Source organism: Lactuca saligna, chromosome 3, assembly GCF_052625555.1.
Source record: "Lactuca saligna cultivar CGN05327 chromosome 3, ASM5262555v1, whole genome shotgun sequence".
Lineage (NCBI taxonomy): Eukaryota > Viridiplantae > Streptophyta > Magnoliopsida > Asterales > Asteraceae > Lactuca > Lactuca saligna.
The window spans coordinates 215,828,899-215,900,987 of NC_136419.1; the positions used below are offsets into that span (position 1 = coordinate 215,828,899).

Below are 72,089 nucleotides of genomic sequence, written 5' to 3' on the forward strand. Positions count from 1 at the left end.
CCGTGTATGATAAGCCTCATCATCTTCACTATCCTTTTTCTCAGCCATCTTTCGTAACATGCAATCTTTGGAAAAGTGGTCCTTTCCGTGACAATAATTGCAATCGTATCCAGGATCTCCTACTAGCTTGCTTTCTTTCTTATCATCATCTTTCTGAGAGATTTTCTTCGATTCTTCTTTCACCTTCTCGGAGCTGTAACTCCTTTGCCAGTTTTGGCTCTTATTGGCAAGGAATTTCCTTCTTGCAAACTTCTTAGGGCTGGAGACCATTATCGCATATTATTCACCTGTAAGGTCACACTCAAACAAATATGAGTCATATTCTTCTTCCGTTACATTCTTCCATTTTGAGATAAGGGCTAAAGAGCCCATGCCAGACACAACCTTCGCTTCTTTTGTTACGCTTTCATGGGATTTTAAGATTCCCATTAGTTTTGCCAGCGAGTAAGATTTGAATTGTTCAAGAGCCTTTACAGTTGAGACCACTGCCATTCACTCAGGTCTCAGGCCATTCATAAATGTGACTTTCTGCTCAATCTCCTTTCTTTCAATACCGTGCTTCATCATCTTGCTAAGCAGATGATTGTAGCGATCAAACATCTGAAGAAGAGTCTCCTCAGGATTTTGAGCAAAATCACCGAACTGAGAGAGTAACAAGGTTTGTATTAAGTGCTCTAGATCTTCGTCGGTCAAATACAATTCATTCAGCCCGTCCCATATTTCTTTCGTAGTAGTGCATGAACTAACCAGACGGAAGGTATTGGCTTGTAGGGAAAATATGATCATCCTCAAGGCTTTGAGATTGCACAACTGCTTTTCTTTTTCATCTTGTGGAATCTTTTCTACGTCCACCAAAAGTTGATTGTACTCCTTTTGAGTCTTCAATGTCCTACTTGTTCCAGCATGAACGAACGGACCGATTGTGAATGTAACACCCAAGATTTTGAAAAGCCAAGAAAGTAAAGGAAACCCTAAATTTAGGAGGGACTCGGCGAGTCCAAGGAGGAACTCAACGAGTCCGAGCGGGATCCGAGTCAAGGAATAAGTGACTAACTCGGCGAGTCGGCCAAGGCGATTCGGCGAGTAGGGTCTGTGCGAGGAAAACCCTAAATCCGGGGCTTGGAGCCTATTTAATCACCTCATTCTTCTTCCTAGTGTTCCTTTACTGTCTCTCACACCCAGAACGCCGCACCCTAAGCCCCTATTGTGCTCATTCATGCTTTTGGTCATTTTTGAGTGATTTAAAGGAAGAAGAAGAAGTGGGAATCTTTGAAGCATCAAGGAGTGGCATTGGATCCGAAGTTTGGGGATCATTTCAGAGCATTTGAAGGTATTAAGTCGTTTCTCTCCTCCAGATTTTCCTTGGTTATGAGTTTTGGGGCTTTTAAGCCATGTTTGAGATCAATCTCGAGCTTGATGTCCAGATCTGAGGTTGCTATCTCAGATCCATGCTTGTTTTGGTCGAGAATTCCGTAAAGTATCAGCCCTTGAGTGGTTCATGGAGTCTTTTTGCCTTAAGCCCTAGTTTATAGCTTATTTTGCCTAGATCTCCTTCTCTACACGTAAAGTTTGCAACTTTACGTGGGGAAAAGGCTTCGGAAGGGTGGATCTACAGTTTGGAGTTCATGCATGACTCAAATATCCTCTGCATGAAAGGAGATCTGAAGGGACTCGGCGAGTCCTTTGAGTGGACTCGGCGAGTAGCATGAAGTTGTGGAGAAACTCGACGAGTAGGATGAACAACTCGTCGAGTCGTATGAAGATTGCCTTGTACTCGGCGAGTCTGTTCTTGGACTCGGTGAGTCAGGTCGCGAAACCCCAAACCCTTCGAGTTGAAACTCGAATCAGTGAGTCGGGTGAAGACTCAGTGAGTTGGACAGGTTTGGACTCAGAAATCGGTGGACTGACTCGGCGAGTCGAGTCGCGAACGGAAGGATCTGAACATTATGAGCTCGGCGAGTCAGTAGGGTGACTCGGCGAGTAGGGTTGACCTGGAAGGTTGACTTTGACCAGGACTTTAACCTTGGACCAGGGTGGACTTGGTTGTCTTTCGGGGGTCAGTTAGACTCAGTGTTGCTTTGATACTGGTAGTTCGGGGAGCAAGGGGAGCAGGAGTTCCGTGAGTTGTCGGGCAGCAACTAGTGAGACCATCAGCAAGTTCAGCCAGTGCAGGTGAGTTACCTTCCAGTGGCGGTGGGTCTAAGTCCACAATGCCAGCCCACCAGTAGGAGACGTATGATAGATTATTGTCTTTGTGATATCATCTAGGTTTTCTACTACCTGATATGTTATATGCTAGCATGATACGTTATATGTGATAGTAGTAGAGTTCGGTTGTTAGGACCGAAGGGTAGTCAGACACCCCAGAAATGTCTGACAGTATGTGATAATATGTTTGTATGCTGGCATGTTATGTTATGCGATAGAGGTAGTAGGAGGGGACCAGTCCCCGAGGATCGGTTGTTAGGACCGATGGGTAGTCAGCACCCCAGAATGGCCGTACCGGGTAGTTAGGCACCCCAGAATAGCCTGGCAGTATGTATATTATGTGTTTGTATGGTTTGTGGTACGATGGGGGAAATCACTAAGCTTCATGCTTACGGTTTTTAGTTTTGGTTTCAGGTACTTCCGGTAGCGGAGGGAAGAGCTCGGGGTGATCGCATGGCACACACACCATAGATTAGACAGCCTGGGAATGTTTACTCTGATAATGAACATGTGTTTTGAAAAATTCTACTCATATTATGTTATGGAAATGATGATTTTGCTTTGAGTAGTGAATTATTAACAGAAATTTTTGGTCTTAAATTTTGGGTCGTTACAAGTTGGTATCAGAGCCTTGGTTTGAGAGATTCGGGCATACTCTCGGGTATGCCTGAACTCAAACTGAGGGGTCGGATAAAAAGTTTTCAAAAGCGAAAAGACAGTTTCTAAAAAGAATTTTGAGAACGAAAAACGGTTTTAGAAAAGTAAAAAGAATTCAGAAAGAAAAGAACTTTGAAAAGAGAAAAGAGGTGTGGTGCATGCAATCAATCGAGCTCAAGTAAGTACCCCAAAATACTCATACAAGTTTATGGTTTGATTATCAGTTAATAGAACAACATGCTAGATTAGGACTAAGGATCTAGGGAGGATGCCTTATGTGCATGTTATATGTGCTTTTGATTTGCATGATAGTGCTAAATAGTCAGCAGTAGGATAGCCTGATTAGGTTATGCTTGAGTTTATGAGTTGTGTTGCATGCTAGTTAAGATTCGTGCTATGTGGATATGATTGCTTGAGTATGTTATGGTCAGGCTTTCCCTTGTCTGAATGCTGCTTGCTTTGTGCATTGTGGGATTGTAAGTGATGGGATTTAGCCATTAGGTAGATACTGTTGGATAAGCTGTCTAAGTCCATAACTTATTTGGTATATACTTGACCCGACCGGCATGGTCCATTTGGGTTGCATCTCATCCAAACTATTATGGATAATTTTATGAGAGTTATACACATATGTTTATTAAGATATTATGAGTTATAATATATTAATATGAAGTTACGTTATTTAATTAGTTTTAGTCTTAAATTAATTATGAATTAATTTAGAGATTAAAAAGAAGATTAATTAGATTATGGGCTATTTGTTTTATATATAGTGTGGGCTAATACTCATTTGTTAATGGGCTAGGCTTATGTGGAAGTCCATGGATGATCCATGGAGCTTTTAACCCATGGATCCTTGGAAAGGAAAAGACATGGGTTATTAGGGTTTCACCCTAACCATGCACACTATATAAGCATGCTTATGGAGCATGAAATGGACCCTAAGAGAAAACTAGTGAACTAGTGTGTGTGTGCATGTGTGTGGCCGATTTTATACAAGGTGTATACTCTCTCAAAGTTTTCCAAGAGTTTGTGGTGTTTGTGATTCCATTTGAGGCATTCACACTATTGGTGCTTGGCCCTCAAACTCCTTAGAACCAAACTCACCAAAAGGTATGTAATCTTTTCTAACTCTTTTATGTTGAAATGTTCCCCATGCCATGTTAGATAGGTTATAAACCTTGGAAAATTATTATTTTGCTTGTATTTAGACAAACATGGATCCAAGGTTTATTAGGGTTGCATGCACACTTAGGAAGTGCTAGATTGCTCAAAACCCAACAGTGGTATCAGAGCCTAGGCTTGCTTGTTTGATACTTGATGCAAAATAGTGAAAAAAAAGTCGAAATCGTTGCTGTCTGCATGGTGGACTCGCCGAGTCCATTGGGGGGACTCGACGAGTCCAAGGCAAACTTCAACCTACTCGACGAGTCAGTTCATGCACTCGACAAGTAGGATCGAAAGAGTGCAGTTTTTCGACTTTTGCTGCTGGAAATGGACTAGAAACATTACCCTAAACTGTTTTGGTGTTATAAAACTTATTTTAGTTGGTGTAATGGTTGTTCTAATCCATTTACAATAGCATATATCAAAATTCCATGATTTTATGTGTTCATATAATTCTTGAATTATTGATGATCATGTTCATGTTCTTATGAATTTAGAAAAATGATAGGAATTATTTGCTGAATTGTTTAGGATTAATTCTTTATCATTTATGTGTTTTAATGGAGTCCATAATTTGTCCTCAAGTTATGGATTACCAAAGGTCACTTTTATTTAACACACACTTAAAACACATAAGTTACATGAAAATGAAGAGTCGTCATTTTTATGAACCATTAATTCATAAGTTATGAAATGAAGAGTTTTGCAAAGTTACAAAACTTGCCCTCAAGTTTTGGAATTTGTAAAGTTTCACACACTTGAATAAACTTTAATTCCAACCCTTAGAGTTTTAATAGTTAAAATTCAACCTTTATACTATTTATAACATTAATGGTTAATTATTATATATATGTATAAGAATAAGTCGTTTTACCATTAGTAGGCCTCATTCATGAAGCCGGTCTATAAGGTGGGTATAAGGTTGTTGCCTATAAAATGGCGACTTAATGGGTGTATACTCTCACCCACCGCTTGCTTGATCGGTGGAGGGTCGTTAGCCGAACGGGAAGAACAATGACTTTAAATCCTCATTAAAAGTATAATGAATATTATAAAATAACTAAACTCTTTTAATTCCCAATCTTAGTTATTTTAGGAAAATGTGAACATGGTGCTAGTCCATGGAATTCACACTTTGTACCTTACCAAGTCGTTGGTGGAGCGTGTGTGGTTAACCGGCACACTAACTAGGACTAGTAAGGATCACGAAGGGTGACATAATGTTTGGCATAGATCAATGGAGCGTGTGTGGTTAACCGGCACATTGATTAGGTGATAATATTAAAAGTACCAAGTGAATTAGCATGGTTATTCACACCTTGTTTTGTGATCCTCGGCATCCCAGTCACAAAACTTAAAGGGCACAATCGAGATTGAAACATGCCATTGAAAAGTTCAATGAATCTCAAAAGAATCTAGGAATTTCAAATCCAATTAAACCTAATAAATCATTTCATTTTCATGGTGGAAATTGGTGAATCGTCATTCACCTACCTTTCAAATATATTATTACTTAGATTACGGCATCCCTCTTCTAAGTGTAATATATTGTGATTGGATCCTAGCCTTAATATTACATTTGGGTGTCTTATTAAGGATCATATATATCTAATCTAAACTTACTCTCTTTTCAGATGTCTTCCAACACTAATGCTTCGGGCTCTAACCCAACTGGTTCTTTCTCTCTCATGAATCTTTGTGGGAGGATCATCTTTGATGGTTCCAACTTCATGGATTGGATTAGGAACATCAGGATGGTTACTCGTTATGAGGACAAGGAATATGTCATCGATAAGGAGTTAAAAGAACTTGATGAGTCTACTGCTACTCCTAAGGAGATCGCTGAATTCAGGACTCATGAGAGAGATGCTACTAAGGTGGCATGTATCATGATGGCCACGATGACAGCTGAGCTCCAAAATTCGTATGAAGATTTCTACCCTTTTGAGATGCACCAAGACCTGATGGAAAGGTACCATCATAGTGCTCGTCAGGAGCGGTATGAAATAATCTCCTCCATAATAACTACCCGCATGAAGGACGGTGAATCCGTCACGGGCCACATGCAAAAGATGCAAAGGTATGTGGACCGTTTGCTGAAGCTGAATGTTAACATCCCTGAGGAGTTGGCAATTGACATCATTTTGCACTCCTTGCCTTCTTGTTATGATCATTTTCGAATGACATATCATATGAACAAGGAGGAAGTTACCCTCAGCAAGCTTCAAGGACTCTTGAAGACCGCGGAATCCGGTCTTAAGGGTAAGGCGGTTACTCCAACATCTACCCCTGTTTTAGCTATTGGGCAAGGCAAAGGGAAGAAGAGGAAGCACCCTTCGAAGGGTACCAAGGGAAAGTCTCTTAAAGGCTCCTCATCAAAGGCCAAGAACGGTTCTGCCACTTCTTCTGCCATTCCCAAGGATGCTGAATGCTTTTATTGCCATGAAAAGGCACACTGGAAGCGAAACTGCCCTAAGTACTTGCATGATCTAAAGGATGGGAAAGTGAAACCCACCCATGCAGGTATTTACACCATATTGTCTAATTACTCAACATATTCTAACTCTTGGGTGCTTGATACAGGATGTGGTATTCACATATGTTCTGATTTGCAGGGCCTAAGAAGAAGTGAGGATGTGGAGCACGGGAAGATAAACTTAATCATGGGGAATAGGAAGGCTTCACCTGTTTCCAAGATTGGAGTTTATACTTTATTGCTTAATAATGGGTTAAAATTAGATTTGAATAAATGTGTGTACTCGTCTGAAATGGCGAGGAATATTATTTCTTTTCATGCTTTGTACAAACAAGGTTTTACCTTTTCGTTTGATAATGAATGTAGTGGTATTAATGCTTTCTTTAAAAATGTGTTTTATTTTAAAGCGTTACCTTGTGATGGTGTGTATGAAACTATGTCGATTGTAGACAACTTAGGAAATAATGTGTTGTATATTGATTCTTCTACTAGCCTAGATAAAGCATCATTGTGGCATTGTCGTCTTGGACATGTAAACAAGAAACGCATAGGCCAACTCCAAAAGAGTGGAGTCTTGGAATCATTTGACCTTAAATCGGATGATAGTTGTGAATCTTGTCTACTTGGAAAGATGACAAAATCACCCTTCACTGGAACTTGTGAGAGGGGTGAAGGTTTGTTGGACCTAATACATACTGATGTATGTGGGCCATTCAAAACCGCCACAAGGGATGCTAATCGGTATTATGTGACTTTTATTGATGATTTTAGTAGATATGGGTATGTCTACTTAATCAAACATAAGTCAGAAACCTTTGAAAGGTTTAAGGAATTCAAACAGGAAGTAGAAAATCAATTGGGCAGGAACATTAAGATGCTTCGATCCGATCTAGGTGGTGAGTATCTTAGCACCGAGTTCCTTGACTATCTTAAGGAGTGTGGGATTGTCTCACAATTGACTCCTCCCAGGACACCACAGCTGAATGGTGTAGCTGAGAGGCATAATCGAACTTTGTTGGACATGGTTCACTCTATGATGAGTCGAGTTTCGTTACCAATCTCTTTTTGGGGGTATGCCTTAGAGACTGCCGCCCATATCCTTAATCTAGTCCCTACAAAGAAGGTTAACAAAACACCTCATGAGATGTGGACTGGGAAGGTTCCCAATTTGGACCACATCAAAATTTGGGGTTGCGAAGCTTTCGTGATGCGTGAAACTCATGATAAGCTTGAACCCCGAAGTTAAAGGTATATTTTCATCGGCTACCCACAGAAATCCTTTGGTTACCTCTTCTACAGACCCAGTGAGAATGTGGTCTTTGTAGCACAAAGAGGGATCTTTCGCGAGAAAGAATTTATAAGCCAAGGAGACAGTGGGAGGCAGATTGATCTTGAAGAAATTCAAGAATCAATTGGTGAAGGAACCTCAGACACTAGCAATCAACCTGAGGAGGAAACTCCTGTTGATCCAGCTGATGAGTCTGTACCTCCAAGGCGTTCCACACGGGTTAGGAACACACCTTCGTTTTATTATGGTTTTCATATTACTACGGAAGGTGATACGTTTATTAGTGATAGTACACTGGTAAATTTGGATGAACCCAGCAGTGTTACGGAAGCCATGGCAGGCCCGGAGTCTACTTAATGGAAGGAGGCTATGGACAACGAGATACAGTCCATGTATGACAATCAAGTTTGGAACTTGGTTGACCATGTACCAGGACGTAAAACAGTCGGGTGCAAATGGATCTTCAAGAAGAAGACAGACATGGAAGGAAAAGTGCATACTTATAAGGCTCGACTGGTTGCGAAGGGTTTTACTCAAACTCAAGGTATTGATTATGATGAAACCTTCTCGTCGGTAGCAAAGATTAAGTCTATTAGGATTATGTTAGCCATTGCAGCATTTCATGATTATGAAATATGGCAAATGGATGTCAAAACCGCTTTCCTTAATGGAAAGTTGGCTGAGGATGTGTACATGAATCAGCCAGAGGGTTTTGTCAGTGCAGAGTACCCTAATAGAGTATGCAAGCTTGAGAAATCCATTTATGGATTAAAACAAGCATCTCGTAGCTGGAATTTTTGTTTTGATGAGAAGGTAAAAGAGTTTGGCTTCTCGAGAAGCGAAGATGAGTCTTGCGTGTATGTCAGAGCTAGTGGGAGTATAGTTAGCTTCTTGGTACTGTATGTGGATGACATACTACTCATAGGAAATGACATCCCAACCTTGCAGGAGGTTAAGTCCTGGCTTGGGAAGTGCTTTGCTATGAAGGACCTAGGGGAGGCTACCTATATCCTAGGGATAAGGATATTAAGAGAAAGGAGTAGAAGACTAATTGGACTTAGTCAGAGTATCTACTTGGATAAGGTGTTGAAAAGGTTCAACATGGAGAATTCCAAGAAAGGAGATTTCAATACCAAACTGAGTAAGACTTAGAGTCCGAGTACAGAGGCAGAGATAGCTGAGATGAGCCAATTACCGTATGCTTCCGCAGTTGGCTCGATCATGTATGTTATGACTTGTACCCGTCCTGATGTGGCATTTTCTTTGAGAATGGTCAGCAGGTATCAGGGGAACCCTATCAAGGCTCATTGGACAGCGGTAAAGAACATTCTCAAGTACCTGCGGAGGACTAAGGATTGGGCCCTTATCCTTGGTGGCAGTGATGACTTGAAAGTATTAGGGTATAGTGATGTTGGTTTTCAGACTGATAGGGATAATTTCCGCTCTCAGTCGGGCTGGATCTTTACCTTAAATGGAGGGGCAATTTCTTGGAAGAGTTCCAAGCAGGAGACGGTGGCTGATTCGACTTGTGAATCAGAGTATATAGCAGCGAGTGAAGCAGCAAAGGAGGCGATATGGCTAAAGAACTTCATCGGAGACCTTGGAGTTGTACCAGCTATTAAGGAACCTATAGAGATTTTCTGTGACAACAATGGTGCGGTTATCTTAGCCAAGGAACCAAGAGATCATGGCAGATCCTGACACATTGACAGAAAATATCACTTCATAAGACACAAGATTGAAGAAGGACTCCTTGTGACAAGGAGGATATCATCGGATGAGAATCCTGCAGATCCCCTTACAAAGGGACTGACAAGGGTTAAGCATTTTCAGCATGCAAGACGCATCGGGCTGAGGGACGATATCAGTTTTACAGATTAGATAGTTTTCCTGAAACTTGTAAAATGTAATCGACGTTTGATGATGAATAAAATTTGTGATTTATTTATGATTAAAGTGTTACTATCATTGTCAATTATTTACTATTGTTTCAGTTTTGCATGTTTTGACTTCCAGAATAATTAATTTATTCAAACCTCCACAATCGATCATACGTCGGAAGTAGGTATGAATCAAGATTGTCATGAATTGGGTTTGTAGATGCCTTAAAGGTGTTTAGACATGGAAATGGTTGGTGCAACATTCATGAGTACTCATAAGTTATAAGTATTGGTATAAACCCACGCTCACTTGTATCACTTCATGGAATTTATCTCGAGTGATCGTGAGACGATAACATCATATAAATCTTTAAACCTAGAGATATGAGTTGTTACCTATGAGTTGGTTGTGCATTGATTGCACGTAAACACATCAGTAACTTGATGTTATAGAACGTGCCTTTGTGTACAATTCAATAAGTAGTAGAACAAGCATATCAATCGAAGTTTATCTGTTCCTTCTAGAAATAGAAGCGATATCTGGGCCCCTCGATGATTTTGTGTTGACCCATGTACCGGGCCTGGTCAGAGCTAAACCGATGTGTTTAGTGAAGTTCTTAGTCAAACAAATCGGAAAATCGAGAAACAACTGCTAGACAATAAGCAAGACACAGTTCCATGTGTTTGTCCGGCTGATATCATGAGAACAGAGGATTATGTGATCACTTATCTAAAATGGCGCTTCATAGTTCGATAGAGTCTTCATTGTTCGAGGGAGTTTTCGAGAGCTACGATTGTTGGTTGGTTCCTAAAGTTATAGGCAAATACATTTATTAGACTTATCCAAGTGGGAGTCTGTTGGATAAGGTGTCTAAGTCCATAACTTATTTGGTATATACTTGACCCGACCAGCATGGTCCATTTGGGTTGCATCTCATCCAAACTATTATGGATAATTTTATGAGAGTTATACACATATGTTTATTAATATATTATGAGTTATAATATATTAACATGAAGTTACGTTATTTAATTAGTTTTAGTCTTAAATTAATTTAGAGATTAAAAAGAAGACTAATTAGATTATGGGCTATTTGTTTTATATATAGTGTGGGCTAATACTCATTTGTTAATGGGCTAGGCTTATGTGGAAGTCCATGGATGATCCATGGAGCTTTTAACCCATGGATCCTTGGAAAGGAAAAGACATGGGTTATTAGGGTTTCACCCTAACCATGCACACTATATAAGCATGCTTATGGAGCATGAAATGGACCCTAAGAGAAAACTAGTGAACTAGTGTGTGTGTGTGTGTGTGCATGTGTGTGGCCGATTTTATACAAGGTGTATACTCTCTCAAAGTTTTCCAAGAGTTTGTGGTGTTTGTGATTCCATTTGAGGCATTCACACTATTGGTGCTTGGCCCTCAAACTCCTTAGAACCAAACTCACCAAAAGGTATGTAATCTCTTCTAACTTTTTTATGTTGAAATGTTCCCCATGCCATGTTAGATAGGTTATAAACCTTGGAAAATTATTATTTTGCATGTATTTAGACAAACATATATCCAAGGTTTATTAGGGTTGCATGCACACTTAGGAAGTGTTAGATTGCTCAAAACCCAACAGATACGTCACGTCGCATGTGATCAGGGTTGAATAATCTCAGAGTGTTGGATTTGGTCCTATTGCGCAGCTCTTGTTTAAGTCCAACCGTTGTAGGAACGAGTCTTTTACTTGAAGGATTATCTGAGCCTCATCACATGTGATGGTATCCAGGTGATGGCTAATTGGCATTGCGAGGAGGCCTTCAGCAGCTGAGGACTGGTTTGATTTGAGTCAAAGGTTTCCCTAGGGTAAGCCTAGGATGAGGTAGTGCTGGGAGCAGTAGTAGTAGAAAAAGGACCTGGTGGAGTCAAAGCAGTTCCTGAGGAAAGTACGGATAGATGTGGAAGGTAGTATGGGCCCGTACTACTGAAAGCAGAGGATCCGTACTCGATTCGGGAAAGGCCGAGACAAGACCGGGAACCTGGTAGTGGGTATGTTTGGTCTCGCAGCAGTGAGGAGTATTCTGATAATGGTTATGTTATATGATTCAGTATGGTGACATTGCAAGAGGGACCAGCAGGCGGATCAAGCGCCGGAGAGGGATTGAGCTCGGGTTTAGCGGCCGAGCAGCTCGAGGAGCGGATGAGAGAGTTGATATCAGCGGAGGTTACGCGCAGTATTCTAGCTCAGACTCCTGTGATCTTTGGCACGGTCAAGGAGGGTATATTGGAGATTTTGGATGAGAGACCGGGAGCCTTCCGTACTGAGATGATGGCTTTGTTGGGAGCGCGTACCTTGACATTTCGGGAGTTCAGGGCTTGCGGGGCACCAGATTATCATGGGGCTAGGGACCCCATCGCTAGCAGCAGATGGTTGGCTGATGTTGCCAACGCATCCCGTACGAGCCGGTGTCCTGAGGAGGACAAGGTCAGACTCGCTTCCTGTCTTCTGAAGGACAGAGCGAGGGACTGGTGGGAAGAGATTGGTCATGCTTTGGGTGATGACGCCGCGTTGGACGCGATGACTTGGAGTGATTTCTCAGCTAGGTTCAGAGCGGAGTTTTCGCCGATTATTGAGGTGCAGCAGTTGGCCCGGGAGTTTCGGGATTTGATGCAGACTACTGAGACTGTGGCGGAGATCACCGCCAAGTTCAGGGAGAGAGCCCTTCTTGTTCTGCAATATGTCGCGGATGAGGAGATGAAGAAGGCACGATATCACGAGATGCTGAGGGATGACATCAGGGAGTTCGTGAGCAGGTCCGGTTGTAAGACGCTGGAAGATATGATTTCTCGGGCCAGGGAGAGGGAAATTGATTTGGAGCAGATCCGGAAGAGGAAGCCGGATGAGGTTCAGGTAGCCGCAAGTTCGGGCAAAAGGCCTAAGGGATCGGAGTTGAGATCGAGGGATTATCAGGACCGCAGTCGATGCGGAAGGTGTGGCAGGACGCACGCGGGCGCGTGCAGGAGTGGTAGTGGTGGTGAGTCTGGCTGCTTCAGGTGCGGTCGGACTGGTCATTTTTAGCAGAGATTGTACTGTTACCACCACCCAGGGATCAGACTTGATATGTTTTCACTGCAATTAGCGGGGCTACAAGAAGGCCCAGTACCCCGGTTTGCTTTCAGCAGGATGGGTGATGGCACCTGCCCCTGCAACCTTGAGGATCACAGACGGCCGTCAGGGCCGTGTGGAGGCGCCTGCAGTTGGAGGCAGGGCTTTTCAGATGGCTACTTTGGAGACGCGAGCAGCGCTGGATGTTGCAGGTATGCGACTTCCGTTTTCAGTTCTTTTGTTTTGTGCATGATTATATTGTTATGGTTCTGCATCATTGTCTGTATGAGTATTTTATTTTTGAGCGGGTTAACTACGATTGAGTTATATGCCATCTGCATACCTTGGATATTGGTTAGTAATTAAGGGATGGATTGTATCGAAGAAGGTTACTTAGGGTGCAGTATCTGTAGCATGCCTTGGAGAGACTCGGTATGTCTCGCTATTTCGAAGCCGTATAAGTTTTAGAATGTTCAAGTTAGACCCTTAGCTATGGTAAGCTTGGGATTCCTCAGCGGATTGATTATGGTAGCAAGGATTGGGATTTCTCTTCATTGAGCATCGAGGTGTAAGCAGGATCAAAGTGGGGGAGAATCCGCCAAGTGTATAAGGGTAAGGGCATGCCAATCCAGATCGGGTATAGGATTTCTGAGAAGGAAGGGAGGTAGTTCAGCGTTTGATGGATTGAGTAGTTCAGGGTTGGGAGTTTGAGAACTTCTCATCAATTCATGCGTGTAAAGGGTAATGGTGAGTATGTGGTTCGGATTCAGGTTAAAGGGTCGCATGTAGGACTCGTGTGAGTCGGAATGGAGATCTTGAGGTCAAATAGCATGAGATATTTTCGTGTTAGCAGTCAGTGGTGGAAAGTGATGTAAGACTACGGGGCGGTTGTAGCATTCACTAGCAATCAGTGGTGGAAGTGTTGTCAGACTACGGGGCAGCCGTAGCATTCTGTAGTAGCTTCGTTGGCGGAGTCAGGGCGAGGCCCTTATCTCCTAGCATTCAGATAGAGATTGGGAATGGGGAATGGATGAGAATGGTATGGAGTTGCCTATATAGCCATTGAGAGATGAGACCTTGGAAGAGGCCGCTCTAGGATATAGTCGGGTGAGACCCGTGGGCAAGGCCCGTATGAGGATAGCAGTATAGGTGAGACCTGAGAGCAGTGTTGCTCAGTAGTATGGATGGGTGAGGCCCGTGGGCGAGGCCCGTGAGTTTTAGCAGCACAGGTGGGACCTGGTAAGGATCTTGGTGTCTAGATAAGGGGATCGGGGATCCCAAGAAATGGTATTGCCAGCATGGTAGAATAGATTGAGCAGTATAGGTGGCGGAAGTATCTTCGAATGCCGCTGGGAGTGACTAGTGGTTGTGCTGGGTCAGTAATCGGTGAGAGTCGGTAATCCAGATATTGATAGGTTGGTAGGGAGCAGGATGGTCTCAATTTATTCGGAAGCCAGATAAGGAATAGCAGGATTTCTAGTCAGTAGCAGTGCGGGGATGCAGAGTATGGTGGAATTCAGTTAGTTGATCATGGGGTGCTCGACACCGAATGATAGTAGAAAGAATGCCAAGTGGATACTGGCAATGATGACCCGTACAGAGTAGCGGGAGTAATAGATTAGGTAAAGACAGGGTCTTCGCAATGGCAGAGGAGGTAAATGGTTATGGAGCGTTGCCTCGGGAAGGCAAGGAAATCGCGCAAGGAAAGAAGGGGTGAACTCCTATGTTGCAGTACTCGTAGAATACCAGGAAGATTTTCGGTTGAGTAAGTTATGTTTCCAGGATGTTCAGGGATGGGTTGCACCCGAGATTGTTACCGGTAAGGATTGACGTTAGTCTGAATGACTGAGCAGAAGGCCAACAAAGTTAGGCAGCTGGTGTTAGAATGGATGGTGGGGCATTGGAGGCAGATCGCAAGCGGTGGGCCATGGTAAACTTCGAGGACGAAGTTTAGTTTAAGTGGGGGAGAGTTGTAACACCCAAGATTTTGGAAAGCCAAGAAAGTAAAGGAAACCCTAAATTTAGGAGGGACTCGGCGAGTCCAAGGAGGAACTCGACGAGTCCGAGCGGGATCCGAGTCGAGGAATAAGTGACCAACTCGGCGAGTTGGCCAAGGCGACTCGGCGAGTAGGGTCTGTGCGAGGAAAACCCTAAATCCGGGGCTTGGAGCCTATTTAATCGCCTCATTCTTCTTCCTAGTGCTCCTTTACTGTCTCTCACACCCAGAACGCCGCACCCTAAGCCCCCATTGTGCTCATTCATGCTTTTGGCCATTTTTGAGTGATTTAAAGGAATAAGAAGAAGTGGGAATCTTTGAAGCATCAAGGAGTGGCATTGGATCCGAAGTTTGGGGATCATTTCAGAGCATTTGAAGGTATTAAGTCGTTTCTCTCCTCCAGAGTTTCCTTGGTTATGAGTTTTGGGGCTTTTAAGCCATGTTTGAGATCAATCTCGAGCTTGAGGTCCAGATCTGAGGTTGCTATCACAGATCCATGCTTGTTTTGGTCGAGAATTCCGTAAAGTATCAGCCCTTGAGTGGTTCATGGAGTCTTTTTGCCTTAAGCCCTAGTTTATAGCTTATTTTGCCTAGATCTCCTTCTCTACACGTAAAGTTTGCAACTTTACGTGGGGAAAAGGCTTCGGAAGGGTGGATCTACAGTTTGGAGTTCATGCATGACTCAAATATCCTCTGCATGAAAGGAGATCTGAAGGGACTCGGCGAGTCCTTTGAGTGGACTCAGCGAGTAGCATGAAGTTGTGGAGAAACTCGACGAGTGGGATGAACAACTCGTCGAGTCGTATGAAGATTGCCTTGTACTCGGCGAGTCAGGTCGCGAAACCCCAAACCCTTCGAGTTGAAACTCGAATCAGTGAGTTGGACAGGTTTGGACTCAGAAATCGGTAGACTCGGCGAGTCATGGACTGACTCGGCGAGTCGAGTCGCGAATGGAAGGATCTGAACATTATGAACTCGGCGAGTCAGTAGGGTGACTCGGCGAGTAGGGTTGACCTGGAAGGTTGACTTTGACCAGGACTTTGACCTTGGACCAGGGTGGACTTGGTTGTCTTTCGGGGGTCAGTTAGACTCAGTGTTGCCTTGATATTGGTAGTTCGGGGAACAAGGGGAGCAGGAGTTCCGTGAGTTGTCGGGCAGCAACTAGTGAGACCATCAGCAAGTTCAGCCAGTGCAGGTGAGTTACCTTCCAGTGGCGGTGGGTCTAAGTCCACAATGCCAGCCCACCAGTAGGAGACGTATGATAGATTATTGTCTTTGTGATATCATCTAGGTTTGCTACTACCTGATATGTTATATGCTAGCATGATACGTTATATGTGATAGTAGTAGAGTTCGGTTGTTAGGACCGAAGGGTAGTCAGACACCCCAGAAATGTCTGACAGTATGTGATGATATGTTTGTATGTTGGCCTGTTATGTTATGCGATAGAGGTAGTAGGAGGGGACCAGTCCCCGAGGATCGGTTGTTAGGACCGATGGGTAGTCATCACCCCAGAATGGGTTGACATGGGTAGTCAGCACCCAGAATGGCTTGACACGGGTAGGTCGGCACCTCAGAATGGCCGTACCGGGTAGTCAGGCACCCCAGAATAGCTTGGCAGTATGTATATTATGTGTTTGTATGGTATGTGGCACGATGGGGGAACTCACTAAGCTTCGTGCTTACGGTTTTCAGTTTTGGTTTCAGGTACTTCCGGTAGCGGAGGAAAGAGCTCGGGGTGATCGCATGGCACACACACCATAGATTAGACAGCCTGGGAATGTTTACTCTGATAATGAACATGTGTTTTGAAAACTTCTACTCATATTATGTTTTGGAAATTATGATTTTACTTTGAGTAGTGAATTATTAAAAGAAATTTTTGGTCTTAAATTTTGGGTCGTTACAGTGAAAGCCTCCCAGATGAGATAACCATTATCTTTAGATCCAACCACGTAATCTTCAAAGTGATGCGCCCATACTTCATAGTCTTGAGTGTAAAGAATGGGAACTCTTGTGGATGATCCAATGTTATTCGAGATGTTGATGGGATTGCTTTGAGAGTCTTCGTGTGACATGATGAACTTGTGCTCTGGATCTGCTAGAATCAGACTTGTAAACTTGAGATGAGGGTTTTATCAAACACTAGAGTTACTGTCGACAGGTAGAAGACGGCCTTTATTTATTTGATAAAAGCGGAAACCCTAAAGAATTCTTCACACACAAGGAATGCGTATGAGTAACACAATCTCCTGCTCGGATACCAATTGTTGGAATATTAACTACTTAAAGTTCGTTAGATTCAAGCAAAAAAATAAAGACAAATAATTGATGAACACAAGAATGGTTTAACTGGTGTCAAATGATTAACTTGAACACCCTAGGAGAGCTCGATTAAGAACTTCGACTATAGAGATGTTTAGGGTTACAAAGCATCAAAGATAATAATTGATTATTGTATCTTCTAAGGCATACATGCATGCACTATATAATACGTAACCCTAATCTATAATCACGGTTGGACAGGCCCAAACCGAATATACAAAAGAATAGCCCATGATGCAACACATAATACCCAACAACTAAGGTTTTGAGAAATTTATGTCTATAAGGTGTACGACTGCAAAAATGAGTCTATATACACGTGTATAACACACATGGTTATCATTGAAGATGGGTGTGCTGCTGCAAGTTTGGTAAGTATGGGGGTCCAATGAGAGAAATATATACGGTTATACATAAGCTTGTGCTAGTCTATATATGACTCGCACACTTCTCTACAAACCTTATCCAACACATACCATAGTGACCTTTGGACTTTGGGTTAGACCTTTATTTGTAATTATAGATGATGAAAAGGTAATTCTGAGTGGTCAATAGAATCGATTTCGACACCATTTTTTGTTAGTTTAGCCAATTTATCATATCTCGTTTCTACTGTCATATACACAAATTTAACTACGATCCTAAAAGAAATTTGGCATCTATGAATCTGTAAGAGCATCTTCTAACCTGTACGAGTCTTCTACTATGATAATTTTGAAACGAGCTCTTTTAAAAATTATGTAGAGTCCTTTACTACCATCTTCACAACACTTGGGTGTTGCTAGTGTGGTAAGTAAATATGCAAGCTGACATTTAGAGTTTCGATCTGAGTATTTGTGTGCTTTGTGCCAAATTAGATAGCATGTTCTACTTAACCAACCATCATTTGAAGAAACCAAAAGGAAATCATCTAACAAATTAAGGACATAAAAACCAGATAGAGATGGAAATTAAGGACAACTAAGAGATAGACTTGTGATTAATGTTTAAAAAATTGGTTTTTTAGTTGAACGAGTATGGTGATCGTTCCCAATTCAACTGGTTCGAACGTCGGGTCAACCGGTTTTTATAATTTTCATTTTTTTTCCTGTTTTCGTACAATAAATACATATATAAATCATTAATTTGACATTTACAAGTTCAAACATTAAAAATACACATAAAAATAAGTTGTAGATGAATTAAATACATTAAAATAACACATAACCATAAGTTTTAGTATTTTACATCAATCAATATATGTCAAAAATATATATATATAACACCGAAACGAAATATAGTTTTAGATGAATATAAACATATCAAAAAGCTTTATAACATTTATCATATGTTTTTATTTAAAGAAAACTAAATAGATATAAAAAAATCATCAAAATTCATTATGCAAATGGTTCTTTTCTATGTGTTTTTATTCGGGTTAACCGATTCAACCGGTTTATTTTTACCAGTTCAATCGGATTTTTCGAAAAACCGGCCGATTCAATTGGGTTCAGAAATCGACGTAAAACCGATGATAGTTGAACTGTTCCCTCCCCTTGTTTCTGGTCCGACTGGTTCGACCGGCCGATTCAAACCGATTTTTAAAACATTACTTGTGATGGTACGTGATGAGTGTTAGCTTATATTTTCTTTTTGCACTTTCATAATGAAAGCCTAACGATTGAGGATTTTGTATAGGATGTTTAAAGTTCAAGTCATATGCATTCGAGATCAGATTCTATAATTTATCCTTATATGATATGACTTAAGACACCCATATATATATTAGGGTTGTGCAACGGTCGGGTTGGGTCGGTTTTGGATTCAAACCCAACCTAACTCATAAATGGTCGGTTTCTGGTTTTCAGAACCCAATAAGATCGGTTTCTGGTCGGTTTGGTTTCTCGAATTCTAAGATTGGTTTGATCGATTTTTCGGTTTCTTGGGTTCAACTCATACATTCACGCGTTCTGGGTTTAAACGCATGGGTTTGGGGTTTTAACTCATTTTCCATAAATAAAGCAACAAGTTAAATAGTTAAAAAAAAAAAAAAAAAAAAAAAAAACATCAAATTAAAGTTAAATACTTCAAAAAGCAGGAGTCAGTTTATCAGGTTGGATGTATTGGATTCTTAAAACGGTTTGTCGGGTATGGGTTGGTTTCTCGGTTTGGATGCGACGGTTTCTAGGTAAAAGCCAAAACCGAACTTGATTTTCGATTTTTAAAAAATTCAAACCCTAACCGTCAGTTTCAGTTTTTTCGGTTTCGGTTTCGGTTTCGACGGTTTTAATCGGCTTCTTCGTTTGGATTTGCTCACATCTATATGATATCACATGAGAGGTTTTGATATGGGCCATCTAAATCACTTGTGACTCTAGACATCTGAATGTACATACAAATATAAAGAAAAAAGAAAGTTTATTCGTTTGTAGCAATCACATATCTTACACGACATATATACTCGTAACTTTACACTGCGCACACTTCTTCAACAAGGGGGCCACGTGGCCTCCTGTTGGACCTTTTGACTTTCCTTTTCTTTTTTGACAGTTTCTTCTCCAAATCTTTCACTCTCCCTGAGAGCTCCTTTATCACACTCACTTGTTCGTTCCCCGCTTTCATCAGCTCCTCCACTAACACCCTCAGCCTCTCGTTCTCCTCCATTATCTTCGTGTCACCGCCACCACTCGAACCATGGCTTCCTGCGGCAGTCGATGGCGGAGCTCCTCCAACATCCTCCTTAGAGCCGCCATCAACATCATCCACCATTGGAGCTACTTCCAGGTCAACATCTTCTTTAACTAACTCCATCGTCTCCACCGTGCCTACATCCGTTTCCACCTCCACTGTAGCGGTGGTTAGGTCTTCCATATTATCCACGTTTTGTAAAATTAGGGCTTCTCTCTGATCGGACTTCTCTTCTTCCACCGGCGGCTCGATCTCCTCCACCATCTCAAGCTGTTCGCCGAAGAGCTCTATCATGCTCTGTTTCCCTTCCAGTTCCACCTGTGGCTCCAGATTGATATCACGAGCTTCTGTACTGCCGTCACACTCTATGGTTTCGATACTTGTACCAGATTCCGAATGTGCCTGATCCTGATCGGAGTTCTCTTGGATGACGTCATCTACAGGACGCTCGGCCGCCACCGCCTTCTGAACTTGGTCATTTTTAAGCTCGCCGGTGATCTGTTCAGCAAATTGCTCCGGCTTCATATCGTGTACTTCGACTTCATGATTGTCGCCGTCATGCTCACATAGATCGGACTCCATGGTTTCAACACTGATTCCAGATACCGATTGTGGCTGATCAGACTTTTCTTGGATGACATCATCATCTACAGGCCGCTCGGTCTTCACCGCCATCTGAATTTGGTCAACCAGTTGCTCCGGCGTCATATCGTGTACAGAATCTGTAACTTCGACTTCATGATTCTCAAGATCTAGCCTCATAGCTTCGTCGTTGCTACCAGAGTGAGCTTGAATGTAGTCATCGTTAAGCTCGCCGGAGATGTGTTCGACTAGATGCTCCAGCTTCATATCGTGTATAGGATCTGCAGCTTCGACTTCATGAGCTTGTTCCCGATCAATAGAATCATCTACAGGCTGCTCCGGCTCCACCAATGTCGTAATCTGATCGTTATTAAGCTCGCCGGTGTTTTCTGCATTATGCGATTCTACTTGTGGCTCAAGAGCACCATCATTTTCTTTTTTTTGAGATTCTGTAGCTTCACTTAGGGTTTCAGATTTTACAAATGTTAAGGAATCAAGCTTCTCTTGTAAACCGACAAGCTCTTTTGCCACCGATTTCCTAACATCTCTCACGATAGGATGCAGACCCTGATGAATCGCATATCAAAAAAAAAAAAAAAAAAAAAAAAAAAACGGGATTATGATTCCAGCAACAAAAAAATTACAATTGAGAGGATGAAGAAATGAAGGTGTACCTGAATGGTGTCTAGCTTCAGGAGAAGACTCATTATGGTCTCTCCGATGATCAATTTTTGCTTGTTATCCATGGATGACTCCAGATCCTGAATACGATTTCTCAGCTCAACCACCTGTTTTCCAACTTGAGCAATTTGCCTTAATTTCATCAACGGCTGCGATTTTCTCACTTCAAAACCACGATACACAGACTGTATCATCAACACTGCTTCATCTTCAGACAAAATTTTCCTTTTCCTTTTCTCCACTTTTGAAGCTTCAACTTCACTCGATCCATCTTGTTCCACTCCTTTTCCACTGCAAGAATCAACGACACTATCTTTTTCAACTTTCTTGCTATTGTTGTTCAAGTCTTCTGATGACTGTGTTTGTTGTTTAAAAGATTTTGAATCTTCCATTGTTGACACTTTTGATCTTTCTTTATCACCAGGAGGACTAGGTGATCGCGATGAACTCTTCTTCTTTCTTGGAAGTGGATCAATTCTTAAACAAACAGGAGGCAGTTTTGATGTCTTCTGTGATGCCTTCTCCTCTTTTGTCCCCAATTGTTTCACCGGAATCACCTTTTGAACACCATGTTTACTACTCTTTTCAGACTCAGCCTCATCGTTTTTCCTTGTCTTTTCATCAGCATTTTGATTGTCCTCCTTCATGTCCTTATTTCCCACTTCATTATTCTTAGGAGGCATCCATAATATAGGAAAAGGGAAAGATTCTTGGGGTATTTCACCATTTCCTCCTTGCTTTGATGCTTCAATAGGCTTTAAAACAGGATTATGGGAATGATTCTCTTTCTCATTTGCATTTTTTTTCCTTGTCTTTTCATCATGATTGTGATTGCCCTCCTTCATGTCCTTATTTCCCACTTCATTATTCCTAGAAGGCAACCAAAATATAGGAAAAGGGAAAGATTCTTGGGGTATTTCACCATTTCCTCCTTGTTTTGAAGGTTCAATAGTCTTTAAAACAGGCTCATGGGAATGATTCTCTTTCTCATTTGTATTTTTTGATTCGGTGGTTTTCATGTAGCTAGGAGGGACCCACATGATTGGATAAGGGGAGTCCTTCAAGAATGTTTTCTTTTCAACTTCTGCCTCCTCTTGTCCAATGTTTGACTTTTTCTCGCATCCAGAGCAATGATGAGTAGTAGTAGTAGTAGTAGTAGGGGTATTTTTGTCATAATCGTATCTTGGCTGCTCCATAGAATAATGTGGTGGTGGAACAGTGTAAGCAGGGTGTGCTCCGGGAAAAGGAGGGTAGAATCCATGGGTGTGAAATGGTGGTGAGTGGTGAGGGTAAGGGTAAGGGTAAGGGGAAGCGAAACTGTACGGACAACCGAAATAGCTATGGTTGCAACATGAGTGACAACCCTGTGGGATTGGATAAGAATGGTGGCTAGCATAAGGCCAGGGGTAATATGGTAAATTCATACCATGATCCATCTCTATGGGTCTTGGCTTAGTGTGATAGGGGTATGAATCTGTCCGTGGGTATGTAGGATACATTATCACGGGATTTGATGAAAAAGTATGACTCGCAGATTGAAGAAATTACAATAGGAAAAAACACCTGAAACCAACAACCAAAGAAAACCAAAGATCTAATTAAAACTCCGAAGAAAGCATTAAACTCCATACATGAAACTATATATATGTGATGATTGGTAAAAACATAACCAAAATCGACGAGTATTTAATCGAAAACTACAAGTTTATGTCACGATTTACAAAACCACTACATAACGAATTAACGATCACAATCGATGTCCATAACATATTAGCATTTAATGTGAGATTAGTGTAATAGAAAACAAACAGAACCATATAAAACGATCACGACCTCCAATTTCCAAAACAAAATCAGAAAATGAGGTTAAAAACAACAATATATCCCAGTATATCTGTTAAAATACAATTTTCGCAAAAAATATGCTCCATGAAATCAGAGTAATAGACTATAACAAACATTTCTACAGTAGTACGAAATTGGGAAAGGAGATTAAAAAAACAATTATACGGTAAAATAATGATCTGACAATTCGATTTGCAGCTACGAAAACCGCTACAGTGAAATTAAGAAGAAGAGGACAAGTAGACTTACAGTAACAGCAGATCCAAACAAAGCTCCACCAATCGATTCCACAAATCCTAATAACTCCGATATCAGTTCGATCTCGATCCACCAACCCAATGAAAGCTCTAGAATGTGCTTGTGCTTCTCGCTTGTAGTTTGCTCTGTTTCAATTCGTTTCTGTGAGATGTTAATATCCATCGGAGCAATATTTATATTGTCGTCTCTCGTTATCGTTGCCTACTGGTTTCCAGATTTTTCTCGCGCCTCTTTACCAACGGAATTCTCCAGACATTTCTCGAGTCGTTTCACGTGTATATCACTGAAGTCTACAGGATGCATAATTTTAGAAAAATTTATAAAAATCGTCTTTTACTCCAAAAAATTTTGAATTTAACGAAATAAGAATTTTATTAGGTTATCCTTCTTTTATATATATATATATATATATATATATATATATATATATATATATATATATATATATATATATATATATATATATATATATATATATATATATATATATATATATATATATCATTTTCATTACCTATATGAAAAAGTTGCAAGTTTGATTCCACGTCGACTAGCCACCCTCCTAATCCAATCCGATGTTGTTCCTTCTCATGCAAACTTATATCTGAGTCATTAGCTGGATACATGATACATGTATCATAGTTGGACACATGTTCCTTTTCTTGGACTATAATGGGTGAGTTACGAATTATAGCTACACCTCTCTTCTCATTTCACCGCCTTCTCCTTTTCTTATAAATACCATATCCGTCTTTCCCTTTGACTCCACTGGTTCACATAGTATTATTCTCTCTCTTTGTCTTGCTCCTACCCGACTTCTTCATAACTGAATCATGTTGTTGGTAGGTTTTTATTCTATTTTATAGTTCATGACAAACTTTGTGTGATCTTATTTTACTCAATCACGTGATGTTCAGTGAAATTACGATACATAATGCATCTATTTTAAATGGTGTACCGACATAAATCTGAGTACCATAATAAAGTCAGACTACACATATTTTATGGAATTTTGAAGATCTTCTTGCTGTTAGACGTTTTTTTTTTTTTTGTGCAAAGGTCAAATTGAGTACCTAAATGTATAATTACTTCATTAATACTTTAATCTACTTATAATTGATCTACTTTGTCTTCTGTCGGTGATCAGTTGGTCCAAATATGGTTTATGATTAACAAAAGAGATGGCAACTTCTCTCCTCCAACAGAAAGTCTGGTGAGAAGAGAGCTTTCTGCTTACTTCCGACTTTCGGTCATCCTAACCTCATGCTTAGCCTGAAGACTTCATAGTGGGTTTTTGTTAGAAGCACTAATGAAACGTGCCTTGCAACCTCTGTTCCCATTTGGCGATTCACCCTCTATCAAGAGCTCTAGTCGCCACCTCCTGCTATGGTTTTCAAGGTTTTCTTTTTATTTCGTCTTTGTTGGCACTACTCCCAATCTCACCGCTTGCAGCACTGCTTCCTTTTCTAAAAAAGCCCTAATTTGTGAAATCATAATTGTACGCTTTTGGAACACTTGCTTTTTTAATCATTTTGTTCCAAGGTATTCCTCTTTTTCGTTTAGGGTTATTGTTATTTTTAATTGCGATTTATGAAGGGCATGTTCCGATTTTATCATCAGTAAATGACTTTGAATGAACAACTAAAAACGATAGCATTATTTATTTATTTTTTTGGTCTTTTTAATAACATAGAAAAAATATAAAAGGTTATGTTGAAAATCAAAAATATAACATAGCAGATGTCGTTGATTTATTTGTAGAGTTTTCAAGAACACCATCTATAAGATATTAAATCATATTGGATATTTGCTTCGCTACTAGCCACTGGATGCTAATCTATATGTTGTTTATTTCTGCTATGCTGTTTGTAGTTTGCGCAGTGTTCTATCAAATTGATTAGTTTACACATTTAATTTAATGTTATGATATTGTTTTGAATAATACTATTTAATTGTATCGTTGTAGGTCGAGAAGATATATGTATAAGAGATTAAATCTTACACATGGAGGAGGTAAGAAAGTTTCTGAAAATTATCATCTGTAACATTGTGTGAGTTCTCCAATTGCGTTAAGCTCTTTTTTTCAAAGACGATTGATGTTCATTAGAACATTGATGGGATGGTTTCTAAGTTTGGTTTGCAACTACTATGGAACTATTGCTAAACAAATTAATATATATTCACATGTTTTGTAGCAAGATTGTTGTTTATCTTTCCATTTCGTTAACATAACCCATTTTTATTTATGCAACTTATCTTCAAACAAATATTATTTTAATTTGATGGTTATTGTAAACAGGGTGTAAGAGGAAGTGGAAAAGACATTGTAGGCATAGGTCCTTTAAAACACACACAACAAACTCACGTAATGTATGAAGACAGGAAGGAGAGGTTTTTTCTAATTAAATGTGCAACAATCAGAAGAGTAAAATACCAGAAAAACTCTATTTTATTCATAGCACTAAAGGCATTTTACATACCCACGTGACCCATGAAAGAAGTCATGTTATACTTCGGTCAAACTAGAAGCTAGATTATAAATAATAAACTACTAATTAAAACATAACATATAAATTCATAAAAAATTATTAAAACTAAAGTTCCGATCTTGCATATAAGGGGTGAACCATTCAAAAGTTCGTAATCGATCGAAGATGTGCTGATTGCAATTTCTGTGATTGTATTTGGGAATCTTAAGATTGGTGATGGCGCAAAGATAGCTTCAGGTTCCATTTTTTGTGCCTTTAAGGCAAAAAGACTCCCCAGATGATTTGATTGCTGCTAAACATTTACCTTCTGTCAACGTGCAGCAGGTGCAACAAACAATTTGAAGCATGATTGCTTCTGAAGGGATGAAGGGTTTGGTTGTGTATATAGAGGACATCTTCAAGGCAGTGGTCGGGTAACTTTTTTTTGTAGCTAATCTAGGACCGTCTTGTACATAACAAGATCTAAAGCAACTATCTTCAAGGTTGAGATTTTTTTAATTAAAGGTGAATTTTTACACGACTTCCAAATTTACTATTTTTCTCAATTTGCTGATGTCGGGGATTTATGAAATTAGATGCAAATGGCTTGAATAAAAGCGTTTCATCATAGCGAATCCAGATTTTTTTAAGGAAGAATACTTGGAGAAAAGTTGATGGCTCATCCCAAGGATAACTGATACTAACCCAGAATGTTTGGTAGTGTTTTCTGCTTCCTTTGATGGAGGTCAAAGGTTCTGTAATTTGAGCTGCTGCATGGAGAGATTTTGATTTCTATATCTAATCATGAAGTTCCCGCAAAAAAGGTAGATCGTTTTTATATATTTTTGTGAATTTGATATCAAAAGTTTAAAAGGGTTTTAACCAACCACATGACTAATGAGTATGGGTTTTTATAGCAGACTCATGAAAGTCCAAAAAGAAGGTAGAGAAATCTTCCTGTGTTGTAATGTCAGATTTGCATAATCTTGTTGTAGCTTGGTAGGAAGTGGGATTTTTACAATTTAAGTGTTGCTTTTAAGAATCAATGGGATGTTTTCCAACCATTTTAGTTAAAAAAAAAGTTGCAATATATATAAGACCTCACGAATTTCGCACAAAATAATATTTCCTAATAAAATTTGATGACAAAACTTGATTATAGAAAAAATTGGGGTTTTTTTAGAAATTGGGCAGAATGACTAATTCACAATGAAAAGTTCATTTTTCATTGTACATGTGACAATCAATTTTAAACAAGTTTACACAGAAAAGTAGCATGTGTGCACTCTAATTGTATGGGAAAAAAGTTACAGGGGGAGAAACTAGGCAAAAGTGAAAACTGAAATAGGAAAGCCTTTGGATCATTTATGTTTATCAAGTACAAGTGAAGACCATTCACCATTGTATTTTTTTTGTTTTCTTAAATCATTTATGGATTTGATGATGAGTATGGCGGAATTACTCTCAATCTAAGAGAAATTACTACTTTAGGTTCAATATTTCTATCTTTTGTTGCTCATTCTTACAAGATAATATCCGCTTAGTAAAGATATTTTCAAAATATAGAGAACATGAACCGGATCTTTGATAAGGGATGATGATTTAGATAGTAGGTGGTTTTCATGTTGGATAAGTAAAAAACTGACCATTAGATGTGTCAATTGAAGAAAATGATCAAAATAAGAAATTTGGTTGTGCTTATATGAACATTACCTTTAATGAAAGGTGGAGATGAAATATGAGAAGATTAAATATGAGGACTCTTTCATTTGCTCTAAAGTGAGACTTTAATGAGTACTGATTATGCTAGAAACATGTCTTTAATATGTTGGATAATCGAGCCAGATAGCTAATAACCATAAGACATTTTGATTTTGTATTGCATTAATGGTTGTCTATGTTCTTAATCTATGTGTTTGCTTATTAGGGCAATTTTACATCACTTTTAAATGGTTGCTTGACAATTTGGTTTCTATCTTTTCTAGGTTCGAAAAAAGCAAAGTGGGTGGTGGTGATTACAAAATCAATTTAATCTTGGTTTCTAACAAGTCAAACAACTCATAGTTAGCGAATCAGAAGTTGTCTTCATTTTTTTGTTATTAATTATGATTTATGTCATCATTTAGGCATGTAATCAAATAAGGTTATAATTGTCTAAATGCATATTTTCACCCACATTACAACAATTCTTCAAGGAAGAGCATGATTGGGGATAAAAAAAATTATGGAGTTATCAAAACTTTTAGATGGGCACCTCTCGAAGACAATTCAAGCGCCAACTCAACTTTTGTTCATGACATCCGCCAATCTTGATGAGTTCAGAAATAAAGTATGGTATGTTGATACCGGATGTTCACACCACATGACATGGAATCGACTAAAGTTCAAAGAGTTGGATAAATCAGTGAAATCACAAGTTGTAATAGCCGGATTTCCAGGTATCTTTTATGTTTATGATTTTGGTGTTCTGAGAGGGGACTCGGCGAGTTGGAGCTCAGACTCGCCGAGTAGGATCGCGGATCTGGTCGCGGGATCGCGCCTGGACTCGACGAGTCCGCGTTGTGTAATGAAACCCTAATTTCTCGGGTTTGGGACCTATTTAAAGGGCCTTATGGCCGTCATTTGTGCTCACCAGTCCCTTGAGTGAAACCCTAATCGAGTGTGAGCATTTGGAGCAAAGTAGGAGGCTATTATTGGTCTTGGAGGTGTCATTTTTGCAAGGAAAGGGAGAAACATCTAAGGGAAAGCAAGTGGAGCCATTTTCTGAGAGTTTGGAGTCCAGAGCATCACTATTGTGGTAATAATTTCGAGCTATCCTCTTCCATGTTGATGTTTATTTTGATTTAGGGTTTGTTAAACCCTCTTGTGGCTAGATCTAGTGCTCACTTGGTCCCTTAAGTGATTTAAACCATAGATTTGGACCCTTGGAGGTCCAGAGTGTCCCTTTGCCCAAGCTTTTTGGGAATCAATGGAGGTTTTGGATTGGAATCCTTATGCCTTAGGTTAAAATGCTATTTATGAGCCATGGGGTGTGTTATGGACACCAAGCTAGGGGCTTTACGTGATGAATCAGTCTAGGAAGGCCAGATCTATAAATTGTGGAAGCAGATCTGACCTTAGAAGCAAGTTGGAGTGGTTGCATGGCATGGACTCGCCGAATCCGATGAACAGACTCGGCGAGTAGTTTGAAGATTGCCTTGAGTTCGCTCAGTGAGTGGTCCAGTCGAGTCATAGGTTGACTGAGTGAGTCAGGGTGAGTTAGAGAGGGTCGACAGGTGAACTGAGTCGGACTGGGACTCGCCGAGTTTTTCTTGAGACTCGGCGAGTTGAGTCGGGGTGGCCCCGCGATTCTTCCAGGTAGAACTTGTTGAGTCAGGGGGAGTACTCGACGTGTAGGAAGGGAATCCTAGAGAGTTGGTGAAAACGTCTAGACTCGCCGAGTCGCCATAGCGCACTCGCCGAGTCCGGTCAAAGTTGACCATTGACCGTTGACCGTTGACCGGAGTTGACATGTGTTGACTTCTTAGGGATAGTCAACCTTAGGGATATAAAGTGTTAATCAGAGACATATGATGTTATAGGAGGATTAGAGCTCGGAGGATCGAGCACGAGGGATTACCAGGATTCGTGAGATACCGAGATACGCGAGGTGAGTCTTCTCACTATACTTAACCTTGAGTAGGTAACCAGAGTTATGTGATAGAGTATTTGTATGCTATGTATGTGATGTGTTGTACTGCAATATTTCTATGTGATTTATGTTGTGCATGTTTACAGAGTTAGAACCTGAGGGTTCACAGAGTTTGGGTGCACGGACCCACAGAGTTATAGCCTCGAGTGGCTAATATGTGTTATATGTGGTATTTTGGGGAACTCACTAAGCTTTGTGCTTACAGTGTTTGATGTTATTGTTTAAGGTAGTAGTGACGACCGCGGGAAGACGCCGGCTTGATCCGTACACACACACGGAGTTTATACATTTGTGATCTTGGGATTTTGTAGTGACTTGAGTTGGATAATTAATATGGTTGTTTTATGAATATTAATTGAATTATGTTTTACGAAAAATTTTCAAAAATTTGTTTTGAAATTTACGGTGTTACACAAGTCCACATTGGGGATGCCAAGCAACTTCAGATCGAGGGACAAGGAACATAAAGATACTACTAGGTAATCATAAAAACATGTTAAGGATATTCATTTTGCACCATCATTGCAGATATGTATGAATTTACAATTTTCATCCTCTTGAAGTTGATCATTTTGCTACAAAGTGTTGAGAGCTGCCATTTAGAAGTTTGCAACAGCTATCCAACATGTGAATGAGGTTCTTCTAATATTTTGGAGGCTGGTTTTAATTGCACATAGTTAATAATGTTAGTGTGTTTTCATGCAGTTATCTAAAATTCTTAAGTACTGTAATTCCAAATGTTTGGCAGTCGTTCCTCAAGGTGGAAATACATGTCTTGTTCAAAGAAGTGTTCCTATGTTTGATGTGTGTTTGATGAGGTTAACACTACTATCAATATCCCATTTTAGTATTTTTCTTAAAAAGAACATTCAAGTTAAACTTATACAGAGATTAAATATGCATATATACTATTTTTTTTTATTTTATACTATTCAACTCGCATTTTATTTTCATCTTCATCAAAATTTTATTAATTTAATATCATACTAAGTAAATTGCTAATCTATATAATTAATAGTTTATAAAAATAAACCTTTAGAATATCAGGTGTTGTGATTCAAAAGTCGATAAATAGGCCTTTGAGAAGGCCAAAATACTCAGGTGTCAACTTGTTCATTGTGATTTTAAACCAAGTTTGGTCACAAATTAAAACATTTTCAACGATGGTATGTAATTCAAGGATTCATATTGATTTAGGTTCTCGAAACCTAAAAATATTGAACAAAATCTATATAGAACCTTATAATAAGGACAATAATCACCGTAATCAGGAAGTCCATGTGATGAGACTTGATATTATAAGTACCAATGATGAAAAAGGTTTTATTTTTAGACTAAACAAGATGAAAAATATACAAACTACCTTAATCATGTCAAATCTTGTGTTTAACCGTTCTTTATTGCAAAAGTAAGATGCCAAATTATACAAACTAATGCTAATACAATGCTCTAACTCACCCTCTTGGTTGAGTTCTTTGAACCTGCAAAGCCAACACATTAAAGAAACATAGTAAAAACCTTTTTAGAAACAAACCTGATATAATAAAGCCTTCACCTAATATATTTATAAGATAAAAATACAAAAAGTTAAAAATGATGAAATCAATTACAAGTAAGGATTAAAATAAAAACCTGTTAAGAAAGAGCCATCTGCAGGAGGAATATTTGAATCAATATGTATTTTCTGATGGTTTCAAATTTTGAATTATCCGAAATTCAGGGAATGAGATAGAATTTGTTGAGAAATATAAGGATTCAAAACGTATGTTAAAATTTAATATTATTTTATTGATGATTACTTGTACTATTAGCTTAATGATTTTAACGTCTTAAAAAAAATAATATTATTATATTCAATCTATTTTTAGAAATAGTAGGATTTCTTTTATAATATAGTAAAGATATATATATATATATATATATATATATATATATATATATATATATATATATTAAATAGAGAATCATAATTATTGTTTTTCCAACCAATCAAGTGTTTTTTTCAAATTATAGAGCTTATTGTTTATCTAAAAAAAAAAAAAAAAAAAAAAAAAAACTTAAAAATATCTAAATTCATAACTTAACGTTGTAAATTTTAAATATATTTTTTGGATTCACCCTGTGAATTTAGATTTACATTGTGAATCTGACAAAAAAAAATTATCGAATTTGATATCATTGGAAAAATGATAAAAAAAATTATGAATTTCTGTATTTATATATATATATATATATATATATATATATATATATATATATATATATATATATATATATATATATATATATATATATATATATATATATATATGATAAAAAATAAACTCTAAAAGTTGAAAAAAAAAAGATTGGTTCCTTGATTTCTTGATTCATTATGGTTTCTATTGAACCTCATCTCATATATATATATATATATATATATATATATATATATATATATATATATATATATATATATAGAGAGAGAGAGAGAGAGAGAGAGTAAATTACACGAATGGTCCTTATGGTTTGGTGTAATTTGTGTGCTTGGTCCCAACTGTTTGTTTTTGTTATACGTTTGGTCTTTGTCTTACCTAAAAAGACTATTATATAAATAGAAAAAAAATGATAGGATAGGTAAGGTAAGCTGAGGGGGTGGTGTTGGACATCTGTTTATTTAAATAAATTAAAAAAATGACAAAATAATTTTTTTAGGTAAGATACGGACCACACATATAATAAAAACAAATAGTAGGGATCTTCCGAGTTAAAAAATTAAGTTATGGATCAAACATGCAAATTATCCTAAACCATAGGGACCATTCGTGTAGTTTACTCATATATATATATATATATATATATATATATATATATATATATATATATATATATATATATATATATATATATATATATATATAAAAGAAGCTTTAACCCCATCTTCTACTACCATACCTAGGGTTGTAAACGAACTGAACTCTCAGCAAACTGTTTGTGTTATCTTGCCTACCGGTTTCCATATTTTGGCTCAGAGTTGCATAAAGAATACTTTACGTATCTCCAATTGGCATCAAACGATAGAAAACAAAACGGTGTTAGCAAGTGACCCAGTGAATGTGACAGGCTGTCAGACCCTAAAGGAGATGAGTTCCAAGAGTTTGTAGATACAATATCGATTTGGATCACCCTGGAAGAGAGGGTCATGTTAGGTTCGTATGGTATAGGGACCCAGGAAGAGACCCATGACTTCTGATCATCGGATGAAACGCCAGCAGGGCCGGAGTCAGTGCAACACGTACGAGAAAGTGCACAAGGGAGTTTGTCACTCTAAGGGTTTAGGCTGCTATAGGTGTGGCATGGTTGATCATGCCAGCTGAAGGTGATCAATAGTCCTCCAGATGTTGCAGGTATGTCATCTTCTACTGCTTCTAGATGGATGTTGGGAATATGTATCGCTTTGGAATTGTGAGTGAGTTTGGATAAGTCAGATCTCGGGTTGGTTTTCTGCTAGTGGCTGGGTTATTAAGGATCATATCCTACATGCCGAAAAGTCCTTGATGAACCCACAGAGGGACTCATCTTGCGGAGTGGGTTCCGCGTGTACCGTTATCATTCTGGATCTTCGTCGGGATCTGTGCGGGGTATTATTTAGAGGATATTCGGTCAGGGTTAGAGCGATAGTTCTCTAGTGAATTCAGTGTTCAGTGGTTTTATCATGGTTCAGGTATGGTCGACAATTGTCTATGGATGAAATTTTTAGTTCAAGGCACTACTATTTCTAGGAAAGGACTGGTAGCATGAAGATAGTGGAGTCAATTGCGAGTGTTAGAAGCATGGGTATTCGGTCATTGGATGTTCAAGAGAATTGCATTTCTTGCATGGGCTATGTTCGGTTAGAGTTCAGTGGTGTTGCAAGATCGGAAGTGGGAATGAGGATTCGTCAGCTAGAGTGAATATTAAGGCCTTCAGTTGACAGCATGGGAGATGGATTGAGGTGTCATAATGGACCAGATTTCAAGAGTACTCTTCAAGATTCAGAGGATGGGCGATCTCAAGGTTTAACCGGTGATTAATCGCTAGTAAGCATAGGTTGTCATCAGTGGGATATTAGAAAGCGATAAGGATTGGGAATCCTTCAATTCTCACGTACCGTGAATACTTAGTCGAATCTAAGTGTGGGAGATACTTTTTTTAAAGTTCTCCAAATGCGAGTTCTGGTTGCACGAGGTGCAATCTCTTGGTCACCTTGTCAACCAGAAGGGTATTCTAATCGATCCAGCCAAGATAGAGGTCGTGATGCAGTGGGATATTCTGAGGTCTCCAACTGAGATTCGGAGTTTCCTGGGTCTAGCTGGTTATTACCGAAGATTTATATGGGACTTCTCCGAGATTGTGGTTTCTTTGACGTGACTGACCAAGAAGTCAATGGCCTTTCGTTGGGGGCCTGATCAGCAAGCAGCCTTCGAGACTCTCAGACAGCGGTTATGCGAGGCACCAATTCTCACCCTTCCAGAGGGTGTGGATGATTCTGTGGTTTACTGTGACGCTTCGATCCTGGGCATGGGTACTGTACTGATGCAACGGGGTCACGTGATAGCAGGTTTCGGGAACCAGGTTAACGCTCCAGTTAGGACTCAAGTTCAGTTGTGTGTTTGGTCGAGTGCGTGTTCGACCGGTATGGAAAGTGTTGTAAGACTGTGGGGGTAACCGTAGCATTCACTAGCGATCAGGTATTATGGAAAGTGTTGTAAGACTACGGGGGTAGCTATAGCATTCACTAGCGATCAGGTAGTATGGAAAGTGTTGTAAGCCTACGGGGGTAGCCGTAGCATTCACTAGCGATCAGGTAGTATGGAAAGTGTTGTAAGACTACGGGAGTAGCCGTAGCATTCACTAGCGATCAGGTGGTATGGAAAGTGTTGTAAGACTACGGGGGTAGCCATAGTATTCACTAACAGTTAGATAGTATGGAAAGTGTTGTAAGACTGCGGGGGTAGCCATAGCATTCACTAGCGATCAAGTAGTATGGAAAGTGTTGTAAGACTACGAGGGTAGCCGTAACATTCGCTAAAAGTTAGATAGTATGGAAAGCGTTGTAGACTACGGGGGTAGCCATAGCATTCACTAGCAGTCAGTTAGCATGGATAGTGTTGTAAGACTGGGGGGTGGAGTACCCGTAGCATTCACTAGCAGTTAGATAGTGATAGCATGTTGTAAGTCTGCGGGCGTAGCCGTAGCATTCATGAGGTTGGCAGATAGTGATAGAGTGTCTTGAGATGGAGGGTGTAGCCATAGCATTCACTAGGTTGGTAGATAGTGTTGGATTAGTGTCTAAGCTCGTAACTATATTTGGTAAGTATTTGACCCAGTTGTGCATTATCCTTTTGGGTTGCCTTCACCAAAGCAACTTGATAGGATGATTCATGAGGAGAGAGGTTAATTATGATTTATTAATATATTATATGAATAATATATTAAAGGAGAAATCATATTATTTAATTAATATTAGCCAAGAATTAATTAAGAATTAGTTTTGTGGTTAAAAGAGATTAATTAAACTTAAGGGACTAAAATTGTAATTATAAGATAATTACAATTGGGCTATGGAACACCTTGGAACATAGTTTAGACGAATTCTATGGGAAGCCTATAAGGAATTCGTCCAAGGGGTGTTCTGAAGGGAGTCCATGGGCTGCTTAGGGCCAAAACACTCAGATTAGAGTTTCCTAGTTCAAAACCCTAATAGCCTCACTATATAAAGATCCCTAGGGCACCCAAAAATGTGGCTAAACATTCCTTGAAGTTTCTTGGACATTTTTGGTGCCTCCTTCTCCTCTCATAAGTCATTCTTTTTCTTGTGGTGTTTGTAAGCCATTAGAGGAGTGACACTTGTGACTCATAGCTCCAAGACAAGAAGAATCAAGCCATTGTTCAAGAGGTAATTATCTAGATCTGTTCTTACATGTTAATTTCGAAATACATATGCTAGATTAGGGTTCTTGAGTCTTGGATGAATTGCATGTACAATAGAGAAACCTAGATCCAAGCATTAGGGTTTGTATGAGCACATAGGATGTTCTTTTGTATAAAACTCATCAGTGGTATCAGAGACATGATTGGTTTCTATTGTATTGATAACTTGTATGTTCAACTTAATTAAAAATGAAATTTTTGGCCCGTAATTTTAGGATGTTACAGTAGGTATACCAAATTAATATTTTAATAGTTTATGATGGATAGCTTGTTAACATCTTTTTTACAATTAGAGTTAACATTCTTCATGGTTTTCAGTACATAATATCGAGTTGATTTTTTTTACCTATGTTGAGTTTTTTAAGCTTAATGGTTCATTCTTCATGGTTTTCAAGCCCTATTGTAAGGAAACAAGGGTCATGTAAGACTTGAGCCAAGGTATCAGTGGTTAAACCATGTGGGATTCGTATTTTGTTGTGAACAACACTATGGACAATGCGAATAGTGTATGGGTTCGAAATAGGATTCAAGTCATGGTTAGATAATAGGAGCATCCAAGTGTTGGAACCACGACTTAAGTCATGGTTAGGTAATAGGGACATCCACGTAATCAACAAGGATTTTCTCCGTTCTTTATTTGGAGATTGAAAGATGATTATAGAGTTGTGAATGAATAATTTTGGAAAATCAATGGAGTTAACGAGGCTTGTGAGTGAAATTTTTATTGTTGGATTTGACGACACCGATAAAAACACACGGTGAGCCTAGAAGAGCATAAGAAAGAAAACATGGAATAGTACATATTAACTTAGATCATATAATATATATTAGTTTAAAGGTAATATTCAGAAAAATCCAAATATTTTGATTTATTGGTAATAAATAATAAAAAAACTCTAAGATTTTGATTAATTAATGAAAAAGCCCAAAATTTTTGATTAATTAACGAAAAAAGACGAGATACCGGCCACGAAGGATTAATCCGAAGTTTTAACCGATAATCTGTTCTTTTTTGTAAACAAAATTTAATTTGGAACTAAATCGTAAATTGATTTAAAATAATGAGACTTTTTCACATATTTCCCTTGTGGAATAAAATTCACTCACCATATGGAAACATTTGGTCAAATTAGCATTAGCATTAGTATCATCATATCATTAAAAAAAATGCAATTTACATATAAAAACACTTCTAAAAAACCCTATCCATCTCACTTTCCCCAAAAAATAATTGAAAAAAAAAAAAACAAAAAACAAAAGATTATCACAAAGAATTGAACCAATCCCACTACACCTACACCGTTAAGAAAAACCTATCAAGAACGACCTCCGCTACCTGAAGCCCCTCGCTACCGCCGCCACCGTAGAGTTTTCCGGCGGCGGTTTCACATACTTCCCGATGACTTTCTGGTGAGTCCGGTTCTTAATCCTCTGAATCTTTGCCCGCGTCTTTTGTTTCTTTGTTTCTTTCTCTTTCCTCCATTGCATCCTTTCTTTCTCATACACTCCTTGCCAGAACACCTCGCCGGTGGAAGGCCATAACCACCGCCTTGTAGGGTGGTCGGAATCGGCCTCCTCCGCCAGATCTTCATCCATGGCTTTCAAGGTGCTGTAATCGAACCATTTCACCCACATTTTTCCCGCGCGTTTCTGGAAATGATGTTGTTCTTGTGTTTTTCCGGTGTTGGGATCTATGTACACCATTCTTCTTGCGCTATGATATGCCCAAATGTTAACGAGAACCTCGAGTACCCGTGAGTAGCAATGCTTGTCCTTGAAAATTTTATAAATAATTCATGTAATTTGACACAACTAAATATGACGATAATAACAAAAAAATATTTTACCTTATTCAAACTTAGATAGCACAAACCACTTCCATGATGTTCATCATACATTTGTTCATCTATAGCATCTACAAACATCCTGCAAATTAACAACTAGAAAATTAAAATTCCTTCCCCTAACTTTATATAAATTCAAATTCACTAATTAAAAACAATCTACAAACCTTGAGAACATTACAAACTCAAGGAAAGATTTTGTTGGCATGGCCCAACTATTCATCACAGACCATGTGTCTCCTCCATCTATGGGCATTGGGGGTACAATGGTCAAGTTACCTTTTATCCCGTACATTTTCTTGAAAGCTTCCGAATATGCAAACCTTGTACAAATCAAACATAAGACTAAATCAAAACTTGGATTTGGCCCAAAATGGCTGGATTTTTTTTCTTTTTTTCAACTTACTTGCAATTACCGGCATTTATAGCATCGCAAAAGGACCAAAAATCTAGTTGGGTCGGGTTTCTTGGATCTTTATCCATACGAACCCAAAAATAAAGCGCATCACCGTGTTTTTGAGCTTCAATATCTTCTAGTAAAGCAATTTCGGCATTCTTCGATAAAGATTCCTATATCAAGGACATTATTTTTACTTTTTTAGGGTTGGATGCAAGAAATAGCAACATACTTTGATTTCTTCCCAAATACAAAGCAATTTTGATTGCTAGATTTTTCAAATGCAATGCTTTCTTAAGGTGTAAAAAATTTAAAATTGGAAGTGGGATGGTATAATTATATAAATAGAATACAGAAATAAGTGGAAAGTATGTTGTTTGTAGTTTTTAGAATAAGAAAGGCGATGAGAAGTTGCCTTTTTAGGGGTAGATCTCCATGAAGAGAAACCGATCCAAGCGTTTTTGTGAATGTGGTCTATTCGATTAGCAATGGCAAGAAAAGCTCCAAAATCACCAAATGTGTCACGGTAGTAAGCTGTGTTTAGAAGAGGGAGACGAGAAGCTGCATCAATGTCATCTCTTCTTGGTCTTCCACTTTTTGTTGACTACAACATTTATCAATTCATAAATCATAAATCATATTAATGGTTTTTTGTACCAAAACTCAAAGTTTGACTCCGATGAATGTAAGGTTAAAATTACATGATCCTGGTTTGATTTATGACTAAAGGGTGTTTCAAAAGTGGCAATCTTGTTTTTTGTACTAAAAAATCAAGAATTGACCAGAAAATCAAAGTTTGACTCCAAAACGTCAAAGAAAATTTTCAACACTAATAAACACAGTAAAAACCCATGTTTGTCCAATTAATCAAAAGGGGTTGTGCCAAAATGACCTAAAAACACTTTAAGATGCACCTTAAAGACATAATCATACATGTGAAATTCAGATCTAGCCTTGAAAACATTACACCGACAAAGTCAAACTTTGACCAACAGTTCAAAAGGTTTGATAAAAGGTAAATTTGACACTAATATGAGTTCAGAAATGAAAATCTTGGTCTTTTGTACTTGACCAAAAAATTTTGATGAAAAACACCTCGACAAAAAAGTCAAAAGGGTTTTCATAGATGCATAATGAAAAAGTCAAAAACTACTTACGAGTCGAATCCCCCGATAAAGAGAATTAGTGTGGAGAAAAGACCAAGATCCTTGACCAAAGTAAGGTTCATAGATGCACAACGGTTGACCTGTTCTTTCAAGCTCCCCATCATCCCTCTCATGCAAATCATTCTTATTTCTATCAACTTTTTTCGCATTTTTGTACACTTCCTCCCATGTCCCCCTTGGTTGCTCACTTCTATCTCTCACCTACATAACAAAGGCCAAATAAGTAAATTCACATCAATCAAAATAAGGAAAAAGAGATTTTTTTCAACTTCCATCCCGTTACCTCATCGTCTTCTCTTGCCCTTCTAGCTTTCATTATCTGGTCTCTTTTTTCTTCTTCCCATAAATCATATATAAAGGAATCATTTGTTGGAATTTCCGATATTGCCCTTGGAGCATGCTTCCATTGACCTTCGACTTTGTCTAACAAATGATGAATCCTCAAAGTTCTATTTACGTATTCACGATCTTCAATAGCTTCAAAAAGATGCCATTGCCACTTTGTTTTGATATCGGAGGGAATTTCCGATATTGCCCTTGGAGATGCAACTTCCGAGGGAAGGTGAAGGATGTTTTCTATCAATGAAGCATACCCTTCAATGGAATCCAAAGCCATCATGTTTTTGGCAGTGTCTTTTCCGGTTGATGCAATATTGGTAGCTAGAGATGATAATTTTCCTTTGGAAACCACTTGTAATGTTATTTGTGTTAACTCCTTTATGTTTTCCTTTGGAAAAAGAAGCCCATTTACCCCGTGATTAACCTGAAATGTGTTATGAAGTTATTAGTTTGTATACTTTGACTTTTGAAGTCAAACAAACTTTTTTCTACTTCAAAAATAATGATATGAGTCTATAGAAGTTTGACATTAGTTTGTCATACATTGACTTATAAAGTCAAACAAACTATTTTCGATTTCGAAAACGATATGAATCGGAACTTATTGAAGTTTTTGTGGAAAAAACAGTAATTGGGTTTAAGAAATACAATTAGTGCTATAAAAAAATAATAATAATTACAAGATCATATAAATTCGTACGTTTCACCCAAATAGAAGTTTGACTGAAAAAAGTCAAAGGATAATTTGTAATAGAGATAGGTTGACTTACATATTTCTTGATTATTGGTAAGTCAGGGGCAATTATTGGTTTCTCAAGACACATTGCCCTTGTCAGAATATCAGGAAAAGATTGTTCTTCAAAGAATGACCCGTATATTACAACATCAGTTATTCCTAAAACGCCCATGTCTTCATCAATGGCAACATGACTCACACTACCTCTTGGATAATTAAGGTTTAAAGCAATTTCCTACAACAAAAAACATTTGTCAAATGTCTAAACTACCCTTACAGTCAAAATTTTGAAACAATGACAATAACTTAACAACTTGCAAAGGTCTAAATTGGATAGATTTTTCATAATAAGAAAAAAATCAAAAGTATAATGCTATAATGCGGTTGATGATTTTTCAAAGTTTAATGCCCCAATTCAGTTTTTTTTTTCTTATTAAGACATTATTAAACTTTGAAAAATATACCCAACGGTTTGCATTTGCATGTAACTAGGTAGATTTTATAAATGCAATAATATGACCTGACTTAGTTTTAGGAGATTGTTTGACTATTTCTCAAATACCTAAATTACCCTTTAATCACAACGAGTCATAGACACCTTTTGGACCGAAATCAAGATAGTCAAACTTTTGCAATGATGGCAAAGGACAAATAAGTAAAAAAAAACACTTTTTTTTCTGGTGATGAGTTGTAAAAAACAATCAGAAGATTTTTTCAGTTGAAGTTGATTTTTCTAGAAAAAAAAAAATCAAAATTTTAATGGTTAAAATCATAAAAACATTTCTTTGAGTGGTTAAACTAAACAAATTCCAAACTATAGTGGTTTTTACAGAATTCAAAGTTTTATGTAGTGGTTTTTTCTTTTTTTTAATTAATGAAAGTACATTGCTATTTCTTGCATTTACCCAACTTGCTAAAAAAACAAAAGGAAAGTTAAAATAAAAAACAACTTTACCTCAATGGCAGAACTGTAATTACCGGTCAAATCATGAGTGAAGATTAAGATCTTGAGACGAGGACTGAAATTGTCACTAATTCGAAACTCAGCTAAAAGTGGAAATAAAGCTCTTAACACAAGAGCATGCTCCAACCATATTCCTTTATATAGAAACTCGCTTCCCACAACAGCAACAACAAAATCATCAACTCCAATATCCATCATATTTACATGCAGATGATTTTCTTCATGAATGATTGTTGAATCTTCTACTTTGCAAGCTTTGGAAGGAGATCCAGGTATGACAAAGTAGTTTCCATCATCAAATGCAGCATAAAACATCTGAAAAAAAAAAAAAAAAAAAAAAAAAATCACATCTTTAGGGGGGATATATGTGGGTCCCATTCCCATCTTTATTAATGTAAAACACCTATAATCACAATTTTTCTTCTCATGACATCATTCAATGGGATGGGAAATGGGACCCACAAATTCAAAATGTTAAAATTGCAATGTACTTTCATTTATTTGTGTATTATAGTATTCTACTTCCATTTAAATGAAAGTATATTGCTTTTTTTTTGCATTTAAACCTTAGATTATATATATACATACAGGTAGGGCATAGTTTGGGAAGACAACAACTGTAGCTCGATTAAAAATAGGCTTCCATTCATCAATAATCTCAACTTTGCCACTGGAGACATAACTTGCCACACGAGTAGCAAGACTTTTTTCATGGATACTCCATATAAGAGGAACAGATTTAAAGGGTTCATGCAAAAGGCTGCAACAAAATATAAAAATTGCTCAGAAATAGGACTAAATGAAAGAATTAGCAAACTTATTTTTGGTAGTAAATAAGACTCCACTTACCATGAAACAACATCCTTTGCTTCAAGAGAGTTCACAAGTACACCATCATAGCTGCAAAAGATTATTAAAAGAAAAAAAAAATGTTGTAGAAAACATTTTTCAGGAGTTTTTGTAATTATAATATAATAGAGTAAAAAGCAAAATACTTTAACCAGTCAATTGTAATGTCTGTTTTATTGTTAGCATCCATAATATTCACAGGAACTCCAATACTTCTCCAAATAGAATGAACAGGTCCATTTTCAAGCGAGTAAACCTACACAAGTTATATAATTTGTGCAGAAAATGTAAGAAACTTATAAGATAAAAGTAGCTTAAATGTTAATGAAAACAGCACCTCAATTTCATAGCCAATTGCCCTTAAAGCAGCTGCAACTGTGACCATTAATATCTGCTGTGGATCAACCAACAGATCTGCAAAAACCTACAAATTGAAACTAATAAAAAGCGAAACTAAAATGAACATGAAAATGGAAGGAATTTTGTAAATTCATTAACAATAATACTCACCAAAGCAAGTTGGGGTTTTCTATTGGGAAATCTGGCTAATGTTCTTGAACCACCGAAAGAAGCATTGTTAATTTCTTCTCTTCGGAATTTCATCATAAGCTTGGTGGGCATAAACTTGGCATCTTCACCGAAATCCAAATCGCCAATTTGTTTCAGTAAGTTGATGAAATCAGAATCAGCTTCTCGTTTCAGGAAATCGCCATCAGCTTTATCCACCATTGAAAGCGGCAAGAACATTTGAACCAAGAACATGAAGAAGATGAAGACAGCCAACGCTGAAACCCATTGCAAGTAATCTATCTTCTTGAAACCAATAAGCCTCGCAAATCTTGATCTGGGTCTTTGCAAATGCGAAGAATTATTTGGTGAAATTTTAAGTAAAGAGTCTCTTTTAAGCGGAAGTACCGGACTAAGAGAACCCATTTACATTCCCACCGATATTATACCAAATCCCCAAATCGGAAATCCTATAAAACCCAGTAAGAACAAAAAGAAACAATCTTTACCAATGGATTAGTAACGAAATGTTTCTTGAAAACGATGAAAGGGTTTGCTGATTATCAGCTTTGTTCTTGAGCTAAGAATGGGATCAAATTAACCATAGTGGAGTGTGATGATATAAACACGAGTGGGGAATGAATGAGGTATGGCAGAAGGACTATTTGTTTTCTTCTATTTTATTTGTATTAACTAAAAAGAGAAGCCCCCCATTAAAGAAATCAATAGATCCTGTCGATGAAAACAAGCAATGAGAGTTTCTAGAGAGAGAAAGAAGAGAGAGAGAGACTTTTGGGAGATGGAATTTTATCAAGAAATATAGGGAAGATGGACTGAATTCGAAGTCGCCTGCTTTATATTTGAGGTCAGCTCTTGTTCGAACTTGTACTTGTAATAAGTAATTATACATAATTTAAGTTTATAATTTTCAATATAGACAAAATTGCAAAAATGGTCCTATGGTTGTCAAAATTCTATGTTTTTGGTTCAAAACGAAATGTTGATGCACTATTGGTCCAAAATTGGATATTTTTAGTGATTTTGGTCCCTATCCACTTAAAAGGACAATTATACCCTTTATATTTGTTTTTCTTATTTTTATATAAATCTTAATGATTTTAAGTAATTAAAAATTAGAGAATGACTCTCTCTCTCTCGATCTCTCTCCTTCTATCTCTCTCTCTTCTGTCTTTGACTTGTGAAAGTCAAATGAACTAATGAGGAAACATGCTAAAGGTTTTTCCTTCCCTGATCAAATTGAAGCCATATACAAGTGAATGAAAGAAAATTAATCAGTTCTTCTTTTTCTCCTCGTAACCATTTACCACCTCCATCTTTCTTGAAATGATGTTAAATAAAGGGCATAACCCTCTAAAGCCTCACGAATCTACAACCCAAATTCATCAGTTTTGAAACACCACCATTTCACCACCCCTTTACTCCACCATAGGACCACCTTGCACCACCCTCTATTGACCAAAATGACAACCAAATACTACCCAACCTTTACGTTTTCTATTTACCTTTCTTCCTTCACTACCGAGAACAAGCACCACCAAGGAGTGGTGGTGGTGTTGTTGTTGTAACTATCGAACACCACTAAAAACCACTACCGGTGGCTTTAACCATCGTGAACTACACCAATAACCCACCACAAACTCCACCTTATATCCCCTACTGTTAGATTAATCAAACACCACCTAAGCACCCTCAAACACCACCAGTCGCCATCCACAGTTACTCCAACCACCTCCTCCCACCAAGGTTGCCGGAAAAACGAGAAAGAAGGAAACCCGACAACTCACTGCCATTATCCTCCATAACTGCTATTTTTGAATTACTTTCCCTTTTATCTCCAACTCATCACTTCCGTCGAGCATAAGTAGGAACGAAGTAGCAAGAGACCGCCTGGAGCAACCTCCTTCCGCACGTCGCTACTAGCTGCCACTCTAAATTTCTAAATCAAAATCCAAATCCGGATAAATCATATCTAGTTGAGAGGATACAAAGTCAGTTTCAAGGATCTGTGATTGACATTCCCCTCCTAATTCGAGTGGTTGATGATGGCGGCTTTAGGGTTCTTCAGTTGACGCCTTCACTTGATTTTGTGATTCCGGTTGTTTGAGCTTAAATTTGTTAATGGTGTCACGATCTTATAGTGGGTTCTTTAGGGTTCTGCACAATGTCCCCTTGAGAGAGAGAGAGAGAGAGAGAGAGAGAGAGAGAGAGGATAATAATTTCTTTTTCTTTTTCTTTTAGTTAAAATAATAATAAGTTAAATAAAATAATTTAAAATGAAATATTTAAGGGTATGTTTGTCATTTTAAATAAGGTATGCACCAAAACCACATCAAAATACCAACCATAGGGACCAAAAACACAAAACATATCTGAAATTGAACCACTGATGCATCGTCAAACTTTTTTGGACCTAGACCACATAATTTTACCAACCACAGGGACCATTTTTGCAATTTACCCTTCAATATATAATGCGAATGTAAAGAAAAAGAAAATACACTGAATTTTTATACCTTTTTGTTTGTTAAATTCTATTTTTTAATCCTACTTTGAAATTAAGAAATATAATTGAATGATCAATTTTTTTTTATAAATGGCTAATTTATACATCGGCTAAATATAAATATAAATTTATAAATCTACGTCAAACAACACTTGAACTTGTAACATATTGGGTGAGAGCATAGTTTCAACAATTCTTGAAAGGTATTTTACCAAAAAAAATAATAATAAAAAATTTACTCCGTCATATTAATTATTTATTATAAAAATTTAATATAAAAGCTAAGACATTGAATGTCGATTATTTATATTTTGTAAATGGAAGTTAGTTTATTTTAGGTGTAATTTATTTAATAAATACTTAAAATATTTAAGCTTTTAATACAAGTTGATTGTATTCGTAGCTAGTTTGTACATATTAAACTTTATACGGCAGTATGTCTTTGTGGTCCTCATACTAATATAATAATTTGCAATGATTCTTTTAATTATGTTGAGATAAATGAATTGTTCATTTCTTGGAAAACATAATATTTTTATTTAATAACGAAATATTCAAAATATATTTCATTTATTTAATACTTAAATATTCATATATATATATATATATATATATATATATATATATATAGAGAGAGAGAGAGAGAGAGAGAGAGAGAGAGTCAAGATCAAATAAGAAGGAAATTTTTTGTAGGAAGGTAAGAAGTTTTTTTTCTACATATTTTTTTCGCAAACAAACAAAATGAATCATTAGATGATTCATTTGTAAGATGATTCAAAAGAAAAAATTCTCAAAAAACATCTCAATGATTCATTTATACAATGATTTTGTTGTTATTCACTAAAATTGTCATAAAAGTGAATTTTTTCTTAATTTAGTTAAAAATGAATCATAAATATGTTTTTTTGGGAATTTTTTCTTGTGAATCATCTTACAAATGAATTATCTAGTGATTCATTTATTTTGTTCGTCAAAAAAATATGTAGAAAAAAAACTTCTTACCTTCCTACCAAAAAAAATTTCTTACCGGATCTATATATATATATATATATATATATATATATATATATATATATATATATATATATATATATATATATATATATATATATATATATATATTTCAGTTATTTAATAATTAAATTTTCTGCACAAAGAGATGGTCTTGTAATGGTTGAAGTATCCAACTAATGAAAGCATCGCAATCGAAACTAGGTATAAATTTCATTACTTGCAGTAGAAGTTATTATAAAGATATTGCTTTAAATCATACCATTTTAGCCCTTTGAAAAAAATGATTTCTTCACGAATCAATTGGCATCTCCTAAAAGTCAAAATATTCCATTAATAGTGAGACAAGACATTTTATGAAAGGGTTGCAATCTAACACATGATATAAATTTCATTGCATGTATATAATAGAAGCTATTATACAGATGTTGATTTAGATCAAACCGTTTTAGCCTCGTGAGAAATGAAATTTCTTTGTGAATTAATCGATGTCTCTTCAAAGTCAAAAGATTCATTTAAAGTCACCGAAAACAACTAAAACGTTAAATTTAGTTAAATTTAAGGATGCATATCTATTATCAAATAAAGTTATTTTGTAAGAGATACTCTTAGCATATTGTTATGTATGATTTTTTAAATATTTTGAAGTCACGTAAGCTTATTATGTCTAACATAAAAAAAATATAAGAAATGGTAGTATGTCAATTTAATAAGTTTATTATGTCTAACATATAAAATGTAGGGAATGGTAGTATGTCAATTTAATAGGACTTATTTTAGAAAAAAATAGAAAAAAAGAAAAGAAAAAGGAATTAGTCAATCACATCCCACCTAAATCCTTTCTCTCTTCTCGTTGTGGGTGTAGCGTTTCTCTTCCAGCGAGCTCCCTGGCATGCGGTTTACAACGCTCCTAGCAAGCCCACTCCTTTAAGCCTTAGTATGATCCAGACAACAAGTAAATCAAATGTTCCATACTATGATTTCCTTTGAAATAGTTTTTTTTTTTTTTTTTTTTTTTTTTTTTTTTTTTAAATTAAATCTTTTGAATGAATTGGAAATTGAAGGAATTTAAGTCCACCTTATAAATGGCTATGAAAAATAGGGTTTAGTGGGCTACATCAATGACCATATATTCCAATACAAAGAGTGTTATTAAAAAGTCCTTGAAAGGCAAATTTATGGTGAGTTAAAGAATTATGGTTTCTTGAGATGTACACTTCAAAGAAAACATGGAAACCATGTTTTTGGATGGTATATAAACAAAATGGATACACCAACATAAATTTAATTAAGATTAATAAAAGTTCATTTGGATCAAAGATGCAAAAGATACGAAGATTTGAAAATGGATGCTTGATTTGGATGATAAACGAAAAGCTTGAGAAATGTTATTTGGAATTTTCCATGTACCTGATTTTTATTCACCATTTCGGTGCAAAAAAAATTACAACGTGTAGTTAAGACAGTTAGGAGTCAGTGCAAAAAGAATTGTTACAATTGGGATCAGGCCGGTCCAAGACGATTTGAGACTCAGAGCAAAATAAAATTTGAGGTCCTTCACTGCCTCGGAAAATTTTGTTAAATTTAAAAACTTAATACAATATTCTAAAATTGTCTTTGGTCCCTTTGCAAAATTTGTTTTTATAGTTTTCATTTTTATTAATATAATTTTTATTATTATAATTTCTTAATTATTATTTACTTTACATAATTGTTTGGATCGAAACTTTATTTTTCTAAACTGTGGTCCATTTTCCAAATGAGTTCTTCAACGCATCATGGGTTGTGATTAAATACTAGTCGTATAAAAGATAAAGTTAATACGATAAAACAAACAAAAAAAATCTCATAAAAATCACCTTATAGAAACAAACCTAAATCTAGCATAATCTACTTGATTAAATCAACCATGCGCAAAGGTTCACAAAAAAATGACGTTTTGTTGTTGAATCAGAGTTTAATCTCCTTTCAAAAGCTGTCGACATAAACCAATAATATTCCCTTTATCTTTTTTTATGCATTTTCCTTGTGAATTTGTATAACAAGATAGGAAATTTTGTTGCTGAATCAAAAGTGTTGATAGGATATATTTGTAGAGTGCACTTTTTTTTTAGAACCCATTTTAGTGGCTCCATGTTTCATTTTTAGAGGGGCCTTAACATTTGAGTAAAATACATATAAAAAAAGGATCTCTTCTAGGAGTGGTACAAGGTTCAAACACGGAACACCAACTACAACCATTCCTATGCTTCAACCACACAAACTACAAGCACCTTTAGTTATTTTAGGGAAAAGTATATTTTTTATCATCTTAAAAATCACTATTTGGGGCCCCGAGATTTGGCGAGGTCCGGGGTGGTCACCGAGTTTGCCCACCCTTTAGGGTCAGCCCTGATTGGGGTTGAAATGAAGAGGTTATGAAGAAAATGTTGAAGGATATCTTATTTACGTGGCAGAGTAAAACCATGTAAATACATACACTCGGGCCAAGCTGAACAAAGTTGACAAATAGGAATAGGTTTGGGGTTGTCTATGTGGCTGAGTACCCTTCTCCTTTAAGCCTTACATTTCCATGTAGGTGATGAAGAGGAGTCTAAAGTTGATCATTTTTAATTACATGTTTTTCGCATTTGAAGCCATTTTTCATCTTTAAACCTTCTAGACTTGTGTATGTATTTGAAGGTGCAAAAATATGTGTTCAAGACTCAATTTTTTAGACAAACGGAGGAGAATCAATAGGAGGAAACAAGAATAGTCGACTATCAACTTAGATTAAAGGCAATATCTTGAAATCTTTGCAACTTAATGGTGTTTTTGGTGAAATTGGAAGTTCTCGTGCACCCTACCCTAGTCTTGGATTATAGCTTTGCATGTTAGAATCAAACCTAGTTAATGATAGATGGAGCTATACTAACATAAATTATGATGTAAATTTCACATATTGAAGCTAGAAAGGATGGATTTAAGCATTTCAAGAAGAAATTAGTTATATACAAAACCTTGGAGATGAATGTAATAAACACATATCCGTCTTTAGTATGTGGAAATTGAGTAATTTGAAGGTTATACACATAAAACCTAACGCTAGAGAAAAGGGTATGCATGTTTGAAAATATGGTAGAGAATGATGGATTAAACATTCTTAACATGTTATTGTTACTAGAACAACAAGATTGAAGCATGAATGATTATTTTCTCATTGATTTGGGTCAAGAACCCTAAATTGGAATGGTAAATGATTAAGGCATCAAAGAAAATTGCAACTGGCGTGTGAAATGGACAATATGGATAATGTTAGTAAAAAAAAAAAAAAAAAAAAATTGACAATTCATTTTTGATGGTTGGATTAAACCATGAACGTCACTGGATGGTAATTGATTATAGGGTGTTATCATAAATTGTGAATATTGATTCATGGAATTGATAGAAGGTGTATATGTACTTGGGATGTATAAAAATTAAGCATACAAAGCATTTGATTCGTGATATGACAAGATAATAACCTTAATGAATGAAATACTTTGACACTCAACATACTAGAACGTTGATTTGGTTGAACATGGGATGCTAGTTTTAGCATTATCCGAGTATGTTGATATTTAATGTGTGTAATACAACTCATAAGGTGAGTATATGGTGATATTTCCCCCAACATGGAACACATGTCAAATGTTTTTATAAAATCTTACACTATTGTTTGATAAAATCTATGAAATTTATTTCTATTGTTTGATAAAAGAAAATAATAATAATAAGAAAATAAAAAATAAAATAAGTATGAAAGCTATTTCTATTGTTTGGTAAATTCTATGAATGCTTATATGACTTACTCCTATTGTTTCTCATACATGTATGAAAATGATATTTTATAAATAAACCACTTTTTCAATAAAAAAAACCCAAAAATTTGAATTATACTGAACTGTTTTTGTATACGATTTAAAATTTTGTGAGAATTTCCAAAACATGAGACATGCAATAAATAAACGATAAAAGCATTGAAAATATGATGTTGACTAGGGTAAGTTGAATGGATTTGAGATGGCTTTATCTTTACATTTCACAATGCATAAACCTTTAGCAATACCTTTTTTTTACATTACGAAGTTTTCATCAACCTTTACTCGAATAAGAACTTTCTCCAATACAAGTAATAGTTTGGTAGTGAAAATAACATGCTTTTTATGGATAATAAGAAAAAAAAAAAAAAAAAAAAACATGTAATTCTTATGAAATAAAAATAGGATTTGTGAGAGCAAGTACTGTTAAGTTTCTTTAAAGATGAAGATTAGTCTGTGTAATTATTAGACAAACTTTATTCATTTGTTTGTTGTTACACACACCATATACAACTCCAAACTACAACCACACTCACTAACTAACTAACTACTCTTTCTCTTTCTCTTTCATAGTAAAACTACTATTCTTTGACTCTTTCCCGTTCACTTGTAGAAGCTGTAATACACACACATGGTACACGGTTTGGTTTAATAAATAGCAACATACTTTCATATTATTTGTTTATAGCATCCTACTTCCATTTCTTTTTACAATATTTCTCAACATTCTACTTTGAAAAATCCACCCAACAACACTGCTATAATTGGGTGGGTTTTTCAAAATACAACGTCTTCCTCCTATATATATATATATAGTAAATAAAATAAAAATTCAAAGTACAATGTGTTTTGGTTTATGGGGAGTTGTGTTGTACAATATGCAATGAAAGTTGTACCTTCACGAAAATGAAATGGGTGGTGGTTGTTGTTTGGTTGGCTTTTGTTTGACAAAGAAAGCGGATAAGAGACTCTTGCTGCGACCGGGTGCCTTTGACTTTGACTTTTCATGTCTTGTTTGGTTGTCAAATGATCGGAACGGTGTCATTGGCTTCTGACCCTCACTTGGATCCTATATATTGTTTAATGTTTATTACCAAATGACCAAAATACCCTTTCATTTTTATTTTATTTTTCTGAATTCCATCCAAAGGTTGGAAATCATAAACAATTGTATACCACCAAAACACTAAAATACACTTTTACTTTTTTGTCAATGTTGTCAAAAGGAAATTACAACAAGTGTATATTACCAAATGACTAAAATACCCTTTCAGTTTTTTATTTTGTCAGAAGGAGATAGATTATAACAATTCTATGTTACCAATTTTTCATTTTTTTTGTCAATTTTAACAATGGGAATTTTTCATCAAGTGTGAAGTACCAAATGACTGACTAACATACCCTTTCAGTTTTTTGCCAATTTTGTCAAAAGAAAATTATAAAAACAAATGACCACAATACCCTTTCGGTGTTTGTCAAAAGGAAATTTTCATCAACCGTATAATATATTATTACCTAATGACTGAACTACCCTTTCGTCGATTTTTTGTATGTTACCAAATGACTAAAATACCCTTTTAGTTTTTTGTCAATTTTGTCAAGAAGAAATTATAACAATTGTATATTACTCGATGACTAAAATACCCATTTGGTTGTGGAACCAGCAAAGCACACGAAGACTCGAAAAATTTCATCAATTATATATATATATATATATATATATATATATATATATATATATATATATATATATATATATATATATATATATATATAATTTAAAAGATATAGAATTGACATACACATACCCGTTGAATGATGCCAAGTGTCTGCATAGCTGTGGTAGAAGCGGGCCCCACATTCGACAATCGAAGATTATCTGCCCTTTTCTGCATGCCCTCTTCACCATCTATATATAAATATATATTAAAAAAAATGTAGCAAAATTTAACTTTATTAAATAATATAGCAAAAGCTAATAAAACTCAATCATACTGGATGGAGTTCGGCGAGATGGTTTTGGTTCTTCCATGCTGCAATAATAATAATAATAATTAAAAAAAAAAAAAAGGTTAAATGCAAAAAAATAGCAACATACTTCCATTCATTTGTTTCTTCCATTTACAGCATTATTAGTTTAAATGATCTACCAAATTATCATGGATATTTTTATTGCTAAATCCTAATAAGAGCAAAAAATGTAAGTGCAATGCAACAATTGGGTAGATTTTTAAAACTACAATGCCTTGATATTCGATAAGAAAAAAACAAAAGTACAATGCTATAACAGAAATAAACGAAAAAATGTAGATATTTCTTGTATTAAGCCCAAAAACATCAAGTTCTTTTTCAGACACTATTACACAGAGCAATCTATATTCCTATAATTAGGTAGATTTTTCAAAGTATAATGCTCTAACAGAAAAAAAAAAAAAAAAAAAAAAAATGTATGAAAGTCCAATGCTATAATTGGGAGCAATATTTCAAAAAAAGTACAGATATCACATTTCTTTTCAGGATTTTTATATACAATCTTCAAGAAGCCATGAAGTTGGTTTGACAAGGGAATGGAATGAATAAAAAAAGTAAAAATTCTTTTGTTGTGACTTGTGGAAAAAGAGAAATAATTTGATAGTATAGTTATAGTATTATTATTACCTCATCGATGGGCGTGAACCCCCTTTCAAAGTAGATTTAGTTTCCGTTGCTAAATGCCAAGAAAGAGTATTTGAAGCCGGGGTACCTGGAGTAAAACACAATTTATAAACTAAATCATTTTCACTTTTTATTAATTTCCATTCATATATAAACACATCTTATTTCCCAATTTTTGTTAAAAAAGTTGCTCGTTTATAAATATATATATATATATATATGTAGTTCAGAAAAAACGGGAATTTGTTTCCAAAGAGAAGGGCATTCACGTCTTTTGCACAGGTAAGAGATCGAAAGTATGTCAATATCCCAAAGTTACAAGTTAGAAAATGTGAATGTTATCTGGAGAATTAAGTTGTAGGTAGTTGTGTTTCTTTTTAATCTAGAACAGCAACAGCCATTTGGGTTTATAACTTATTTAACTTTTTTTATTTGAAGTAAACTTTAGTTTTATCTAATAGGTCAGGTGGGACAAAAATGACAATTTTGCCCCATTCAAAAAGGATAAATGTTGCATTTTCAATGAAAAGAAGAGAGTATTTGCTTTGCTAATTGCTACCTGAAGTAAATTGGCGAGTTCGTGGTTGAAGATTACTTTGCCTTGCGTTTGAATCGGTTTGAACCTGAGGGCTAAAATGGACCTTTTTGCTGATAGAATCTAGGTTCAAAGAAAATGTTACGCTTACACATTGAGTGCACTATCTATGTAATATGTATGTCAAAGTGTTGTACAAATATTAAGATTCTTACTAGGTAAAATGTAACGTTTGTGATGCCTTGGTAAAACTGCTAATAATTCTTGCTGTCTGATGGCTTCTTTATCCGTATATGTTTGGCATGTAAGAAGTTGCTTTACATAAAAAAAAAAACAAAAGAAATTTTAAAATTATGTTGGAGTGATTGTTCTTACAAAAGAAAAATCAAAGAAAAAGAAAAACTGATTCAAATTCGGGTGTGGTTTTTCTCTTTTCTTTATTTAAGCATTATTGCAAGAATGGTGGTTTGTTTGTAACTTGTAAGTCAATAAAGAATAAATAAAAAAAAAAAATCAACATATCGTACTTGATGTAAACATGTAAGATGCAACTCTGTTGATGAAATTTCTGAACTCTGTTGGTCAAGAAGGTCAGTGAGTTTGTAAGCAACAGTGCCAAGATGGTCAACAGCATTGACTAGGGCTCGAATCGCATAATCTTTCAGGTTATCAAGGACCCTGTATCACAATTCATCATTCATGTAAAGTATAAGGGCGATTTAGGAAAAATAAAATATTCACAATGGTTCCACTACGAGCCAAATGTCGGGTTAGTCGCTTATTTATGCAATGGCTTACACATTTTTTACCAAATGATGCTACAAAGTGGATTCTTATCAATTAAAATAAAAATTCACTTTATTGCATGAATTGGTAAAAGGTGGTGGTAAGAAATTGAAACATTGCTCTGCATTAATTAAACAAGAAATCCACTTTCTTGCCTAAACTGAAAAAACGTGTTTTGTTGAATAAATGAGTCTTTAACTCATTCTGAAATACCCTTAGTGATGAGAAAAAAGAGGAATCATGTAATTATAATCAACCTACAACTAATGTAATGAGTCCTGATAGGTATTTAATTTTATCCAAAACACGATTATAGCAAAATATAGAGCTGTTTTGGCTTTTTTAAGAAAAATCGTGTGAACGGTGAATTATTCGATTGCCTACAATTGAACAAAAGATCCAACTATCAAGTTATTAGGTAGGCAAAAAGATGAATCTTACATCTGTTTTTGATCGCTGTGAAGATAAGATTTTTCACAATATTCTGCTGCCGAATAAAGCTGGGGTCTTAAGTTTTTGAGTTCCTAAAAAACATACAAGAATCAAAACCAATTAGCAACGATAATTGGTTACTATTTTAGCATATAAAAGCATCCAATAAAGCATAAACACAACCCTAATTCATTAGAGTATAACAAGTTATTCCCATGTCTCTGATATGAACCAAGCTTGATCCTAGATTGGAACTCTATACATTTTGACTTGATTAGGTTTTTTGTGTCAATTTATTGACATAAGAGGAATCACACATCGAGCTAATTCACCCATTCCACATCATAATGAAAATGTTATATGACTTAAACCACTAAAGACCAATACAAGCTAGTCCCAAGTATGTAGTGAACTCAAGCCTAAATTCGATTGGAATTCATAAACTTCAAGTTGATTAGGATTTTTGTGACCTAGTATCATAGTTAATTTTCACACTAGAGGACATATAAAACAGAAACCTAATACAGTAAAACCAAAACTATAGCACAGATTTCATAATTAACATCCGTAGATATCATTTCATATAACAATACAGATCTGACATCAACCGAAAAATGAGAAATTAAATTGACTGAAAACCTGTAGGGCTTTAACAAATCCAATGCTTTGTTCCATTGACGCCTCTTCAATTGTCATTCCTTGATTTGATTGCTCCAATTCCATCGCGCACTTAAAATAGATACACCGATAAAATCCAGAACATTTGATCACCAAACTCTGGGCAAAAACCCTAGTATAATCGTAAAAACGCAAATTCAAGAAATATGCGTAAAAAAACTAGTTCGGAATCTTATGCGTAGGGCTACGAATCAAAAATGTTTGTCGTTTTGATTGGATTTTAGAGTTTGGAAATTAGAGGAGTGTTTGTTAAGCAAAAAAGACAGAAAGTATTTGGGGGAAGTGTGAAGTAGAGCGGGGAAAGTGTTAAATGTAGAAAGAATTTATTGCAAGTCGTGAAAGGTGGTTGAAATCCAAATCAACGGGACTATCATTAAAGCTAGGTGAAAATATTGAAATTTATTTTCATCGAGGTCCCTATACTTTAAGCTAGACGCTAGTTGAAGTGTGGGGAATTTTGAATTTAGTTTTAATTGCACCAAGGTCCCTATACTTAATAGCTACATAAATTTTGAACCGTGGAGAATTTTGAGATTGCTATATAAGAAATTAGGAGCAATACATAACTATTATCCGAGTTGGTTTAAAAAATATCGAAAAGTAACAATAAGTATTTTTTTAAAATAAAATTTTAAAATAAAGAATGAAGAAACTTATTAATTGCTATTTACTATCATATTTATTATATTTAATATTTACATATATAAATATAAATATTATGTGGCTTTTTAATTTTAAAAATTAAAATAAAAAATAAATAAACTTATTAATTGCAATTTACCAAGGTTCTAAATAACATAAGGTGCAACTTGGCGGCAATGTCAAACCTCAAATTTTTCCGAGCTTTGGTGAGCATGTTGTTTGTAAGGCGTAACTTAAGGCGACAATTTTGTATATAATTAATATTTTTATATGTATTTATCAACTATTATTATATTTTATACACATATATTAGTTAAGGCGGCGTTTTGGTGAAACTTGACGGCAGGCACAAGCCTTGAAGCCATGGCGAGCTTTTTAAAACCTTGCAATTTACTATCATATTTATTACATTTAATATTTTACATATATAAGTATTAATATTATATGACTTTTTAATTTTAAAAATTGAAAAAAAAAACACAGAAATATGCATGTGGATATTATTTATTTTAAAATTAAAATATCAAAACTTATGAAAATTTGACATGTTACAAAATACATCTTCATTTATTATAGTAGATTGTGACTTTATTGACCATCGATTTTTAAAACCTATCATTATTTAGCTTTTAAAGTTCTAATCATATGAATTAAGTCCTTAAACTTTTAATTTTTATCATCATTTAGCCATTAAGACATGTGATAGCAGGTTAAGCAGGTTATTATCCTATCAGTAACACCAAAGGGTTTGTAGCCCAGCAGTATCACGTGGTGCCCTCCCTCTTTGATGTTGAGGGTTCAAGTCTCGTCGTGGACATAGGTGGAATAGGTGTTGTTAGCTTAGGAGTAGATTAAATTTGCCGATTCAAATAATAATAATAATAATAATAATAATAATCCTATTAGTAACGTGACACATATGTCACCTACACTAGTTCTGATAATCTTTATCCATATGTCATTGATGTTGTCATCGTCTTTTACCAAAACCTTTAAACAATTTCATCATTCGCCTCCCTTGTCACCAACGATCCCAAAGTCACCAACCTTCTCCGGCAACTCCATTGTCACATACCTTCTCTGTCACCCCCACTTTATTATACCCTCAACCGTTTTTGAAGGGTTTTCGTTTTGAGATTCAATGCATTTAGAGATTTTTGAATTTGTGTTTCTCTAGAAAATAGTAATGAGAATATCATAATCCTTCATCAACTTTATAAGTTTTCCTCCGCCCTCCTTCTATACCGTAATTATCGAGTGGAAAATCTAACTGGATTTTGAAAAGCCTAATAAGTTTGCAATCAATGTATGTATTAGAAAGATTAAAGAAAGGTAGTTAGCTCTAATGAACGTAATTTTATTGATTAGATTTGAGCATTTATATTTTAGTTTCATTGTAGATACGCTGATAGTGCCATATTATACACATTTCTAGGAATTGTTTTAATACATTGTAAGTTATAGTTTGGTTTATTATAAAAATATTTGATACTTATAATTTTTAAATTGTATTTTGCAACCAAAAAATACACATTCTCTAAGAAAATGACTGATACCGACAAACGTTAGATACTTGGAGGAAGAGAAGTTGGAAAATACACAAAAAAAGATGTTGTTGAACAGGTTGACCCCTCGTCGGTATTTTGGCAATATCTCATGACTCGTAACTCCAATTAATGAAATTCAAAATGATTTGAAAACTAGACAAAATTCCAGACGACTTTCGTGTTTGGGCCAAAATGTGAAATCCAACTCCCATAACGTGGTGATCATCCACCATGACGTGGTAAATGGAAACTTCACGATCGTTGAGCTGACTTGGAGAGTACAACATTTAATAGAAGACCATGATCTGGTGCCTGTTCAACACGTCATGGTGGTTAGATTTTAGGAAAGCATATATATTCGAATATTAAATCGATTTTAGCAATTAGAGGCTTGAGGGCTGCGATTATTCATGAGGAAAAAACATTCCAAGAACCCTTGGAGGGCATAATTCGACTAAAGATTAGAGGATAAAGAGATTGGAGCAAGGATTGGCATCTACAAATTCGATTTGCTTAGTTTAATGATGTTTAGCTTGGTTTACCTTTTGTTTATGGGTTTTTTCAGCTGTAGTTATGAGCTAAAAAACCTTGCTTTCGTTTAGATTAGATGAACTCTTAATTACTATGTGTTGATTTCTTGTTTGATGGATTGATGAAGTTAGTTTTAGCTTTAAAAATTGTTTGATAAATCTAAACCTAGTCTATTAAATTTTATATCTTTATTGTCTTGTCTCAAGAATGTGTAGTTAAACTCGGGTTAATCGTATGAAATTGATTTACCTAGCTATTTATGATCATTAAATTGTTAGACCTAGTGATTAGTTATATCCTAGTATAGGTGATAAGTTAGTTGCTTAACTGTGTTAGAGAGCAGTATTTAATCATAATATTTGCATGATTACTAGACTTGATTGCAACGTCCGTGTTTCTAGGCTAAGCATTAATTTAATGGTGTACTAGTTAGGGTCAACACTTATAACATACTTTGAAATAATAAATATGAATTATTTTAATATTATGTGATTTTATGTGCCTTATACTTAATTATAAGATATAATAAGTTAAGAATAAAAATAAGCATCAAAAATAAAATAATAGATAGGTCCAATATCTATGAAGAAAGTTGTAGTGGTCGAGACAAGGATTTTGGATATATGAAGAATGCCAAAATCCAAGTTATAACGAAGAAGATATGACTTGTCGAACTCTCGCGTCAAAACCAGCACGACATTGGGAATCGTAAAAAGTGAGTTTATGATAAACTACTTTTTATCCTTAGGGGTCTAAATGAAAGTTGTAGAGTACGTCTCCACCTACGCGTGGATATAAAGAACGTCAAAAACGGAGTTCGTATGAAAAAGTTACGACCTTCCGAAGATACAGCTGTCTAAGAGCATGACACGTGTCAGAAACCCTAATTTGATTGGACTCACGACGTGAGCCTCTTTTCTCACGACGTGAGAATTCAAAACGCCACATTTCGAAGCTAGAATTCTACGGAAACGATAACTCAAAAGCTCACGACGTGAGGAGTCAAACAGACACTATTCAAGCCTAGAACGCAGATGTCGAAGCTACGAGGTGATTCATCCATGGCTCACGATGTGAGCAATGAATTCTCACGACGTGAATGGGCCGAAATCAGCCTATAAATAGCAAGTTCGACCTCATTCACTTCTTACACCAAATCTTCTTTCTCTCTCTCGTTTTCTGAAGCTATTCCGCGTCCCAAGACCGACGATCACGAGCCGTTGACCGTTTTTAGATTCTATCTACTCCCGCTACTAAAGTGAGTGCATATTTATTTTCATCTTGCGCATAGATATGAAGTATTTTATATAAATTACATGCTATGTGTGCATATTGTCTGTATACTTGTTATCTATGTTAGAAGAACACTATTATACATGTTTTAAATGATTTAAACTGTATATGTATTTTATATCTACAAATATGTTGTGGTAAAACATGAGTAGATGAAATAGTTGATGTGTGATGAAATAAAATGATGAGAGGCCTCGATGTTGTTGTTGATCCAGTCATCTAGCAGAGTATTGATGACAACCACAGACTATTCTAGACAGTCAAGTGGAACGCTAGTAGGCCCGCAACCTATAGGTGTTTGTGAATGATGTGTTCACTAGTGTACTCTATCCCCCTCATGGTTGCCTTCTGGACATTTATTGTTGAGGAAACCCCTTAGCAGTAGTGTCCATCCCGATGATAATCCTTAGGCTAGATCCCTTATGATAAGTGTTTTAGGGACATAAAGTGAGGATAACAGGAATGGGTAATCGGGTTATTGTTGGTTAATGAAATTAATAACTTATTTATTGCGGGTTGAAAACCCTATGTGCTCACCAGGCTCCCAAGCCTGACCCACTCAGTTTTCTCATATACAGGTAGTGGAAAGAGAGCACAGGAGTGATGATCTGATGAGAGATCAATGGATTATAGGCTACTAGAATAAATAGATATTATAATGCCTATGTTGTTTATGTTTATGCTTTTGATCTGTATAAACAATGATATCCCAAAGTTTTTAATATAATACATTTCTATGGAAATGCTTTGATAAATTCTTTTTCATATTTTTTTTGGAAACAAATTCCGCATTATATTTCTTTAAAAATATACTCTGATTTTCAAATAAAGCATAAACAAATCGGTCTTTTCTGGCCATGAATTTGGGGATGTCACATTGATTAAACAATAGTAGTCTTTAGATTCAATTATTCAAAGTCCAAATTACCTTCAAAATCAATTTTGTGTCCTTGACTTACATGATCATTGGGGTTAAAATTATTGAATTGACTTATAATAGTTAGTTTGATCTGTTGGATTAGATGTCTAAGCTTATAACTATAATTGGTATGTACTTGACCCGATAGTAGCATGGTCCATTTTGGGTTGCCTTCACCAAAACAATTTGATAGATGGATATTTGAGAAAGAGGTTATTTGTGTTTATTAATATATTATAAGAATACTATATTAATTGAGAAATCATATTATTTAATTAGTATTGATCAAGAATTAATTTGAAATTAATTTAGTGATCAAAAGAGACTAATTAAATTAACAGGGACTGATTATGTAAATCAGTGATACATATGATTTGGGCTAATGATCCATGATTGATTTGTGATGAGCTAAGCTTATGAGTTAGTCCAATGATATGTTAATCCAAATCAATTGTTGGATCATAAGCTTAAGTGTAAGAATTAGGGTTAAGCATATGACTCTTGGAATTCTACACTATAAATGTGTACCATAAGCCCTAAAATCGGACCCCATTGTATTCTAAGAAGAGCTAGTCGATTTTGTGTCTCCTAAACCTCTCTCATATTCATCTAGTTGTTTATTGGTGTTTGTGACTTGTTTGAGGCATCACACTTGAGGTGCTAAGCTCTCTAAAGGTTAAGATTTTACAAGCTACTACACAAGGTAATCTTCTAACTAGTATTTATGATTCAAATATCACCTTTGCATGCTAGTTAGGCTTTATGCTTTTGAAAATGAATATTGCATGTATAATTAGAGAAAATGTAGATCCAAAGCATTAGGGTTGTATGTGTACCATAGGAATGTTATAGTACATAAAACCCAACAGTGGTATCAGATACATTGGTGTTTTTTATTATATTGATGCAATTGTGTAATTTTCAAAGCTGAAAAAATGACATTTTTGGCCACTGACTGCTGACTCGTCGAGTCCCATAAGGGAACTCAACGATTTGGATCATATGATGATGAACTCGATGAGTCCAATACCTGGCTCGACGAGTTGTATCATGTGTTGGCAAGATTTTCGAGTTTTTGGCCTGTTTTGGACAAGAATCATTACCAAAAACTGTTTTGATTCATAAAATTCGTTTTTCATGACATTGTAATGATTATCCCTATCCAACAACATGATGATTGTTAAATTTTAAGATAATTACTTGATTTTGTGAAAAACTAATTATTTGTAAAATTTAAAGTTATATAAAAAGTATTAGGTCAATTGGTAAATGATAAATTATGTGATAATCGCTCCGGCATCGGGCCCCACCCGGCATCAGGCCCCACCTGGCATCGAGCCCCGCTCGGTATACAAATCTGTCTCTCTTAGGCCTCGCCTGTTTTCGGGCCTCACCCGCTAAGCATATATAAGCATATAAATAGGACATGACAAATAAGCTAACATACTCTACAATAGTCGTGTACTGAGGCCTCGCCTATCTTGGGCCCCACCCTTGTCCTGCTACGGATGAGTCATGAAACCCCGTCCATGCTCCTGCTGCTGGTGAGATACAGGACCTTGCCCACACTCACTCCTCTCTTATCTCGGGCCTCGCCCCTGCTCTACTACTAAGGAGATATGGAACTTCGTCTATACTCTGCTAGTGATGAAATATTGGACCTCTCCCACACTCACCTCCCTACCAGGCATATACAAGTATCATACAGAATGCAACATACATCGGGCTTACCCCCGCATCAGACCTTGGTCTGGAATACCATACACATAAACCTGTCTCAGGCACCCGCCCGACATCGGACCTTGGTCCGGAACATAACACTAGCATACAGTGCCTAGGGCTAACCCCTAGGTCTTCCTACTCATAACTACATGGGTCGGCATTGTGGCCGTAGACCCATCCATACAAAGGGAAAACTCACCTACACTGCTGAACTCTGTTGATAACCCTCTGGCTGCTATCCGACAACTCCCCGAACTGCTGCTCCTCCAGCACCCCACGCTACCAATACCAATAATAACACTTAGCCTAACTATCCTCAAGAAGCCAACTAAGTCAACTTTGGTCAAGGTCCTTCTCAAGGTCAAAGTCAACGTCCAGTTGACTCGACTCGCCGAGTTGTTCTACCAACTCGTCGAGTCCATGCTCCTCAAATCTCAAAACAACCTCGACTCCACTCGTCGAGTCTAGCAACAACTCGACGGGTTCTCCTTCAACTGAACATTTGGGACCATCTTCAACCTATTCGCCGAGTTGTAGAACAACTCATCGAGTCCATCTTCATAATCTAAGGAGATTGCCTTGGACTCGTCGAGTTCCTCCTTGAACTCGTCGAGTACCATGACCTTCATCTCCATTACGGACACAGACTGGCAGAGTCCTTCTCTAACCCCACTCACTAATCCGACTCATAAACAGAAGGGTTTGGGTTTGCGTCCCGACTCGTCGAGTCCATGAACCGACTCACCAAGTCCATCTTGTGACATCTCTATTCTGCCGATTCCATTCCATCCCAACACCTCCAACTCATAGATTTGGACTCCTTATGCTAGCATTGCATGTAAAGTTGCTAACTTTACGTGCATGCAAGGTGCTATGAGGCTAGAACACTTAATCCAAGCTACAATGAAGGCCTAGGTCATGAAATGGAGCCATGGTTGGGTAAATCTGCCCTCTCAGAGCTTCTAAAGCTTAGAGATGCTTAGATCTTAAGTCCCTCTCGTCCTCAATGGCTCAATACTCTGATTGTCCTTGGAAATGATCAAAAAGTGACCAAATCTATGCTAGAAAGGGGATCTAAATGATTATCAGTCAAGGTACAAGCTTTTTACCTCTAAATGGTCTGAAATGCTACCCTAACTCTGGATCTATAGCTTCTTCTTGCATCACCAAGGCCCTTCTTCCTTCTCCAAGCTTCAATTTTCTCTCAAGGAAAGAACTAGCTCAACAATGAAGTTGGGTGGCTAGGGTTTCGAGTTCTGGACAATAGGGGCCGCAAATGAGCCCTAGGGAAGAGAATGAGATGCTTAAATAGGGTACCAATTCCCGGAATTAGGGCTTCCTAACCCATACCTAACTCGCCAAGTCCACTCTCCGACCCGTCGAGTCGGTCACTTAATCTGCGACCCGGAGCCCACTTCGACTCGCCGAATCATTCGTTAGACTCGATGAGTTAAACCCCCCTTGACATAGGTTTTTCCTTTACTTTCTTAGCCTTTCTGATTCTGGGTGTTACATTTCAGTTCCTCAGTCAACGTTGAAAAGCTAAGTTGATCTAAAAACATATATTGATGGTGAGATCTGCTTGAAACCTTTTGGAATAGTATTTATTGGGAAGAGTAAGAAGGGAAAACAGTCAAAGTTTTTGTTCCAAGCTAATGATGTTGAAAGATACACAACTCCTCACTATACAAACTTAATTGTGCGTATGAATAATTGTAAGAATAACACAGAAGGAGATAAAGCTGAGATGTAAAAGATTATGAATTGGTATGCTGAGGTTTGAAGAACGTTACATACAGCTGCTCAAGTTTTGATCAATTGACTTCGTCACTTATTACAAAGGGGGAGAATGTTAGTGTCAAATTTGTTGTAATGTGTCGGAGTTATTGATGTATGTTTCGAATGTCATTTTATCTATTTACTAAGGCATATTATGTTTTGAAGTCTTGATGTTTAGCCCTTAGTATTTTTTGTATACTTTCAGATTCTCCTATAAATAGGAGTTGTACTCAGGGATAGATAAAAAATTTCTAGGCTTTCTGTCTAAAAACTCTCAGTGTACTTGAAAGTATAATTGAGTTGTAAACCAGATCTTATTTACTCCCCGTGATCATATTGCTTTGATTACTCTGATTACATTCATACTCGATTAAATCACTGCTACACTATGACGAGACCTTCTCAGCAGTAGCGAAGATTAAATCTATAAGGGTTATGCTTGCCGTAGCTGCATTTCATGATTATGAAATATGGAAAATGGATGTCAAAAGCGTTTTCCTTAATGGGAAGTTGGTTGAAGATGTTTACATGAATCAGACAGAGGGTTTTGTCAATGCGAAGTACCCTAATAGAGTGTGTAAGCTTGAGAAATCCATTTATGGATTAAAGCAAACATCTCGCAGATGGAATCTTTGTTTCGATGAGAAAGTCAAAGAGTTTGGTTTTTCGAGAAGCGAGGATGAGTCTTGTGTATATTTCAAAGCTAGTGGGAGTATAGATAGCTTTCTTGTATTGTATGTAGAGGACATACTACTCATAGGAAACGGCATCCCAACCTTGCAGGAGGTTAAGTCCTGGCTTAGGAAGTGTTTTCCTACGAAGGACCTTGGGGAAGCTACTTACATTCTAGAGATAAGGATATTAAGAAACAGGAGTAAAAGACTAATAGGACTTAGTCGAAGTACCTACTTAGACAAGGTGTTGAAACATTTCAGCATGGAGAACTCCAAGAAAGGAGAATTACCTATCCATAGCAATACCAAACTGAGTAACGCTCAAAGTCCGAGTACCGATGTTGAAATAGCATAAATGAGTTGAATACCATATGCTTTTGCAGTTGGTTCGATCATGTATGCTATGACATGTACTCGCCCTGATGTAGCCTTTGCTTTGAGAATGGTTAGTAGATATCAAGGGAACCTTGGTTAAGCTCACTGGACTGCAGTAAAGGACATTCTTAAGTACCTACGGAGGATTAAGGACTGGGTCCTTACACTCGGTGGGAGTGATGACTTGAGAGTGACAAGTTATAGTGACGCCAGCTTTCAGACCGAAAGAGATAATTTCCGATCTCAGTCGGGCTGGGTATTTACCTTAAATAGAGGAGCAATAACTTGGAAAAGTTCCAAATAGGAGAATGTAGCTTATTCAACATGCGAATCAAAGTAAATAGCAGCAAGTGAAGCGTTGAAGGAGGTGATGGCTAAAGAACTTCGTCGGAGACCTTGGGGTTGTGCCAGCTATAAAGGAGCCTGTGGAGATTTTTTGTGACAACGAGGGTGCAGTCGCCTTATTCAAGGAACCAAGGGATCATCGCAGATCCAGGCACATTAAAATAAAATATCACTTCATAAGACATCGAATAGAAGAATGATTCCCCGTAATGAAGGAGTATCGTCAGAAGAGAACCCAACAACTCCCATTAGAAAAGGATTGAGTAGGGTTAAGCACTTGCAGCATGCTAGGAGTATCGGGATGAAGGAAGATATTAGTTTTAATGATTAGATAGATATTTAGAAACTTGTAATAGTTTAAATGTAATTGAAATTTGATGATTAAATAAAAAGAGTTTTATATATAATTAAAGTTACTATCTTGTGCCAATTGTTTACTATTGTTTCATTTTGCATGTTTTGACTTCAAGAATAATGAGATTATTCGAACTATCCACAGTCGATCATACTTTGGAAGTATATTATGTAAGTAGAATGTCATGAATGGGTTTTTGGAAGACTTTCTAAGGAGTTAGACATTACAAAAGTTTGCTACAAACATTCATGAGAGCTCTTGAAATAAGATTTGAGTACTGGACAAAACCCACATTCACATGAATCACTTAATGGAATTTATCACAAGTTATTGTGAGATGATAATATCGTATAGTCATCAAACCAAGATATATGAGTTGTTGACTACAAGTTGGTTGTGCATTGATAGTACAAAAACGCATCAATAACTTGATGTTATAAAATGTGCTATTGTGTACGATTTAACGAGTAGTTAGTACAAGCATATAAGTCGAAGTTATCTGTTCCTTTTAATCATTGGAGGATTGAAAGCGATAGTAACATCCAAAAATTCAAGGCCAAAAATTTCATTTTTAAATAAGTTATTACATAAAACCATCAGTATAAAAACATTCATAATAATATCTCGTGTCAAACCAAAGTGTCAGTAATCAAAACATATTATCATAAAACCATATCAGAGTGTAATCCCCAAAGATCTCATGTGCGGAAAACATAGTGTGATGCGCTGCAATCAAGCCGACTCCTTTCCTTTGAAACAAAGTACCTGAAACCAAAACTGTAAACCGTAAGCACGGAGCTTAGTGAGTTCCCCCATCAGACCATATACCACATAACACCATCGGTATCTGTCAACCGGTAACCGTCATCGGTATCTTTCAAGCGGTAACCGGGGACTATTTCACCCCTACCACTATCACATAATAATATGTCATAAACATGCTGATCATGTACTAACATCATAAACATGCTGATCACATACTAACATATCATAAACATATTGATCACATACTAACATATCATAAACATACAGATAATATACTAACATATCATAAACATACAGATAAGCATTGCATGGGTTTTGTATACCCCTTCGATATCTTTCAACCGGTAACTGCCATTGGTATCTTTCAACCGGTATCCGCCATCGGTATCCTTCAACCGATATCCGGGGATTATTTCACCCCCTACCACTATCATATGATATCATGATATAATCATACAGTCAGGCGTTTCTGGGGTACTAACCTACCCTTCGATCCTAACGACCGAGTCAGGGAAAAACTATTCCCTGCTACTACCACTAACACACATAGCATATCACATAAACATATCTCATAAGCACATCACATAAGCATATCTCATAAGCATATCACATAAACATACCAAGATAATTATCATTAAGACAATTATCTACCAACTACCCCTATTGGTGGGCCGACATTGTGGCCTTAGGCCCACCCCTACTGGAAGGTAACTCACCTCACACTACTGAAGTCCCACAGACATAACCCTACATTGCTGAAGTCCCGCAGACTTCACCCTAGTTGCTGGATGACAGATTCCCGAACTGTCAACACCAAAATAACACCCAATTAATAATTGGGTCCCAACACATAATCATAGATACTTACTTGGATAATTACTACATTACCCCAAGGTTGGCTTTATGCAAGCCCAAGGCCCAATCTTTAGGCCCAAAGTCCACTAGGAAATCAAAGCCCAACATATGACCCAATTTTCCAAATTGGGCCCAGGCCTATACATGGTCTTATTCTAAGGCAAAACATCATATAATCATTAAGGCCCAACTATGGCCCATCTATGGCCTAATTTTCCAAATTGGGCCCAACCCCTTACATGGGCCTTACCCTAGGCCCATTAAATTATTTTAGTCCATATGATTATTCTTGGATGGCCCATTAATAATCCAATCATCAAGGCCCAACAATAAACCCAAGTGAAGTTAGGGTTTCACATAAAATGTCGATTAGGGTTAAGTTTCCTACTTAACCCATTAAGGACTTAATCCACTAAGGACTTAATCTATTAAGTCCAGTATTGCTTAGATAAATTTATGCCAATTATTATTATTATTTAATATTTCAAGTTATTAAATAATTCTCGAGTGTGTCCCAAAAAATTCCCATAATTAAGGTTTTATGCCCTTAGGGTTTTCCAACCCAATACTAGCCCATTAGTGCCTTGGTTGGGCTTTTAGGTCACTTTGGGAATTATTGGGCCCATTAGGGTCTCTTTGGGTCAATTAGGGTCCATGAGACCCATTAGGGTTTCCTTAAGCCCATTGATCACATGCTTGGGATTTTATGTCCATTAAGCCTCATTGGGCCCATTAGGGTTTCAACGCCCATTAGGGTTTTGGTCCCTTGTCCAAACATCCCCAAACTAGCAATCCCAACACAACTAAGCACACCGCCACCCGACATGGCGGCCGGTGGCGGTAGGAGGCGGCAGCTACCACCCTACGGTGGTGGTTTTCAGTTTTCTTTTCATTATTCCAATTTGTAGTACACTTTACAATGGAAAATCTCAACTAAAAATCCACACACCCACTAAACACACACATACATGGCGGTGTATGGTGGCACCCACCACCTCACGGTGGTGGTGGTGGTGGCTTTTCTAGCTAATTTTGATTACACAATATAGCAACAATGCACATACATACAAAGTAACACACACACCCACACAACCACCACCCTACGATGGCTTATGGTGGTAGAAATGATTTCAAGGCATCAACCACCATGGTCGGCAGCCATGGTAGGTTTTTCCTCAATCTCTGGTGAAGCAAACACACCCATGCACGTTTTCTAATTCGTAGATGAGTCCAGCCACCCACCTGGTGGCGTTTAATGGATGACAACAACCCATAATGGCAGATAACCATGGTGCTTGCGGCGGCAGCGAACCATAATGACAGCAACGGTGGTCGTCATAGCTTCTTAGTGGACATTTCGAGATACCGACAACCATAAGAAGAAGAAGAAGAATGTAATAGGGGAGGGGTAGCAGCGAACAGTCACAACTGCGTCGGCGGTCTTCACTGGCTTCTTCCCGACGATCCTCAATGGTTATTGGAGCGATGACATCGCTATAAACGACCGTGGCGGCACTAAACGGTCCGACGACCCACCAAACCAACGTCACCTGTGGCTCTTCATCGGTGTTGTGGCTGCACCGGTGGGTAATGACTTCATCGGAGGTGGTGGTGTGCTACCGAAAATCGCAAGTGAAGGTGGCGGCTGGAGGTTATGGTTAGAGAGGATAGCGACTGCATCGTCCATTAGGGTTAGGGCAACTGGGGATGCGGGTTCATATATCCCGCTCCTAACAAAATTCCATCCATATTAACAACATCAGTCCCTCTTTTCCTCCTTTCTTTCAAAATAAGGCCGATATTTACCATATATGTCACACCCCAAAACCAGGAACGGCGGAAATGTTCTGGGGCGGAGGACGTCATGTACAGCATCACAACAATGAAAAGTAGTAAACAAGCAACAACATCATCCATTGCATTAATAATATAATTTTAATACAAATGTGTTCTGTCAAATTATAATAGACACTAAAGTATATACAAAATGAAAGATGAGTCTTCAATGAGCTCCATCTTCCCTAATCCTTGCATCGGTACCTGTCTATGATGACTTGAGGATACAAGTAATTTTGAAAGCGAGTATCAACTTTAAAGCTGGTGAGATCATAAGTATTTTTAGTGTCTTAATTTGTATGTAAATACTTGTATGTATTTGAAATGTAAGTATTTGTATGTATACGAATTGTAAGTATTGAAAATGTAAATGAATTGTAAGTATTGAAAATGTATAAGAATTTAGCATAGATTGTGTGTACTAGCTGTAATGTGTGTTCTCTCTATCTAGCATGTATAGTAATGTATTGTGTGTACTAGCTGTAATATGTGTTCTCGCTATCTAGCATGTATAGTAATGTATTATGTGTACTAGCTGTAATATGTGTTTTCGCTATCTAGCAAGTATTGACTCATGAATGAACTGACACATTGTATGATATCTCGTTCTAGTAATAGTTCTAGTATCTTCCTAAACTACCCCCATGGTAGTTGATAAGTGCATAATTAGTTAATTATTTAGCATAGATTCTTAGTCATTTTTAATTAATTATGTGAATAATGTGGACAAAAGGTACTTAAAATGTTGTGAATTTTGTTTTTAGTCCAGAAGATATGCTTGGAAGTAAAAGGGAGCAAGGGGAAGCAATTGAAGACCAAAGAGTGAAAATAAGAGGCAAAAGACCATCTACTCGGCGAGTAGACGACTCTACTCAGCGAGTACACGAGGATGTTCCAGAAGATAGCTACGATTCCTGATTCAAGACGGATAACTATGCACCTACTCGGCGAGTTGGTCCTGCTACTCGCCGAGTACACCCTGTTTTGGGATATCTATAAAAACCGAATCCTTATCTAAGGGGACAACATTCCTGGCGATTTTTGAAGGTTAAGCTGCGACTAAGAGCCCTAGAAGACGCTAAGGAACCCTAAGCTTCAATCTTTTGAAGAATTCAAGCAATTAGGTTAATTCTACCACTTAGATTTAGGAATTGACTATGTTTGATTTAGTAAACCTTGTTTTTATGTTTGTTTCTACTGCAATTATGAACTAAATTCGTTTTTGTTTCTGTTTGGGGAATACCAAGGAACTCCTATGGTTTAATTATTAGTTTTTGTTTGATTGTTCATTGGTGATATATTAAATTAAGTTTGTTAAAGAACCTTATGCATTAATCACTACTATTTTCTGTTAATTGGAAGACAATTAGGTTGCATGAACATCTCTTAGTTGTTAACCTCATATGTCTATGTGAACACTAAACCATATGCTTAGAAGTAATGATTATGAAACTAAGATTAATAAGATAATAGGAAGATTAATGTGTGAGCTTGTTTGAGAACCATCAAACAAGAGGTTAATTGAATTAATAACTTAATTGACCATTACAAATCTTATTTAATCCAAATCAATAATCTAGGGAATTAATTAGTTTAAACACTTGATCACCGCTTAAATTAGTTAATTGTCTAAGGGTTAGGAGTAATGAACATGAACCTAACCATTATAATTGGTAACCAATAGCAATTAATCTACCATAGATATAAATAACCATAGGAGTGAATTGGTTGAACCTAAATAGAAACATCTTTATCAAATTTGGTGAATAGTTGTTGCTTTAGTTATTTAGTTAATTTAGTGTGCCTAAGTTTCTAGTCTTGCAAAACTAGAGAAAACCCTTTTACTTTTATTAGTTGTTTTAGTTAAAATTAGTTATTAGTTTAATTTTCCGTTCCCTGAGTTCGACACCTTACTTACTAATCTATACCACTAAAAGACAGGTTCACTGCCTTTGTGTGTTCAATTTATTAATTAAAAGTAGGGATAAAACAAGTGCATTTTACACACATCAAGTTTTTGGGGCCGTTGCCGGGGAACGGTTCTAAATAATTAATCTAATTCCTAATTTTTTCGATCCTTTGTGTGAGTTTACTTGCATAGAGTTCATTTATTGCAATTTAGTATTTAGTAATTAGGTTTTAGCATCTGTTTTAGTTTAGTATTAAATTTAGAATTTTTTTCAAAATACCACTGATACTCGCCGAGTGCAATCGCACCTACTCGGCGAGTAGCAGTTTATTTAGCAGTAAATTTTAATTTTTTTAGTACATTTTTTTTTGTTCTTTTTACGCTTTTAGTCTATTTTTTTAGGACTTTCATGACTAGAGGATCAAACACACCACTGGTACCCCCGTTTGAAGATCCCGAATCCGCATTGAAAAGGAACAAAGGAAAGGACGTGGAGAGTTCAAGTACACCAAAGAAGTCACCTTTGTCCAACTTGAAGACCGTTTTTGGGAAAAAGAAGAGCAGTAAATCAGGAGCATCTAGCGCCTCTTTGATAATCGAGGAACCAATTCAAGAAGATATCGGGTACGAGACTGAGGAAGAAGAGGAGGCAACGTACGAGCGCGAAACCGAGTCGGAGGAAGAGTTAGCGTTCACAATGGCTAACATTGATGAAATCCCCATGGGAGAATGGAAGAAAAGGATGCGCGACGACAATGGCCCGGGACTTGTGCAACCCGCAATCCCCGCGACTGCTACCTTCGAGCTAAATGGTCATATCCTAGCTTCACTCAAAGAAATACCTTTTTATGGGAAAGATCATGAAGATGCCTACAAGCATTTGGATGAAGTCAATCATGTAGCTGATTACTTCAATATTCCAAATGTAACCCGTGAGACTCAACTACTTTGTATGCTTCCGGTAACCTTCAAGGGCGTTGCTAAAGACTGGCTCAAATCACTTCCCCCTGGATCAGTCACTACTTGGGCCAAGATGAAGGAATAATTCATTGATCACTTTTGCCCACCTTCTAAGATAGCCAAGCTGAAGAAGGCCATTTCAAACTTTGAACAACAAGCTGGAGAGTCGTTATATGAAGCATGGGAGAGGTACAAGAGTCTGCTAAGAAACTGCCCACACCATGATCTAAACAGCCACCAAGAAGTCTCCATCTTCTATGATGGAGTCAATGTCACAACCCGGCAGTTGCTAGACTCGCAAGGCCCACTTACAAAGAAGCGCCCCCGGTGATTAAAGAATTGATTGAAGAATTCTCTAAACACTCTAGAGAATACCATAACCCTAGACATGATGTCACAAGGGGAGCCGCTTATGCTGCTACTGAAGACTTATCTGCGGTCATGGCTATGCTAAAAACCATGGATAGGAGAATGGATAAAATGGATCAAACGATCCATGCTATTCGGGTGGGTTGTGAAAACTGCAATGGGCCTCACCTCACTAGAGACTGCGATTTGGATGAGAATGGCAACAAGAAGGCGCAAGCGTGTTACTCGAGTGGAGACCGATATGATGAAGATTGGCGCAAAAAAAAGAAAGAGTGGCTTCCTTACGAAGAGTACAAGAAAGCCAAGGAGGAGAAGTATAGACAAAAAGGGAGAGGATTCTACCAAAAGGAGGAGCTGGTGCAAGAAAGGAAGCCAAGCTTGGAAGATATGCTTACTAAATTTGTAGCTGCTTCCGAAAAAAGGCATAGTGATCATGATGCTGCTATCCAAGAAAAAAGAACGATGCTCAGGAACCAGCACGCATCCATCCACAATATAGAAACGCAGCTTGGGCAACTTGCTCAACAACTTAACCAAAGGTCACCGGGTGAACTTCCTAGCAAAACCGAAAACAACCCACGTGGCGCGCACATAAACATTGTCACAACAAGAAGTGGGAAGATCATCACTCCCCTAGCCCCCATTCGAACTGAAGCAACCAAGGACTCACAGAAGGTAGAAGCGGAAGAACAAGCAGAAAACCAAAAGTTACAAT

The 72,089-nt window shown here is 36.9% G+C and overlaps 3 protein-coding genes, 1 long non-coding RNA gene and 1 other non-coding gene across 15 annotated transcripts; 1 reads left to right on the forward strand and 4 right to left on the reverse strand.

The window, feature by feature from the left end:
* Positions 1–19,472: 19,472 nt before the first annotated feature.
* Positions 19,473–23,445, reverse strand: BAG6 (BCL-2-associated athanogene 6). Its single transcript, XM_078986537.1, has 3 exons — positions 23,117–23,445; positions 21,016–22,585; positions 19,473–20,908 (listed from the first exon to the last, which is right to left on the reverse strand). Exons 2-3 carry the CDS (start codon positions 22,519–22,521, stop codon positions 19,541–19,543), a joined length of 2,874 nt encoding a protein of 957 aa, XP_078842663.1. The 5' UTR covers positions 22,522–22,585; positions 23,117–23,445; the 3' UTR covers positions 19,473–19,540.
* A 206-nt stretch (positions 23,446–23,651) lies between these two features.
* LOC145037811 (uncharacterized) lies at positions 23,652–30,145 on the forward strand. 10 transcript variants are annotated; one of them, XR_013678999.1, is made up of 8 exons: positions 23,652–23,967; positions 24,273–24,523; positions 25,092–25,851; positions 25,936–26,417; positions 27,579–28,390; positions 29,175–29,242; positions 29,371–29,763; positions 29,848–30,145. It is a non-coding gene; the product is annotated as an uncharacterized LOC145037811 (long non-coding RNA). The 10 variants fall into 10 exon arrangements; XR_013679003.1 differs by having other exon boundaries at positions 27,579–28,031; positions 28,229–28,390; positions 29,371–30,145; XR_013679001.1 differs by having other exon boundaries at positions 25,936–26,118; positions 26,190–26,417; positions 29,371–30,145.
* A 6,202-nt stretch (positions 30,146–36,347) lies between these two features.
* Positions 36,348–42,877, reverse strand: LOC145037813 (uncharacterized). Of its 2 annotated transcripts, none has more exons than XM_078986538.1 (14): positions 42,042–42,877; positions 41,869–41,955; positions 41,678–41,787; positions 41,532–41,582; positions 41,271–41,442; positions 40,674–40,997; positions 39,753–39,953; positions 38,927–39,406; positions 38,635–38,844; positions 37,893–38,081; positions 37,487–37,650; positions 37,248–37,403; positions 37,084–37,162; positions 36,348–37,009 (listed from the first exon to the last, which is right to left on the reverse strand). In XM_078986538.1, exons 1-14 carry the CDS (start codon positions 42,462–42,464, stop codon positions 36,569–36,571), a joined length of 3,087 nt encoding a protein of 1,028 aa, XP_078842664.1. In that variant the 5' UTR covers positions 42,465–42,877; the 3' UTR covers positions 36,348–36,568. The 2 variants fall into 2 exon arrangements, with proteins under 2 accessions (XP_078842664.1, XP_078842665.1); XM_078986539.1 differs by having other exon boundaries at positions 41,869–41,945; positions 42,042–42,180.
* A 6,942-nt stretch (positions 42,878–49,819) lies between these two features.
* On the reverse strand, positions 49,820–54,833 carry ABIL1 (ABI-1-like 1). Its single transcript, XM_078986541.1, has 10 exons — positions 54,460–54,833; positions 53,830–53,912; positions 53,130–53,280; positions 52,818–52,917; positions 52,627–52,725; positions 52,071–52,155; positions 51,408–51,445; positions 51,221–51,321; positions 50,309–50,481; positions 49,820–50,028 (listed from the first exon to the last, which is right to left on the reverse strand). Exons 1-9 carry the CDS (start codon positions 54,541–54,543, stop codon positions 50,311–50,313), a joined length of 912 nt encoding a protein of 303 aa, XP_078842667.1. The 5' UTR covers positions 54,544–54,833; the 3' UTR covers positions 49,820–50,028; positions 50,309–50,310.
* A 16,293-nt stretch (positions 54,834–71,126) lies between these two features.
* On the reverse strand, positions 71,127–71,233 carry LOC145038165 (small nucleolar RNA R71). Its single transcript, XR_013679229.1, has one exon. It is a non-coding gene; the product is annotated as a small nucleolar RNA R71 (small nucleolar RNA).
* Positions 71,234–72,089: the final 856 nt, after the last annotated feature.

What these genes read in the sequence shown, in the direction of transcription:
- BAG6 (XM_078986537.1), bottom strand. Translation starts at nt 22,521, where the DNA reads ATGTATCCTACATACCCACGGACAGATTCATACCCCTATCACACTAAG. An exon ending in TGAAGCTAGACACCATTCAG is followed by an intron (nt 20,909 to 21,015) that starts GTACACCTTCAT and finishes GCGATTCATCAG; the next exon opens with GGTCTGCATCCTATCGTGAG.
- LOC145037813 (XM_078986538.1), bottom strand. Translation starts at nt 42,464, where the DNA reads ATGGGTTCTCTTAGTCCGGTACTTCCGCTTAAAAGAGACTCTTTACTT. An exon ending in ATTACAATTGACTGGTTAAA is followed by an intron (nt 41,583 to 41,677) that starts GTATTTTGCTTT and finishes AATCTTTTGCAG; the next exon opens with CTATGATGGTGTACTTGTGA. An exon ending in GGAGATCTACCCCTAAAAAG is followed by an intron (nt 37,651 to 37,892) that starts GCAACTTCTCAT and finishes TCCTTGATATAG; the next exon opens with GAATCTTTATCGAAGAATGC.
- ABIL1 (XM_078986541.1), bottom strand. Translation starts at nt 54,543, where the DNA reads ATGGAATTGGAGCAATCAAATCAAGGAATGACAATTGAAGAGGCGTCA. An exon ending in GGTTCACGCCCATCGATGAG is followed by an intron (nt 51,446 to 52,070) that starts GTAATAATAATA and finishes TTATTATTGCAG; the next exon opens with CATGGAAGAACCAAAACCAT. An exon ending in CACTTGGCATCATTCAACGG is followed by an intron (nt 50,482 to 51,220) that starts GTATGTGTATGT and finishes AACAATATATAG; the next exon opens with GATCCAAGTGAGGGTCAGAA.